Source organism: Rosa rugosa, chromosome 5, assembly GCF_958449725.1.
Source record: "Rosa rugosa chromosome 5, drRosRugo1.1, whole genome shotgun sequence".
In the NCBI taxonomy this organism is placed as follows: Eukaryota; Viridiplantae; Streptophyta; class Magnoliopsida; order Rosales; family Rosaceae; genus Rosa; species Rosa rugosa.
The window spans coordinates 35,884,600-35,943,509 of record NC_084824.1 but is presented as its reverse complement, the minus strand read 5'-3'; the positions used below and the strand labels follow the sequence as shown (position 1 = coordinate 35,943,509).

General features: G+C 37.3%; 3 protein-coding genes, 1 long non-coding RNA gene and 1 pseudogene across 16 annotated transcripts; 2 read left to right on the top strand and 3 right to left on the bottom strand.

Moving 5' to 3' along the window:
- Positions 1-11,532: 11,532 nt before the first annotated feature.
- On the top strand, positions 11,533-15,685 carry LOC133712580 (uncharacterized). Of its 7 annotated transcripts, none has more exons than XM_062138685.1 (9): positions 11,533-11,802; positions 11,927-11,955; positions 12,026-12,076; positions 12,892-12,957; positions 13,651-13,733; positions 14,195-14,291; positions 14,378-14,460; positions 14,645-14,703; positions 15,538-15,685. In XM_062138685.1, exons 5-9 carry the CDS (start codon positions 13,660-13,662, stop codon positions 15,654-15,656), a joined length of 432 nt encoding a protein of 143 aa, XP_061994669.1. In that variant the 5' UTR covers positions 11,533-11,802; positions 11,927-11,955; positions 12,026-12,076; positions 12,892-12,957; positions 13,651-13,659; the 3' UTR covers positions 15,657-15,685. The 7 variants fall into 7 exon arrangements, with proteins under 7 accessions (XP_061994669.1, XP_061994668.1, XP_061994665.1 ...); XM_062138684.1 differs by having other exon boundaries at positions 13,644-13,733; XM_062138681.1 differs by having other exon boundaries at positions 11,931-11,955; positions 12,892-13,733.
- A 9,557-nt stretch (positions 15,686-25,242) lies between these two features.
- Positions 25,243-27,462, bottom strand: LOC133707829 (uncharacterized). The gene is made up of 4 exons (XR_009845315.1): positions 27,267-27,462; positions 26,860-27,183; positions 26,083-26,155; positions 25,243-25,333 (listed from the first exon to the last, which is right to left on the bottom strand). It is a non-coding gene; the product is annotated as an uncharacterized LOC133707829 (long non-coding RNA).
- Positions 27,463-32,164: 4,702 nt separating this feature from the next.
- On the bottom strand, positions 32,165-36,694 carry LOC133710920 (uncharacterized). 7 transcript variants are annotated; one of them, XM_062137063.1, is made up of 9 exons: positions 36,456-36,694; positions 36,243-36,356; positions 35,037-35,250; positions 34,593-34,932; positions 34,145-34,237; positions 33,871-33,987; positions 33,449-33,790; positions 32,783-32,821; positions 32,165-32,369 (listed from the first exon to the last, which is right to left on the bottom strand). In XM_062137063.1, exons 4-9 carry the CDS (start codon positions 34,722-34,724, stop codon positions 32,328-32,330), a joined length of 765 nt encoding a protein of 254 aa, XP_061993047.1. In that variant the 5' UTR covers positions 34,725-34,932; positions 35,037-35,250; positions 36,243-36,356; positions 36,456-36,694; the 3' UTR covers positions 32,165-32,327. The 7 variants fall into 7 exon arrangements, with proteins under 7 accessions (XP_061993047.1, XP_061993048.1, XP_061993050.1 ...); XM_062137064.1 differs by lacking the exon at positions 36,456-36,694 and having other exon boundaries at positions 36,243-36,432; XM_062137066.1 differs by lacking the exons at positions 36,243-36,356; positions 36,456-36,694 and adding an exon at positions 35,802-35,924.
- A 4,911-nt stretch (positions 36,695-41,605) lies between these two features.
- LOC133711587 (probable ethanolamine kinase) lies at positions 41,606-42,200 on the bottom strand (annotated as a pseudogene).
- A 761-nt stretch (positions 42,201-42,961) lies between these two features.
- Positions 42,962-49,023, top strand: LOC133712962 (uncharacterized). The gene is made up of 7 exons (XM_062139079.1): positions 42,962-43,105; positions 43,236-43,303; positions 45,255-47,493; positions 47,601-47,897; positions 47,981-48,070; positions 48,157-48,724; positions 48,821-49,023. Exon 3 carries the CDS (start codon positions 46,310-46,312, stop codon positions 47,465-47,467), a length of 1,158 nt encoding a protein of 385 aa, XP_061995063.1. The 5' UTR covers positions 42,962-43,105; positions 43,236-43,303; positions 45,255-46,309; the 3' UTR covers positions 47,468-47,493; positions 47,601-47,897; positions 47,981-48,070; positions 48,157-48,724; positions 48,821-49,023.
- Positions 49,024-58,910: the final 9,887 nt, after the last annotated feature.

Sequence of the window (58,910 nt, the reverse complement as noted above, 5' to 3'; positions counted from 1 at the left end):
AATGCTACCTTCATCCTCATCTTCTCAAAGTAAAAGCAATGATCAAAATGGCACAACTGCAAACAAATTAATAGGAACATTAACATCAGTGCATGGCAAGAAATATTGTTGTTCGAGGATCCTAGTATAAATGAGTATTTGAGGGCATGAATGACCCACCGTTGTGATTGCAATTTCCCATCTTCCGCTGTCGCAAAAAAAAACAAGGGAAACTGACCCAAATCTCAGCAACCTTGTCATGCATATCAACCACCATCAAGAACCAATGTCCCCCATCCTTTCCATCATGCATCGGCAGAAATATCTACATTCATGTCATAACTCGTTTCAGTTGGCAATGATAGTGACTACAAGACACTTTCTGTACAGTCATCATAACTCTTACCCTCTGGCATTTCTCCAATGAACCATTGAACTTGTCTAGATTGCACAGTGTGCGAGTGTACTCAACCAAATCCTGAAACGATGACTCATCTTCTTCATATGAGTTTGCCTTCTCTTAATGAAGAGAAACAGTTGAAGTTGTTACATATACATCAAACATAGCGACAACATTGTCAATCACTAGAACTACACCATTACAGATGCATCCGTAAGCCTCTTGACTTTTACCCTTCACACCCATCATGTCCAATTTGATGTCAAAAATATCCTCATGAACCCCTTCCTCAGTCCAAGCCCAAACTAACCGTCATCATGCCTCCCACCAAATCTATTCTGAGCTCTATGAAGAATCATGCTGGCTCTAATGTTCCTTCTCAAGATGCTCATGTGTCTACGCTTTCAACTTCAACAGCTGCTACGCCTCCTAGTAAAAAACTCACTATGAAATCCAAAAGAACTCAAGAGTTTTCTCTAGATGCCCTACCTTCCACATTGGATTCTTTTCGTTTTGCCTCTGCTAACTCTCAATTCAGGTTATATGCTTTCTCTTTTCACAGATAAGTTCTGCTTGAGAAGAAATTTGCTCTTGCTAGTCATGTACTGCATTTACAAAAATTTTGGTTTATTATGGATAGTTTGAATTGATCACTGGATTATATGGTGCAAATTTCTCTGTTCTCCGAGAGTTCTATGCAAATTTTTCGTCAAATATTGATTTTGACCGAACCCAATTTCAATGCTCATCTCTATCAAGTTTATGTATGTGGAAAGTTTGATTTCAATCCCACCCACATTCATTCTTTTCTTCAACTCTATGAGCTCAATTATGGTGTCACAACGACTTGTGTTAAAGAGTATATTGGAACATTCAATAAAAAAATGACTCATGGAAGAATTGTATTGGAATAAGGTGGCAGTCAATCCCTCTAATACTTATGCCACTCTCAGTTATTTATCTTAACTCACTAAGCTCGTGTATCATTTCGTGACCAGCTACATGTGGCCTTTTTCTCAGTCTTACCATTGGACCTGGTGCTTAGCAGTCGGTATTACGACAAGGAAATTTTCCTCCATTCTTCTTCATGAATATTTTTTGACAAAGTGAAGGAAGTTGCTTCAACCAATGGCTCTAGTACCTCTGCCTTCCTTATATTTCCATGATTGATCACTCAAATCTGCAATGTCAGTGAAGTTCCAACATATCGTGATGATGACTAGGTTGAGGCCCCTTTGTTTGATTTACACTCTTTGCCTCATAGTGATAGGCAAAGCTCTCTTCTATGCCCCTCTATCATTGAAGAAGCTTGGTGCACACTTTTGGATTAGCGTTTTTCTGAACTTGAAGGATATTTTGCTGAGCTTAATTTATCCATCAAGGAGACCTTGGCTCCTTTTTCTAAGCTCATTGATGCTCATGAGCAGGCCATTCTAAATGTTCTCTCTGCTACTGCTCCTTCAACCCCCATTGCTTCGGATAGTGCCGCAGAATTCGTTTCTGCATCAGACAGAGTCCAAATTGAGCGTCGCTCCTAGCGGTTTGCTGATCGTCTTTCTACTCCTCATCATCTGTGAAGCTTCTTCTCTTCATCATTTTTTTTATTTTACTTATGCATGTGTTAGGGGGGGGGGGGAGAGAAATGATGTTTGCTTGCATGTTTTTACCCTTTGTCTTTCCCAAGCAAAAAGGCGGAGAAAATTGTGATTAGTTTCTTTATGTAGGATCTTGTTAAAATTGCTCAGATGGTTTATTAGTTACGTTATCAACCTTATCTTTTTTATTCTGCCTCTTGTATCTTCACTTGTGTTCTGTTGTCTAAATGTGTGTAGTTTCACAAACTTGATGTTTTTTTGCTGTGTTTCTAACAGAATAGTCTTATATTTTCTAGATCATACTTTTTTCCTAGGAAATGTCAAAAGGGGAGATTGTTAATGCAAAATTTGTTTTGTAATTGGCATTTCCTACCTCAATATCCAAGAGTCTCTTGTATCTAGTATTAGAGTATGTCTCTTGGATCTTCAAAAGAATGATGTGCTTGATATTTTCTAGGTCAATATCCAAGGGTCTTTTATGGCTCTTCCCTCCTAAAAAAAAAAAATCAGGTAGAAATTGCATTAATACTGCTTGTTGTTTTAGGATTGAAGTTTCTTTCTATCCTAGCTTAGGATTAGACTTGCATTTCAATCACGTGTGTCTAAGCTGAGTTACCAACTTTTCTTAAGCTTGTGTTTTCAATGTGTTTGATCTTAAACAAATGGGTTGACTTTATTACACATACACAGTTAGCCCTAGCTGAAGTCTTTCCATATAAAGAGGTTCTCGCACTTGCATAGAGAGAGCATTATTCCTTGATATTTTCCCTTATCCTTAAATCTCTCTTGAAATGCACTGAGCCACATCTTCTTTAAGAATGTCCTTGTAAGTTGTTCCATGTCTATCTTCTAAAGGATTGTCAAACCTAGAAAACCATACCTTTAAAACACTATCAGTGTATGTCTTCTTGTGTGTTGCATGCATGTTTTTGTGCCTTGAGATGATTGACAACTTTGTGGAGTTGTGCCATCTGAAGATTGACAAAGGAGGTTCAAGTTCAGCTTTTGAAGTCAGTAGCAAAGCGAGAAACAAAGCTACATATCTAGACTATGTCTAGTTAATTTGAGTGTCTGTAAATTCTTTATGTGGTGATTTTCATAGTGGATTTGTTATCGGCATAGTGCCCGCAGTCATTTCCCTTCTCTAAGGGTTTTATTGCATCAATAGTTCGTGTGTTGTGGTGGTTACTTTATTTTTCTGGTTGGCTTGTTAGATTGAATGTTGTATAGCATCATATCAAATTTGGTTATCACCAAATTCTCTTAATACTTTCTATATAGGATTGAAAGCTCTGTGCAACCCTGAATTATATTATCAAAATCATTAGGAATTCAGAAACTCAAGAACTCTAACACAAACTAGAGGAATGACCTGCTTATTGAATGAAACTGAATTTGGCTATTTAATAGCCTTACAAACCCTAGTGAAAGATAAAATTGTAGCCCACGTATTATATGATCTAGTTACGTGGTAAAGTGCTAAAGGAAATATTCAAAGCAACTATTCTACTACCCTAACATGTAGGGATTTATTTAATAGAAATAAGACCCTAACAGAAAACACTAAAAACATGTAAATTAACACTTCTCATCAATCCCTCCCTTAAACTAACTGCTAATCAGCAATTAGTTTACATAAGGAACTTGACAAACTCCCAGATGCTCTCGAAGTTTTAGAAACATCTCCAGCTTAAGTGGTTTGGTCATCAAATCTTCTACTTGATCTTGAGTCCCACAATGCACAAGTTCCACAGCTCATTCTTTAGTGAGTTCACGCAAGAAGTGAAAACGCACATCAATGTGCTTGCTCCTCCCATGCATGACTGGATTCTTTGCGAGCTTAATAGTTGAACTGTTATCACATAGTACTGTAGTGCATCCACTTTGAGAGTGACATAACTTCTCAAAAACCCTCCTCATCCAAACAACTTAGCATGCACAACCTGCGCGCTGCAGCTACAAACTCAGCTTCGGTTGTTGACAATGCAACAATTGGTTGCTTCTTTGAATACCATGAGACTGCACCAGAACTTAGCAAGAAAACATATCCAGATGTACTCTTCCTATCCTCCACATCACCAGCATAGTCATTATCTGTATATGTAAGAAGCTCTTGATTCTCTCCTTTCTTATAAAAAATTCCAAGGCCAACAGTACCTTTCAAATACCTTAGAGCCCTCTTTGCTGCTTGCATGTGCAACTCGGTTGGCTGAGCCATGAAATGACTGATGAGACTTACAATGAACATTAATTCTAGTCAAGTTGTAGTAAGATACATCAAGCTGCTTACCACTTGTTTGTAGAGAGTTGCATCAACCTTGGTTCTTGCTTCATCTTTGGAAATCTTAAAACAGGAACAATTGGACTGTTCACATAATTACTTCCTTCCATTCCAAACCTTTTCAATACATCTAATGCATACTTCTTCTGACATATATAGATCTCATCGGTTCGCTGCAACACTTCAATACCAAGGAAAAACCTCATCCATCCCAAATCAGACATGTCAAACTCCCTCACCATAGAACTCTTGAATTCATGCATCATAGACTCATAATCTTCGGTAAAGATAAGATTGTCAACATAAACACTAACAATCAAAGTCTTACCTTTTTTGCTTGATTTAACAAACAGTGTTTGCTCGCTATGATATCTCTGAAAACCCTCACACTAACAATCAAAGTCTTACCTTCTTTGCTTGATTTAACAAACAGTGTTTGCTCGCTATGACATCTCTGAAAACCCTCCTTAACAAATTGAGCTTCTAAGTGACTAAACCAAGCTCGTGGAGCTTGTTTAAGTCCGTACAAGGCCTTCCTCAACTTGTACACCTTGTGCTCACCACATTGCTGCTCATATCCCCTTGGTTGCTCCACATAAACCTCTTCACTCAACTTTCCATGAAGAAAGGCTGACTTCACATCAAGTTGGTAGATTGTCCCACTTTTCTGTGCTGCAAGAGACTAATCATGCGAACAGTAACCATTCCTGCTACAGGTGCAAACACTTCAATGTAATCCACTCTATGCTGTTGAGAATACCCTTAGCAACTAAATAAGCCTTGTACTTGTCCACTTCCCCATTCTCATTTAGTTTAGTCTCGTATATCCACTTGACCCCTATCTTTTTTGCTCCGACTGGTAGATCAGTTAATTCCCACGATTCATTCTTCTCAATAGCCTTTATCTCTGCATCCATAGCTAGCCTTCACTTTGAACTCTTCACAGCTTTCTCAAAAGACAAAGGATATGCAGAGGCAAACAATGCAACATTCACTTCATTTTCTTCCTCCGAAAGACCCTCCCCACTTACAGTCTCTCATCCAGACCGGAGCCTCTGTAACTCTTTTCTCTCTTGGATTAGGCACATCTTCTACATTAGCAGAACTTTGAGGAGCATTTGGAACTATATTCTCTTCTCTTTCTTTATCACTTCCTTCACTTGTTGCTTCATCAACCTCACTCACATTTCCACTGCTCTTATCATCACTGTAATCTAGAGTTGCCACCAGCTGCTCCTCATAGCTTTTATCCCAATCCCACTACTTCCTCAAAGATGACATCCCTGCTAATTACAATTCTTTTCGTGACTGGATCATATAGTCTATAGGCCTTGGACTCTTCACTAACACCAAACAGAACACAAGCAAAACTTTTATTTTCCAACTTGGTTCTTCTCACATCCAGCACATGTACATGCGACACACATCCAAACACTCTAAAATGTTCCACTAATGGCTTGACTCCACTCCAAGCCTCTTCAGGAGTTTCATTCTTTACAACTAGGGTTGGAGACTGGTTTATTACACACACGGTCCAGTTGACAGCTTCAGGCCAAAAGGTTTTGAGAATCGTTTACTCTGAGAGCATACTCCTCACCATGTTCATGACTATCTTATTTTTTTCTCTCTGCAACTCCATTTTGTTGAGGAGTATAGGCTATAGTCAACTGTCTTTTGATCCCATTCATCTTACAAAACTCGTTAAACTCCTCTAAATTAAACTCTCCCCCTCTATTAGTGCGCAAACATTTGATAAATAGATAATTTTGAATCAGAGTCTTTGATTTTTTTTCATCTCTCATCGTAATAATATCTCTGGGTTTGCATCAATAACTTGGTATATCTACTATACGACCATCAACTAAAATAGACCCAAGCCTTTTGACTGAAATCATCAATAAAGCACAATAAATACCTCTTTTTGCTGTTAGAAGTAGGAGTGATTGGGCCACAAATGTCAGCGTGAACAAGCTGCAATCTTTGGGTTGCTCTCTAGGTACTCTTCTTTGGTATGGGATCTCTGTGTTACTTTCCAATGATGCAATCGGTGCACACAACAGTTGGAGCAGAAAGCTGAGGCAAACCATGTACCATCTTTTTGTATTGTAGTGTTCTCAAACCCTTGTGACTGAGATGTGCATACCTACGATGCCAGAGATGTGAGAGATCATGTGTGGTGGTATGGAAGCATGCATCTTTCATTTGAGCAGACTTGGCTATCAAAACGAACATTTGATTGGTAGTAATTTCGGTTTGAATGATTAATCCCCTCTTTCTGATTGAATTAGGATTGCCAACCCTCTCTCTTGCAGCTGCCCTATGCTTAAGAGATTGTTCTTCAACTCGGGTACATAGAACACTTCTATAACAACATGGTTGAAGCCATTTACTTGCAGTCTCACATTGCCTTTCCCAAGTACTGTCATCCTTGTGTTGTTTCCCAATTTCACCAACTATCTAAACTCTTCGTTGAGCTTACAGAACATGGCTTTATTGCCGCACATATGGTTGCTACATCCTGAGTCCAAAAATCAGGCCTCTACTCTTTTGGCTTCATGCATCTCCACATACGACATTAAAAGCATTTCTTCTTCCTCATCTAGCTCTGCATAGTTAACTTCTTTGTCCCATGTTGGACACTCATACTGAAAATGTCCAAATTTGTGGCATTTATAGCATTCAACCAATGCTTTGTTGAACCCTTGACGCCCTCTGCCTCTACCTCTTCCTCTAAAAGTACCTCTACCACGACCTCTTCCTCCAAATTTGTCCTCATGAGTCACCTTCAAGGCTTGCTCTTCACTAATGCTCTTCTGGAATTTTTGTTCATGCACAATCAATGAGCTTTGTAGTTCATCAATTGAAAACTCATCGATATCCTTTGATTCCTAATTGAACAAACTATATAATTAAATTTGTCAATTAAGGAACGAAGGATTTTGTCCACCACTGTCACATCCGTCATTTGCTCCCCATGCACTGTCATTTTATTTGCTACAGTTATAACCTAGAAAAATAGTCATTGACATTCTCACCAGGCTTCATCTCTAGGGTTTCGAATTCTCTTCGGAGAGCTTGGAGAATAGAGCGCTTCACTCTTGCATTTCCCTCATATTTCTTCTTCATAGACTCCCAAATCTGCTTTGATGTATTTTTCTCAATAATGGTCTCCAATATTGTTCGATCAATCACCTGAAATAAATAGTTCTTCACTTTCAAGTCCTTCAACTTCAACTCTTCAAAGCCTCTTTTGCTGCGTCTCAGTCATAGTAGCTCCAGCTTCTGGTTCCGTGTATCTAGTTTCCACCAGGTTCCAATACTCCATGGAATGCAAAAATCCTCCATCAACATGGACCAATGGTCAGAATGACCATCGAACCGGGGAATTGCAGGCTACACAAAGTTCCTTTCACTTGACATCTTTCTCTCTATTTTAAGTCACTCAAAACTGCGGCTTTGTTTCTTCAGGCCCAGTGGGGGCTTTGATACCAGATTGTTAGGAATTCAGAAACTCAAGAACTCTAACACAAACTGGAGGAATGACCTGCTTATTGAATGAAACTGAATTCAGCTATTTAATAGCCTTACAAAACCTACTGAAATATAAAACTGCAGCCCACGTATTACATGATCTAGTTACGTGGTAAAGTGCTAAAGGAAATATTCAAAGCAACTATCCTACTACCCTAAATGTAGGGATTTATTTAACAGAAACAAGACCCTAACAGAAAACACTAAAAACATGTAAACACTTCTCATCAATACATGTCTCTTTAAATTGTGAAATCCATACCAATTTTGTAATTACAATTATCTCATCAAGATCAAAGTTGCAAACCATGCAGTGAAGGTGTCACCCATCATGGGTTCTAGATATCAAATATTTGATGGTGAATTAAAATCAATATAGATTCTCAATCGACATTGTGGGCCCATTTTTGTACGTTGCGGAGGTGCAATAAGCACATAAACAGCACAACTGAAAATTCAAAGATGAGAGATATTAGGCTGCCTCCCAAAAACAACTTGTAATCAGAAATATTGATGGTTAGTTATGGGCATCAACCGAATGAAAGCTGCCGCATGCAAAATTGCATGTCCCCATGTAGAAACTGACATATTTGTTTTCATTAACGAAATGTGTGCTATTAATAAAAGCTTCTGCCAAATCATTTTGTGTGTGAACATGAGAAACTGAGGGTTCAATATCAATTCTCATAGACATGAAATAGTCATAAAATGTTTGAGATGTAAATTCATCAACATTATCTAGATGAATGGACTTGATAGTCCGAGAATTATGCTCGTAATTTAATATCTGAGCAAGGAGTTTGGCAAATGCTACAATATGGGTGGACATGAGGCAAACATGTAACGATCTTATAGAGGCATCATCCAAGACCATAATCATATATATTGTCCACAATATGGTTGAATAGGCTAGCCACAAATGTCTCCTTCAATTATTTGAAGAAAAGATGGGGATTCAATATGAATCTTTGCATATGATGGTTTAACCATCAATTTTCTTTGTGAGCAAGCTTTGCAAGTGTGACTTGGTAAAATTATATATTTAGTCAGCAATGGATGTCCATTGAAATTAGTAATAATCCTACACATCTATGGTGATCCAAATGATCGTACCAAAGCATAAATATATGCTGATTTTTGAACTATTCGTTCACAACATGGTATGCCTCAATTGGTTTAATGGTTGTGTGATACAACCCAAATGATAGGCAACCAATTTTTCCAATATGCGCTTTTGGCAGTCTATATTGGACAGAATACAAAGATTTTCTATATGATTGTCATTTATGTTCCCAATGTGGTACCCATTCAAATAGATATCCCTAAAACTTAGTAGATTCCTTCTGGAAGGTGAGACATTTAATTGATTGGTGGAAAGATAATTGTTATTGGTCTGGAAAAGTAGCAGAAGTATTAGGGGTAGAAAAAGTTAAGGTAGTTGATAATCATTCTATATGTCGTAGTTCATTTGGAGTAGGTGTTCAGCATTTTCCTTCCCCTTTTAAGTTATATGCTATATTTACCATGCCAGTCATTGAGTTATCATTAACCCATTGTTTTGGCATATTTTCACTGGATATGGTTCTGATAAAAAATAAAAAAAAATCATCAACCCCTATCTTAACAACTTGCAAAGTTACTCTAGCTGACATGTCTTGACTGCATGATTTGGTTCAAGACTTTACTTAATTGATACAAAAAGCATTTTACTGAACTTCTTCTATTTATTTATGTTTAAATTAATGTTTTGATGTCAATGAGAGTTGGTTCAGTTGGCAAGGGCGGACTTGAGGTGTAAACCCACACAAGTTCGATCCCCGCTACCAACAATCTCTCATTTGGTGGGCAATCTAGAAAATGTCCTACATAATTCCATATCAATGGGCTCGATTGGGACAGTGGCCAGTTTCGTAAGTCCTGTTGGGTTGAGGTCGTAGGTTTGCCCTAGCCCTGGTAGTGTAGGGAAGCCTCCCTCTTACCTAAACTTTTTGTAACAAAAAAATAATAATAATAATGTTTTGATGCAATTTGCATCAAATGAGCTGCAGATTTATGGGTTAACATATTATAAGGCTGAGTGAATATGTGTCTTTGATAAGTATCATTGCATTGTTTGCTAATACTTGAAAATTTATGTGTTTTTGAAACAATGATTTCATGCATCCATTCACTCTACCATTCTGTCTGTATACCTATTTCATCACCAATAAAAGCTTCCATTTAGTTACGTTGATGGTCGAGATACTGTGCTTTTATATGTTAATTGGTGTCCTCTATATATATATATGCTCATCTCTTTATAGAATGTTTGTTTTCTGCAAAAGCTATTTGTGACTTATTTTTCACTATTTTTAGAGGGGGTTTTGTGCTGTGAGTGAAGGTCTAAAGAATTAGTAAAAGCCTTAACTTCGTCACTAATTTCCTTTATATTATCATATGAATTTCTTATTATTCTTCGACATTTTTTTCAATCTTGAGTTGTGTGAGGAGAATATAACAGCCTATTATATAAAGTCTTGTATGTTCAGCCTACCCTATCACTGCAAGTTTCTTACTGTATCTTTAGTATTGTGCCCATGAAATGATTACTGTAATACTTATATGATTTGAGCATTTTCATTCGCCTATCGCGTTACAATCAACACGGTGATCAAAGATGGGAAGTATTTACGTCCTGGTTTATCGTACCTCGGGGATTACGAGCTAGCTCTTATGATTCTAGGTCATCGAACCGAAAACTGAAAAAAACCGAGCTGAAAGCCGAACCGAAGAAAAAAAAAACAAGCTGAAAGAAAACCGCACCGAAATAAAAAAACTGAACTGAACTGAAAAAACCGAACTTGCCAAAATCACGGCGTTTTGACTTTAAATCAGAAACCCTAAAGGGGTTCCACGACTTCTCTCATTCTCTAGCCACTCGCCTCTCTTTCTTTTCTCGCCTTCATTCAGTTTCCCTCTCGCCTCTCTCCTCTCGGCCCTTGCCTCTTCGTCAATCTTCTCTTCTCTTCTCTATCAATTTCCTTATCTTCTCTTTCAGTTTCTCTTCATCAAGAAGGACCAGATCGATGGCCAAGGACCAGATCGATTGATGTAATTGTTTTGTGAGCCCCCGAAAATTTTGTTTAATTTTTAGAATGTAATTTTTCGCCAATAAGATTTTTCCGCAAGGTAATTTAAGTGAAGGAATTTATTTTGGAAATTATTTTGGTATCGAGACCACCTATTGGGCCGACAATTTAAGTTTGGGCCAAAGTCCTTTCATTTGGGCCTAGAAGGTACTAAAGTTCATTGCAGCAAAAAGATTGCCGAAGCAAATTTGAAAGGAGAACATTTTAACTTTGTACTTTTTCTTGTTATTTTAATTTGTCGTATAACGTATGAAATTACGTATTCGTAAGGTACGAATGTATTCGAGATCAGATTAAGATTATGAGGCCATTAAAATGATTAAGAAATTAGAGAAAATCCAATTTGGGTCTAGAAAAGTATTTTTTTTAAGTATCGAGGCTTAGGACAAGCCCGGAAAATTTTCCCGAAAGGATTCGGTGAAGTGTTGGAGAAATAAGGATGTTTGAAGATGTAATTTTCGGATTGGACTTGAGGAAATTAAGAGAAAAAGAAAGTTGGAGCAGCCCAAGCCCACTTGGCCCAAAAGGAGGGGCGAATTAGACTTTTCACAATTAAATTTGGGAGAGGTATTTAAAGAACACATCCCTCTCAAACCCTAGCCACTTCCCTCATTTTCCTTCAGCTCTCTCTCTCTCTACCCGAGACTCTCTCTCTCTAGACTCTCGCCGGAAATCGCCGCCGCCGCCTAGCCGCAGCACCGCCGCCGGTCGCCGCCGTCGCCGGAATCCGGATTTCAACCAAAATTTCCAGATTTTCTCCTCTTCCTTCCCTCTTTCCATTTCTCCAACCAAAATCATGAAATTTAGCCATTTAATCCCCCAAAAACCCTAGAACCCGAAGCTAAAATTGGGGCTTTTGTGATTTCTTCTTTCCAAGCTCAAATCAAGGTATTTTCCATCCTAATCTAGCCTATATTCCTTCGATCTATACATCTTTCTTCCTAAATCCGAGTTTTTGATTTGGGTTTGTGATTTTGTTTGCATGAACCCGATTTCTCCTTGAACGATCAAGCTAGGCTATGGGTTTGACAAGGATTTGTGGTAAGGATCTATCCATGCAACCTTGTTTCGCAATTTTTGGTTGTGGTATTGATGATGGACGGATTTGTAGGTGAAGAAGGCCATGGAGGAAGCTTAGGCCGTGAGTTTTGAAGAAGAAAGGGTAAGGAATGGGTTTTGGACAAACCCTAGAATTTTTGGAATTTATTTGGTTGATTTTGATTTTGTTGAGATATTGTTGTTGTTGGGAAAATTGTGAAAATTAGATATTTGAAGAGAGTTTAATTAGTAGGATTTTATTGATCTAATTTTCAAAGGATTGGAAATTGGTGTTGAAGATTTGGTGAATTGTTGTTGTGTATTTTGGCCAAAAGAAAAAGAAAAGGATGAAGAAAAGGAAATGGCTTTATTTTTGAAAGAAAATAAAGAAAATGAAGAAAAGAGTAAAAGTTGAATTAAATGAGTTTTACCTTGGTAAAGTGGTAAAAAGTGCAGAAGGTGAAAGTAAAGGTAAATTCGGTAAAAAGGAGGTAAAAGGTAAAAGTGAAAGTGTGGAGGTGAAAATCACAGTAAAAGTGAAAAGGTGAAAAAGGAAGAGTAAATGGGTAAAAGTAAGAGTAAAACATTATTTATAATTATTTACTTATTTATTTTTGATAAATAAGAAATAATGGTAAATAAGGGAATTCTTGGTCAAAAGTCAGAAGTCAAAGTCAACGGTCAAAAGTCAACTCCGAGAGTTGACTTGGGTTGACCGACCTCGTAAAACGTGAGGATCGACTCGACTTTGGTCGCTCGGATTGACGATAGTTTAGCGGGGCGATAAGGACGTTTTTCCTTTTCAAGAAAGAAGTTAGTTTCCCAAATTGGTAAAGGTTAAATGAAGTAATTAATGGCCTCATTGAAATAAAAAGGAATACTTAAAGTTGATCATGATGTTTACCTGAATAATTACTTACAAACTAAGTAATGGTTTAGGAAACACGATCGTTAAGGAAGCTTAAGCGGAAAGCACCAGAGTGTGGAATACGCCGGCATTTCCAGGTAGGGTGAGCTGTCCCTTCCTTGTTAGAGGCTTTTCGTTATATGTGGAATGCTCTAGTATAATATTATGTTGCCTGCAAGTACGTTTTTGGTTGTTCATTAGTCGATGCCTCGTGATACATGTGTTTTCAGAACTGATAATTGCAAATTGTGAAAAACCGAGGCTAGACTTGCATGTTGAGATACTGTACCCTTGTATATGTGTACTTGTGACCTGAAAGTGAATGGGACCTAGACGCGTAGATTCCTAGGGATCCCACGGTGTCGATAACCGTGAACCTCCGGAGGGGGCTGTGCTCCTATGTTTGTCGAGGAAAGATAAGTATAGACAGTGAACCAGTCATAGGAGACTCAAAGCCAAGAAATGGACACTTTCGCTACTTGTAGTCGGAAGTACTACAGAGTAGTTGGCCGGTTCTCGTACTCAGGACGAACCAGGTCGGTCACTGATTTATTTTACTTTAGCCGGCAGGTAAGTATCTCGGAGCTCCAAGTGTGTGAAGCATACTGCACATGTTTTATGAAAGAAAACAAATGTTTGTGGTTGCCACTTTTCTTAAAGCATTTTTCGATAAACGTGCACAATATTATGTAGTAATATTTTCAAGTATATTATTTTTCAAACCTAGCATGGTTGGGTCGGCCCCTACTGGGCATGCGAGGACGAAAGCTCACCCCTACTATAGTGTGCAGGTTTCGAGCATGTGGTCGGGAAGCGTACAGGGGAGACACATGGCACGGCTTGGCGCATTTCTCTTTAGTTTTATCAAAAGAAGGTTTTGGTCCTTAATCGGATTTTGTAGTAGCTTGTTTATTTACTTTTTATTTATTTCCTACTCGTTTACAAAAATTCTGGGAGACCCGTAACCCTGGGGCGCGTCTCCCATACTTGTGATTACTTAGTGATCTGTTTTATTTTCCAAATTGGGCTCCGATCGCAAGCCCAAAACTCTTAGCCCATTTCGAATTCCGCTTTTGAAAATGTGTTGTTAGGTTGCTAGAATGATTTGTCCAAGAAAGTGTTTTGTAAACCAACAACCTAAACTCAAAAGGCCTTGCGGTTTCGGGTTGATGAGCTATCGAGATGCCATTCGTACATGTCGATTCCTCATTGGCTCGGAGTCGCGGCGCTGTGGGACCCCATCTCGGGTCACCACATGTTTCCATCAATACTCTTCTCTGCTCTCGGTCATAGGGTTTTGTTTGAAATCCGAGTATGGTGCCATGGTGGTTGCAGTTTGAGCACGACCTCCGCCGTAGCTGAAAGAAGGACCATATTGATTTTTGAGATTTTGGGTATGATGATACATGAAGACTCATACTTGATCTTCTGGGTATGGGTATTTCTGATGCCTTTTGCTATTGTAATGTCATTTTTGTTGATTGCTATTTAATTGTGGTTTGGATTTTCTTGTTTTAGGACTTTGACATCACATCGCAAAGAGTAGCAGCATCAAATCCTTTGCTCAAGGATGCCTTTGTTAAGGCTTTTGCTATTTGCAGGTGAGAGTTTAATTTTTGTAAATCAGGTTTCCTTCTTTACTTAGATTCGTCATTGTAAATCAACTGTTATTTAATTGTAAACCATATGTTTCTTAAGTAATTTGATAAAAGATATTTGTAAGATACACTTCTTTGCAACCACTAAGGTCTTCTGTTAAATCTCTTTTGTTTATATGATATGTAGGTTGGCGGTAGCGGAAGCCTCTATAAAGCTTATTGTTCTGGACGTACTGGTAGTTCTAGGTAAAACTCCAATGAATTCTCTATCTTCTTGGCTTGCCCTTTCCTAGTTTTGTCTTTGCTGCTCCCACGTTAGTTTTTTTTTCCTGTAAATGTGTGTATACCAAGCTAGTTTAGTCTTCATCCTCTAGTTGAATACTCATACAACTGAAAACTTGTAATAACACGATATGAATTCTTTTCACGGTTGTCTTCAATTGCATTGGTCCTGGTTTTTGAAGTTGTATTGCTTTTGAAAATGATGCTGAATCCCATATTTCAAGTTATCTACATCGACTTGTTTGCATATTTCAAGTTATCCACCTCATTTTTATATGATGGAAACCACTAGTTATGTTCAAAACGATTCATTTCCTTTTGTTTTACGTTTAGGTGATTATGCCCACCGACTACATAGTGAGTGTTGATTAACATTGTGATTTGGGTTGTTGTTTTTGGAGTTTTGAGTTTGGATCTCTGAATATATTGATTATCGATGTGGTTGTTTGTTGTGTTTAGACCTACATGTTCCAGTATCACTCTTTGCGTGTCAATCGCTTGTCTTGGCTTGGTGTGTTCTACTTTATATTCAGACTTCTGCTTTTATATTTGGTTGTGCATCACATATATTTTTTTTATCAAGAATTAATTGAATCTGCTTTGGGTAAGCTTATGTGTGATTACATATAATTGATCACACATTTTTTTGATTGTTGCTATACTTTTAACTGTCCTTCCAATCCATTATAACCCAACCAAGTGTATCCCTGATTCAAATATCAATGATTTGATGTCATAAGTCTAGACCTTTTCTTCACACTTTTGATCCTTCAAAGGAAAACGATATGATATGTGCAGGTTTGGCTTTCCACCCACTTGATGGGATACTGCAGGCAGTTCCGCATGTTATAGCTCTGTTTCTTGTGCCAATGCATTTTACTACTCACACAACGCTCCTATTTATTGAAGCCATATAGACAACAAATATTCACGATTGCATCCATGCCAAAATATGGCACTATATGTATTTGGGCCTTGCGGCCTAACATGATTACAAGAGATGTTGTAATGGGATGTAGAGTAAGTGGGAATGAGTCTCTTTTTATAGGGGAGGGAGGCTCATTCCTTTACATGTTTTCCAATGTGGGACAAGAAACCTCTATTTTAGTGTAGAAAGCTTATCATGGAGGCATTTTGGCAAGGCCGGGAAGGTGGTTTCCCGGTAAGCTCTTGGCGACTTTCGACTACCATGAGGTAGCTTGAGTGTCGAGGTACGAGATGTATATCGTGGTTGGGTCCCACCATGGCTTGTGGGCCCACTAAGATGGTGTTACTTATGCTTATTGATGTAGCAAATCCTCAATATTAGTGGAGGTATGTACAAGTCCCCGAAGTCCCCAAGTAAGAGGAGCTTCTTGGTTGGGGAGTTATACACATGATGTCATCAAGCATAAGTGATGTCCGAGAGCCGTCTAGCCCCTACAAGTCCCAGAACTCCGTAAGCAAGAAGGGACTCGTTAACCTGCACAACAACGACAAAAGCACGCATATGTAGAAGGCTTGTTGTATTGGGCAACAGATGTGAGTTGCATTGACATGCGTTCGCATATACGAATGTACGAGGTTCATGATACATGTTGATGTATACATGTGAATGGCGCTGAGTATGATCGATTATGACGTATAAACTTGAGAACGCGTATGGTTGTGTGAACATATCACAAATAAGCATATGAATTGCATATGATGCGCGTGGTGCTCGGAAGATAACGAACGAGGTCGATTTGACGAGGTTACGCTCGGTGTAAGTTGCATGAGTTCCATGAAGGCAAGCGTTTGTAATTCGTGAACGATGAATACGCGAACGCTTGTGTTTGTTTGGTTTTCCCTCGTATTAATGGAACGCGAAAAGAATTCGATTTGTAGCAAACGACAAATGGTAGAAGAATTCAATATTCCATTCTTGTGTATTATGCCAAGGAGAAGTGAGTGTGAAGCTTGGGATTGCCTGGAAGGCAAGAGCGTGAAAGCTCGGGGTTGCCTGGAAGGTGTGAGCATGAAAGCTCGAGGGTGCTGGGGAGGCTTGAGCGTGAAGCTCGGGGATGCCATGAGGCATTAACGGGTAGCTCGAAGGTGATGCCCTGAGGCATGAGCGTAACCGTTGCTAATTATGCTGGGTTGTATGTACAAGTCCCCAGTCAAGGAAGGCTTTCTTATGGGGTTGATACCAAAGCGTAGCTTTGTGCCGTATATCGAGTATAATTAATGCAAGTGCGTCGTCCATCTAGAATTTGTTGGAGCGAACGCTTATGCCCTTTCGGGTGGGCCCCTGCTAGGCCCTCCAAGGAGTCCCCCCACTCTTGGCTAAAGACATCCGTATGGTCGGAAAATTGTTTGATGAGGGGAGCTGCGTATAAACAATGGGTGTTAGGTAGCGAATCTAATCTTTGATACCCAAGTGTTGGGGGTTAACTTCCGGATCAATGGCTGCTGTGGGCTGCGTTAACCGGTCCCTTTACTCTTTCCCAGAGGAGAAAAACTTGACTGCAATGCCGCGTAGCTGTCATTGTCATTATGAGGCGTTGCCTTACCGCTTGGCGGTTGGTCGTGACCATAGACCAATTTAGGTCTCTTTCCCGTGGGGAGAGTTTGACAAAATACGGTGCCCGAAGGCTAGACCATATGTTTACATATAGAGTACATGTAAATTTTGCTTAATTGTATGAAGAACATATAAGCATAGCAAGTAATTTTATGCAGATCTTAGGGCCATGTAACATGCACAATAGATAGTGGCAAGTGTCATGGATGTCTAAATAAAATTTTGGAAGTAGCTCCTGATGAAATAGTATGAAGCGTTTGTGAACTTGGCGCTTAACTAAAGCATGTTGGATATGTTTGAGCAAGTTGGGTGTAGTTGAGCGGGTAGGCGCTGTGCGAGCATGCGAGGGGTGGCCCAAGCAAGTCGTGGCCATACTCGATACCCAAGCGAGTCGTAACCCGAGCAAATCGTTATCCGAGCATGTTTAATTAAGTCACAAGTGTCACAAGCTTCTAGACATGACATAGTTTTTAAGTGAGTGTCACATGTTTATTTAATTAGATTGCATTTAAATAGAGCATGGCATGTATATAGCATGTACTTGTAGTAAATGTGTGCATCGGAGCCTATATAGAGAATTATGCACAAGTAATCACTTTACGTATATTGATACACACATTAAACTAGACGGACTAGATTGGGTATGAACCAAAGTTTGTTGCCATTTTGTTGTCAAGATATGCAATTCTAGTGGGATGTAGAGCCATGGGAGTACATGCAAGACTGAGGTAATCTAGGCATAATACTCATATGTGGGCTTTAGGATAAAGTCATTAATTAAAGATGGGTATTGCTATATAGTGCACCAATTCAAAATTTTTGACAAGCCAAATATGCATAGTTGACCTTTATAGGTATTTCACATGTAGGCATGCTCTGTTAATCAAATTGGATCACAACATATATATATATATATATGTACAGTTCATACGTCTCTGCCACATGCATAATTGGTAAAGCATAATTGAGTTGGTACACAAATGTGGCACATATATAAGCATGTGAAAATGTGAGACCAACATATAGAATAGGTGCATGTGTTACTGCCCTTTAAAAAGTGTAAAAGATCGAATTTGTCTTATCCTTGATGGAAGGATACTTGATATGATTGAAATCCGTTTATAGTTGCGTAAACCAGAAGCATGCATGCATAGTTCAAATGTAGAGTGATGGATAATGAGCTATAATTTCGACACACACAGTAACTAATTGCCAGAATAGGACAAAGGAGTGGTACTGATGCTTTGTGCTTAATTTGAAATCTATACGATAAGCAATGAAGCAACCATATGAATGTGTGGCAAATAGCAAGTTAATACAATTAAGTATATAGATCATAGGGTGATCTGTGCGTCAAAGTATGAGGATATGTGCAAGGGTTGGCTTAACAACATATACGAAGATATATGATTGACAATTTCAGAAACTTTAGTCTTATGGTATGTGCAAATAAGTATATAACGTTATTGATAGGTGGCGTCATATTGAAAGTTGAAAATTGAGACTCATGCTTATGTTCACAAGGAAGCACGTGGTGTGCAGCTGTGCATATCAGTAAAGATAGGATAAGCATAGAGTGAAGGAAGACTCAGCTTTTTGACTATTCTGACCACCACAGATCCTCGAAGCGCGAAGCCATGATTGAAGGGAGGTGCCCAAATGAACGCCGGTTGATTAATTGAAGGAGAACATAGCTTGATGGCCAAATCAATTTCTCAGGTACCAAGAGTAAAGTGAGCTCCAGTTGGTGAATTACCCAAGTTTGAGTGGCCGGAGATGATGAGTAGATGACGGTGAAGACCCCGTCGAGTTCAGTTGACCGTGGGGAAACTGTCAGGTTCAGTTGGCGGTGGCGGTGGCGACCCCGACAAGTTCAGTTGACGGTGACGAGTCTCGTGGCGGAGTTGAAGCAGTGAAGTTGGTTGTTGGATGCTTCTGCCTAGCGGAGGTGCAACGCTTGGCGGAGCTTGTTTGGCTGTTTTTGGGTAGAGGTTGTTGTTTAGCGGTGGTGCCTTGGTGAGTGCCGCTTGGCGGTGTAGCTTAGCGGTAGTGCTCGGCGGTGATGCATAGCAGGTTCTGCATAGTAGAAGTTGCCTAGAGGGGGAAGCACCCAGCGGTGTTACCTGGCGGAGGCTGCCCAGCGGTGTTGCCTGGCGGAGGCTGCCCAGCGGTGTTGCCTAGGCGAAGTTGTTGACAGAGATGTGATGATGAGTAGTCTGGCGCTTATCAGAAGTTTCATGGGTGAGGATCATTCTCCTTGACGCTGATCGAAGAAGAAGAAGATAGGAGTTGCCATGGGTGTCCAAATAAAATTTGGATTCGTCTTTCTGCTGGCGCTGGCTAGTGGTGTCGTTGGAGTTGCTTGTTGAAGTTGGCTTGTGTGCGTTACCGCTAGGGGAAGAATGCAAGTAAGAGAGACGCTAGGTCAAATGGCAACAATTTTGACGTTGGCAGATGGGTGTCCAGAGTAAAATGGACGCCCAATTTTTTTTTTTTTTTGTTGATTACCACCAAGGATGGGGTAATGTTGATCATGGTTGGGAAATGTATTTTTTTGTTTTGCCGCCAAATGTGCTACCGCCAAGGATGGGATTTGGCAAGTGGTTTTGGGTTCTTTTTGTGTGTTATAGCTAAGGATGGTTAATGGTAGTGAAGGAAGACTCTGGGAACTAATGATAATCCAAGAAGAAAAGAGGATTGATGATCAAAGATGATCAATAATTCAAAGAACAAAAGAAAAGAAATTTTCTTGAGCTCCGTTAAGATGACTAAACTAATGGTAAATGATGAAGCTTTTTGTATAAGCTTCCCACAGACGGCGCCAATGTTAACGTTAGAACCGAAGGCTCTAGTTAGCTTTAGAGAGAGAGAGAGAGAGAGAGTAAGGGAGAGAAAGAGGGACACACGATTTATAGTGGTTCGGCTCCCGCCTTAGCAGGAAACTACGTCCACTTCAATATTGCATTATATGTATTTGGGCCTTGCGGCCCAACATGATTACAAGAGATGTTGTAATGGGATGTAGGTGGGAAGGAGACTCCTTTTATAGGGGGGGAGGCTCCTTCATTTACATGTTTTCCAATGTGGGACAAGAAACCTCTATTCTAGTGTAGAAAGCTTATCATGGAGGCATTTTGACAAGGCCGGGAAGGTGATTTCCCTGTAAGCTCTTGGTGGCTTCCGACTACCACGGGGTGGCTTGAGTGTCGAGGTACGGGATGTATATCGTGGTCGGGTCCCACCATGGATTGTGGGTCTACTAAGAGGGTGTTACTTATGCTTGTTGATGTAGCAAATCCTCCATATTAGTGGAGGTATGTACAGAATCATTATACGTCTGTATAGGTAAAGCTGGATACTAAAAAAGCATAAGAAATGCTACTTTTTAACTGGTTCATTGCCTCATGGATTTATTCACTGCATAACCTTTTATGTTTAGTACTACTGATCAATTGCTAGAAAAAGGAAAATAGTATTGACATTGTTTCCTGATCAAATTTTGTCTGTGGATCCTTGGTTGAGGCTATCATGGAGAGAATGTTGAGCAAGTGTGCAAGGTTTTTTTTGGAGAATGAGCAAGTGTGCAAACTTATATGCTTTTAAATGTAAAATTTGTTCCTCTAGCTTTCTGACCATTTTTTCATTTTAGGTTGTTAATGCTCAGAATATCGCCAAAATGTGTCGGCTTTCGATAACTTGGACGAGGGTCCAATTTTTCGATATGTTGTGAGTTTACAAAGTCCTGCTATCTGTCAAGAGAAATACAATGGCGTTAAGAGGGGAGACCGCGGTTAGAGGTCTTCGCTACTCCGATGCTAAAGTTAAACAATGTATTTATATTGACAAAGTAACGGTTGATAGCTATTAAATGCGTAATGAATGAAGAGAAAGAAGTTGACCTTTTATATGCTTTAGTCTGATGACTTCTGATCCTTTCTACAGAGATGACTTTGGGTGGCGCGTGTCGGCGCGTTGAGGCATGTTTCGGCTTGGAACTGGTTTGTCGGTGAAAGATGGCTTGTTGTGTTCCCGGAGGTCACATCTTCAAGACCAATCCGACAAAGTGAGATGGTCTGGTATGAGTGCTGATTATGGCCGGCAGATACCATGTATGTACATAGGTGTAAATGCCTTTTTTGTAAATTATAAGGATCATGATCAAAGACATAAATTAATGCAATGCCCAAATGTTACAATTACTTTTGAATCATTTTATTTTGAGAAATGTGGATTGAATATCCTAGCAGCAGTTACAAATAAGTTTATAACTATAAAAACGAAGTAAATAAGAACTGATACATCAATTTAAAAGAAAAAATCGATGTCCCATTAGCCAATGGATATCGAAATATTATGAAAGAACCGATGTCCCCAAAACTAGTGCACATTAGCCAATGGATATCAAATGATAAAATATTGATTGATGTTCTATATAAGATTTGACATCAATACAGATTCAATAAACTATGTCCTAAGAGTTACCAGACATCGATACAGAATGAGAAACGATGTGCCAAAGACTAAAAGACATCGTTTGTGTCTTGAGAAACGATGTTAAAAGGCATAGTTGTGCTGCTGGATCTATACTTCATTAAGCATTAAATGTTAAAATATGAAAGTTTAACAACAGCTAAACTTACCCATTTGTGATCATAATAACAGTTTAATATCGATTCTGAATGCTAATCTGATGTCTATTTTTATAGGGGACATCGGTTAACAACTGATGTTTTTTTTTTTATGATTTTTAACATCACTCACTAAGACATCGGTATAATTTTTTTTTAACATCGGGCAGGAACCAATGTATCTAAACATAATTCTAGTAGTGATTGCCATGCCTTCCGCCACATCATTTCCTTGACCTGTAGCGTTCCAAACTGCACTTCACCATCTTGAACACATCACAGTCCGTAAGTCTCTGTTAGCCAAGTAGTCACCCTCAAGTATAAGGGTCAGGTTATAGTCTAGGGAATTATGAGTAGAGGATATCGTACCCAGATGATTGACAAATCCCACTCTAGCCTAGAAAATGCTAGATGAATGTGCAAATGTACAAGTCACAAACAAATGCTCAGAAGTGAACCAAAGTTCATGGTGAATATATTCAAGATGGTGTAGTAGTTTGATTTTGAGATGATTTCAATTCAAATTAAAACAAGCTAAATGAATACTTGAAATGTAAACTAAGCAAAGCTATTTTGTTGTTCTCTAATGGATGGGAGTTAGGACTTAAGGTTCCACCTTTAACCTCTTTTGCAAACAACGATGTTTCTGTAGTGAATGATGCTATTTTAATTGGCCAATTCATCTCCTTGATTCCTCTCAGGTATGACAAGGGACACACTCCTTTGATGACATCAAGCAACCCCTCATGGATGCAGGGCTTAACTACTTAAGACGTCATTCATTTCAATATAGTTACGTATCTAGTACCATATTGTTTATGCATAAGGTTTGGATATGAAGAAATTATGCGAACCAACCATGCTTATCTCTAATAGATTGTAGTTCACAACCCTAACATGCACATATAATATGATACCATGCTTCAAACATCCAATGTCAGTCAAACCCTAATTGTTTCTCATGTCATGACAAATATTCATATCCAAATTGATTAAGTTTAAGCATAAATATTCACCTCTTGAACTAGCATGTTAAGGTGCTAATGAAAAGGGGATCATTATTCACATCAATGTCATACAAGACTGGCTAGGGTTGAAACCCTAGCCCCAACAAACTAACTATTCACTCATAATCAAATAGATAAGTTTCAACATGTTTATGAACATCAAACTAAAGAGTAGGTTACACAAGTGACTAATGATGATCAAGTTGAGGATGGTGTAGATGAACTTATGGAGGTTTTGTCATGGTAATGACGATTCCTCAAGTGATGGTAGACTCCTCTCGTTCTTCTTCAAAGCTTGATGATGAAATATGAGATGTATAGATAATCAAGTGATGAAATGGTGGAGAGGTGAAGCTTTCTGTATATGAAATAAAATGGGTAGATGGAAAAGATGATGAATTTGATGATGGTGTTAATGGAGGTTATGGATTGATAGTGGTGGTGGTGGAGGTTTTGTGGAGGAGATGTTAGTAGATTGTATAGAGAATAGGGAAAGACAACGATGTAATGGGATGATATGGATGTTGTCTTATTGAATGAGAGAAGATGTCTTCATAAAAGGAGAGATAGATGTATGAAAATGGGGGATCAAAGCAAATGGAGCAGCTATCTTCTTCTAAGAGGCCAAAAGGAAGTGTGCTGGAGTGGTAAGAGCATCTCCGACAATAGAAATTACTTTTTAGTCAAATTTAGCTAAAGTTGTGAAATACAGCCATTGACTTAACAATGTTTCTCTAACTATTTGTAAATGATATACTATATTTTATTGAATCGTAAACTGACTTGTGGACAAAAGAGGAGAGAGAAAAATAACTTTTGCTTTAGCTATGTATGATTCTCTAACAAAATATAGCTACCCATTTTAGCTAAAGTTAAATTGAACTTAGCTATAGCTAGTCTATTGAGTTGAACTTTGCTTCAAAAATAGTTACATATATATATATATATATATATATATATATATATATATATATATATATATATATATAGCTAAATATCAAATTTAGCTATTATGTTGGAGATGCCTAATAGATCTTAAAACTAAAGGCAAAAGGTAAGGAGGGGATGGTGTAGATTAGAGTAGGTAATGATGGATAAAAGATGACGATTATACCATAGCACATGATAAACTTTTTAGTGATGATGTTGGTAGACTTTGGGTAATATGGAGAGTTGAGATGGTGTAGGAGAGAGGGCAAAAAAAGCTGGTGTTTGTTTTGAACCAAAAAATTTAGAATTTAATTAAGATAGAATAATGGTGAATGGATTTAATGGAATAGATGCAACGTTACCCTATCTCCATCAAAATGATGATGGTCAATGTATGTAATGAAATTGGAATATGTCATGCATATTTCTTACATAAAGCCTCAAAATGCTTATTGATGAAGTGAGATCCTCCCAATGACTAAAATATCGAATATCGAGGATATATCGACAGTCCCAAAAACGGAAATTTCGACAGAAATATCGAGGAAATATCGATAAATATTCGAGAAAAATGATGGAAATTTAGATAAAAACCCGGAAATTTTAAATAAGACTTTTGGAAATTTTATTTAATCAATTATTTACTATAGTTCAAAAGAAAATGTTGAATAAACATTGTAATATATTGACTTATAGTAATTTAAGATAAATTAGTATATGCTGAATCGTTTGACATTTCATGAAATTTATCTCAATATTCTCAATATTTTTTTATACTAGATGGAAAAGTAGATATGATTAATTCAAATCAACAAAATAGAGTATAGAAACCAAATACTTAGTAATATTAAATAATAGTATACCTAATTTTGTATTACTGAAATAAGATTATAAGAAATATATCTATTCAGCATGAAGCTACAAAAATTGAATTGTGTGAAGAAAATATTCTTGTTTTTAAAGTAATAAAGATTATTTCAGATTGAGAATTGTTGGTAAAAATTTTTTTATTGTAAATTGGCTATTAATTAAATATTTCTATTAATTTCTATAAATGTATATACTGGCCTATGGCGTCGGGTTTGATTCAAAACAACAAATATGTATATATATTAGTTTAGGTATCGTGTGTGTGTGTCTATATATATATATATAGAATGCATTAAATAACCAAAAGGCATTGCAGCGGCAATGGTTGAGTCGCTTTGATGCTCCATTCGCAACCAAGGTTTGAATCTTGTACATTGCATGCGATGTCACGCCCCGAATTTTGAATAATAAATTCAAATCCGAAACATGAATAATTACAATTACAAAATCCAAATCTCGAAACTTCGAGTTCATTATTACAATTCACTCTCACAAGCAATATTGTAAAGCTCAAATGAGCATAACACACCTCACAACGTACAATTGCTGTAAAACTCTAACAATTGCTCTAACCGCACGATCACCGTCCTGGTTCTCCTGTCCTGTAGGATTACCCGCTACACAATTTGAATAGTGTACCGGGAGTTGCAACAACACAAAACCCGGTAAGCTTTTGACAGCTAGTATGAGTAAACAAGAAAGAACTGTTGATTTATTAAATTACAAGACCACCACAAACCCACGTTACTTTCTCACTCTCATATATATATATATAGACACTTATGAGTTACTCTCAATTTCCCCCATAAGGTCACTCAATATTTGGCAGACAGACTAGAGCTCTAACTGATCGTTTCCACCTACCCGGCGCGAGAGCGTGGTTCACGATTTAATACTATTCAGTTCCACCTACCCGGCGCGAGAGCGTGGTTCGCTGATAGTATGCCATGGTCACCCCGTGACCTATTGATCTCCACAGATCACAACAATTTATTGTTCCTCAACAATAAAACTCAACATCTCTCTCAATATATTGTTTCACAACAATAAACTCAATACCCCTCACAATATATTGTTTCTCAACAATAAACTCAATACCCCTCACAATATATTGTTTCACAACAATAAACTCAATACCCCTCACAATATATTGTTTCTCAACAATAAACTCAATACCCCTCACAATATATTGTTTCTCAACAATAAACTCAACACAACTCCAACAATACATATTATTTCACGTAATAATATATATACAGACATTCACACAGGAATGTCTAATACACCAACAATAGTTCATATGATTGCAAAATAAAGCAATTAAATATATTGGGTTCGTAATATGAACCACGTGAGGTTTACTCACCTCCAATTCCAGCTGCGTCTTCTAAAAGCCACATATCCATCTGAATCGTCCACCAACTCGATTCGTCAATCACCTAATCAGATACTATCTTGACTTAGTAAATTACTCATAAACCACACATATACTGAAATCCAACGGTCGGATTCTAATTATATGATGATCCGACGGTCGAATCTTAATTTAATGATGATCCAACGGTCAGATCCTCACGGATCGCCCTTAGGATCATCCTCCAAAATTATAATGAAGATCAAACGGTCAGATCTTCTCGAATCATCCTTACAAACATCTCCACAAAATTATATGAAAATCTGACGGTCGGATTCTCACGAATCGCCTTCCGAATCACCATTTCTCAATTATACGAAGATCCAACGGTCGGATCTTCGCCCATGACCACACAAAGCCACTGGGACAGTCATAAGATCAACATAACAAAACTACAAGTCCATCGGACGGTCCGATCTTCACAGATCACAAATCGAACGATCGAAATCGATCGAAATCGTAAAATTCATAACTTAATCATACGATATCCAAAAATTACGTATAATATATCGAAATGATCGTATTGAAATATAGAATCTGAAAATGTACAGAAACCATATTTTTGATCTCCGGAGGTGGCCGGAAAGGGCCGCCGGAGTTAGTGGCAGAGCCGCCGCCGACCACCACCAATGGTGTCGGGGCCGGGCTGCTCTTCTTCCTCTCATCATGCTTAACAACTTTCATAACTAGCACGAAGTCTGAAAATGACCGGAAGGGGTCGAAAATTACCTTGAACAGTATGAAGGTGGCCGGAATTTTCCAGAAACCGGCGAGAAACTGCAGAAAACGGCGAGCTCCAATTCGACGTAAAAACGTCAATTTAAGGCTTCGATTCCTTCTGAAGAGTTGTTAAGAAACTCAAGAAGAACTCACTGGTTCAAGAATCACAGAAAAATATGGTCTGTAGCTCGAGATATACCGATCGAAAGCTTCGGTGGTCGGAAAAATTCCAGAATTTTGCAGAATCCGGCAAGGCTCGATTTCGACGTCAAAGCTTCAATTTCAGGCCTCGATGCCTTCTAGAGAGTTGTTAATAACATCAAGGGGAACCCACTGGAAAAAGAATCAATCAAAACGATGCACTACAGCTCGAGATATACCGATCGAAAGATTTTCGTTTCGGATTGAAAACTTACCGAGCTCCGACGAACGTGAAACCGGTCACTCTAGGTGCAATCCTCCTAGTATGATGATCAGCAGGTTGAGGGGAGTTCATGGAGCCAAGGATCGGAAGTTTTGGTGGCCGGAGCTAGGAGAAAACCGGCGTTGACCAAAATCGAGCTTAAATCGGACCGGGCTTGCCGCCGCCGCTACAGGCCGCGCCGCCGTGAAAGGCTGCCAAAGACAGGTGCGCAAGGACCATACGAAGCCAATGGAAGAAGTTTGGTGAGGATCGGTGGCCGGAGGAGGAAGAAATCGTCGATCAAAGTTTTGGAGGCGATTTCCGGCGGGGAACTAAAATCGCAGCAGATTTTCCAATTTTGGAAAAAATCTGTTTTTATTTTTGGAAATTTCCAAAAATGGAAGCTTTATACTAAATTGGAAACTTTTTCAAAAAATCATAACTAAGTCATACGAACTCCGATTTTTGCGTTCCGCATATGCACGCGATCGTATCGACGAGCTCTACAACTTTCATGAAGAAAGTTTTCCCAAATTTTGAACGTATAAAAAGTCAACTTTCGCGAGCCCCTAAATAACGTTCGTTTTTTCGAAAATTAATCGTTCGAAACTAATTCCACAACTTCTCCGAGCCTCGTACTCGCTCCCACTATCGTGAAATCATTTCCAAAACGTCATCGGCAATTAACTTGAATTTTTCGGGTATTACATGCGAGTTGCATTTTTATGTAGAATTTCAAATCTCAGTGGGCGTGTGGGCCCTAGGTTGTCTGAAATTTCGCTCGTGTGGGCTCCATGCTGTCTGAAATTTCACGATATTGCTGTTAATATCGATGATTTCGGGAAATATCGCAATATATCGCGATATTTCGATAATATCGTCGAAATCTAATTGGTTGGTTACCAAAATATCGGAACCCTAAAAAAACGAAAATTTCGCCGATATTTCGGCGATTTTTTTGAAATTTTAGTCCTTGGATCCTCCATCACTGATAGATCCTTCCTCGGCCCACTTTCAATTGATCAATTGCCTTACTCGGCAAAACATAAAGCACAAAAAAGTAAATAACAAGAAAATAAATTGCAGGTATGTAATGAACGATAATGTAAATTGCATAAAAGATAGACAGATACTTGTAAACAAAAATGATAGAATAAATCACGTAAAAAGTTGATAATTGTGTTGAAAGTTATTGAGATAAAAGTTGTAGTCACATTGAGCGTTTGGTCAGGGACCTCTAACAAAGATGTCTATGACCCCTTTATAGTGAATGATAATACTACTTATAAAAATAAAGACACAATCTCGGTCTTGATTGTGGAGATTGATTACAAATAAAATTCAAGTTGCTTATATTCATTAAGAAAAATAAAAGCTCTTAATGCCCGGAAAATTCTACAAAATGTTAACGTATGACATGCATACAATTGCCTTAAAAGTGGTAATTTGAGTCCTCAAAATAGTAATATTAGTCCTCAAAGTGGTAACATGAGTCCTTAAAGTGATAAATTTTCTTAGTTACCACATGAGTCCTCAAAATAGTAATATTAGTCCTCAAAGTGGTAACATGAGTCCTTAAAGTGGTAAATTTTCTTAGTTTACCATATGAGTCCTCAAAATAGTAATATTAGTCCTCAAAGTGGTAACATGAGTCCTTAAAGTGGTAAAAATAGTTGATGTATGAGAAATGTTAACATACTATAGCTTTACCCCTTAATGCCCATTCCAGTTGATTTCTCCAAATTTGGTAACGACTCTCTCAACGGATTATCTTCTGCCACAAAGTTGACAGCTAGCTTTTATAGATCTTCAATATGTCGTGGCGCGTCCATTGAACTGCGGTCATTCAACCATGGTCATTCATTATTCCGCAGCCATTCAACCGTGATAATTTATTATGCCTTGCGGCCTAACCCCCTATCTACCACATGGACCTTGCCAAATTTAGGTTCAAACAGAACGACAAACTAAACATTTCTCAATCTTAATAACCGATGCATGATAAAAAAATACGTGCAATATACCTGATGGCCTGGTTCTGCAGCACCAATAACTGACCTTACTAGTCATAGAGCGCCAAACTGATCACACAAGGTACACACATATAACTGAGTCGTCGTTGCAATCAAAAACACTGGCCAACTAGTGTAGGTTATTCTTCCGAGGTTTAGGTGTGACTAATCCCCAAGGAAGTCATTAACCACCTTTCCGCTCTTACTCACCGCCTTCAACAAAACTCATACGCATGTTAATTTTAAAACATTTTATAAACTTTAAATAACTGATACTTTCTTATGCATCAAACATTTGAATATACATGGGAAAAAATCACTAATCGAGAGAATCCCGAATCCCTTACCTGGATTCTGAAATCTTATCTTTTTATGTCGTCTGAGTATTTCCAACATATCTAGTAAAACACATTAATCCTTAAGATAGATTTTTCATAATTTTGTTCATGCCATCATAAGAAATAACTTTTTTGACAACGTCCATCATATTGAACAACTTAATAGTTGTCACGCCCCGATTTTCGAATAAAGAAATTCGAATTCGAAACTCGATAACCTAACAAACCTAAAAGAACACTCATAAATTTTTTCATTTAAACTAAACAACAAAACAAACCAAGCTTACAAGGTCAATATCGACTTCTTCTTTAGGGTCATATATTACCTTACAAAAGAGTTTACAAAATTAAACTGAATAACAATTCAATGAGAAAACACAGCCACCACACTCACTACACAGTGGAAGACTAGAACCAAATGTACTTCTATATCCAAGCTATGACAGCAACAAAGCCTCAGCTTCAATGACAGTTACTCGTTACTCTGACCTGCATAATAACCCTTACACCATGGAATAGTCTACTAGGTTGAATAACAAACCCGGTAAGCTTTTGTATGCTCGTGTGAGTAAACTAAAATAACCACAAAACACCTTTCCGACTCAAGGACAACAAATCAACTCAATGATTATTTCAAAATCAGGTCCTTTTCTTTTTAAGGAAAACATATGTCACTACTGTAACAAACCAAATCATTTTAAATCTCAACAACAAATACAAGAAATCACTTTTCTTTCCTCTCAATAGGAAACATTTATCACATAAGGACATCATAAAGCTTTTCTCAATTCACTATGAGTCTCAACCACAACTGCACTCACAAATTGACTAAATAAAACCAGTAATCCCTGCATAGAAAATTAGTTCATGAGATCATCAAAAACACATAATCCAAAACCATAGTAATCCATGCATATAGTTTAGTTAATGAGATTACATTAAAATCAAATAATAGAATTGAAAAAGAAAAATAAGTAAGGAAATCAAACAACTCACGCTAAAGCCAAGAAATCACCCTTTCAACTCAAGTAAAAACTCCCACCTTTTAAATACAACACCCGTGTCCCTCATGGATAATAAAAGAAACACCTAAAACTCTCTTTTACAAACATGTACTCATGAGAACGATAACACAAAGTTATCCTCCAAGCAGTACATTAGCAGACAGACTAGAGCTCTAACTGATCGTAACCACTCACCCAACTAAAGGCGTGGTTCTCGATTTCCTTGCTTCGATCATCAATGTGACAATAGGTCCTCAGACCAAAAAATTTAAAAAGTCTCACATGACTCAAAATGTTACACTCAACTCAATCACCACTGTAACGTCCCATATCTCAATTTACCCGTTTACTAGTCATTTGGACGGTAAACGACCTTTACTTTCACTTTTACTGTCGTTTCAGTACTTTTAGTGGCCCTAAAAAGTTGACTTTTCGTTTGGGTCACAATTTGAGGAAACTTTATTCATGAAAGTTGTAGAGGACGTTAAACCGAGCGCGTGCATATGTGGTACGTAAAAATCGGAGCTCGTATACGAAAGTTATAAGTGAAAAACGGAAGTTACTGTTTATAGTAATTTGTCTATAAATAGCCAAGTTACTGTGGTAAGTTTCTATTTTCAGAAACTTACCGAGCTCTCTCTCTTCTCTCTCCCCGATTCTCTCTTCCTCTCCGACCTCTTCACCTTCTTCTGGTCATAACTCCTCCATCCGGTGATGGATTTTGACGCATAAGCTGTCGTTGGAAAGCTCTCTTCCTTCTCTTCATTTCTGGTTTTGTTTGGTAGCTTAATTTGAACTGTGGAAGGTGCAGCAACGAGAAGAAGAGGACGGTCACTGTAGCAGTTTTGAGTCAACGCCGATATTTTCCGATCACTACAACACAGACCGTAATTTCCGACGACGAAAAATGGTCGGAAATACCGCATTTTCGTCGGAAATACCTCTTTCCGACGAAAAGTCGTCATCGGAAAGTCGTCGGAAATGTCATGGTCGGAAATACATTTCTTCCGACCAACCGTCTGAAATGCTTGACCATTTCCGACGAATATCACCGTCGGATTTGAGTCTCGTTTTGATCGGAATTAATGTTTGTTTCGCCCGAAAAAAGTCGACGGAATTAAGATTTTTCGTCGGAAATAATTGCATTTCCGACGAATTATTTCCGACCATATTTTCGTCTGAATAACTATTTCTGACGACTTAGTTTCGACTTCTCGTTCGGTCGCAATAATATTTTCCGACGCATTTTTTCCGACCCCAAGAGTTGTCGGAAAACTTTTTCCTACGACATATTTACGACCAATACCTTCGTCGGAATAAATATTTCCGACTAACGAATTTTGGCGGGAATCATAATTTGAGTATTTTCAATGACATATTTGCTTTGTGGGATATTTCCGTCTAACCAATTAACTTTTACCGACGAATATGATTTATTCATAAAATGTTGTCGGAAATGGCTCACCGACAATCGGAATAAATATAGTAAATGCGATTACATTTAATATTAAATATTAGAATTTTCTCACAAATAAAATTTTCTCACCAAATAGATATATAGTGAAGATTTGAGTAATTTATTGAATTCAAACTGCATAGTCTTAATACATAGGAAAAATAGCATCATCCATTACAATAGAAATAGTACGAGAGCAATACCAAACTAAAAACAAATAAAAGTTTCTTCCAGGACCTTATAAGTAGTAGCTAGTAGTAGGGATCAAGGTGCATGTGTTTCAGAATCTCCATTAGTAGAAGCAGGCTGTAACACATAAATACAATATAGGTTATACATGAATAAAACAATAACAAAACTTAACATACGCCCAACAACACTTTGAAAAAAAAGTGCAAGTATACACTGCTGCTGCAGCTAGAATAAGAGCTAGAATATGAATGAACGACATCATTTTGAGGTAACTAGTGAAAGACAGAAATTAATGTACCTCTCTTGCACGTTAACTATTATTTCGAAATCATTATCATGTTATAAAGACATCAACAATAATGTCCTCTAACAGAGTTACAATGCAAGATCACATGACACATCCAAACTTGATAGATAATCTAAAAAATTGCAAATCATGGGTTGAAAACTTGAATGATTAAGCCCAGCTTAAGATTCCAAGAATTAAGATTCTAGTCCTACATTTTTCTCAGAGCTCAAACATGTACCTGAGCAGATGAAGCCCCTGGGAAGCCTGAAGTTTTATCCTGTCAAAATAGCAAAACAGGAAACATAATAGAGTATAATAAGATGGGTGCTGCTGGCAGTGGTTTACAATGGCAGAGCCAAGAGGAAAAAGAAAGAGAAAAAATAAATGTGTTAAGTGAGACAGAATATGAAGGAGACAATGGGAGAGAATATGAAAGCTAGAAGCTTTGCACTGAGAAACAAACAGATGGGGAAGAGTTATATAGCAGCCTTTATTATATGGTTGCCATACTTGAGAGGATGTTAATTTATATAATGAACTGATGTGATGCAATTTTTTTTTCTTTCTTTTCAATGAAGTGATGATAAAAAATAAATTAAAATCAAGGTATTGCATAAACTAAGACAACTCTTGCAGCCTTCAATTACTGAACATGCACAAATATATGCACAATGTAATACCAAAAGAAGACTAATCAATTAGATATGCAGAGAGGTGATACAATCATACAAATCACACTTTAAAAAGTAGGGCACATACAAAATCGATCAGAAGCTAGGTTTACTTGCAACCATATGTTTCACTCAGCAAAATCAAAATCCCAAAAGGACAAAGCAGAATATGCAATCACTTAGGGAGGCATGGAGTTTTTGAAAATGACCAAAGCAGAATATGCATCACTTACTGAAAACGGTGATTCTCTCACAAATTGAGAATGACTTGAACTATTTGCCATGAAAGCTTGAAGGACTTGTTTCAAATCAGCCACCATATCCGTAAGAGTATGAACTTGTTGTTCCAATTGTCCAAACTCTTTGTCACGTTCCAAACACACGCGCTTATTGCAAGTTTGTCTGCTACTCGAACCGCACACATCTTCCGGTGGTTCCATTCCGTCACCTAAGCCACGAATTTTGCCATGTTTAGACCCACCAACTACCTCCTTGTATATGTCCCAATCATCCAATTCGTCTTCGCCATCACCACCCAAAGTCTCCTCTATACGTTTTTGCAATTCCATACATTCCTTCAAAGAAAACATATATAACTAATATAAGTATGTACTATAATGTCAAGGAGAATTATAAATAAAATACTAAAACATACATAAAGATCCTTTGCCTTCTCACTCTGCCAATGTTCCGGTTTTCCATCTTTAGGCTTAGAAATATGAAACCTTCTAAACATCTCTATTGGACTCGGTTCAACTCCAGTCTTATCAATCTGCAAGATTTAAATAATAAGGTGAAAGCATTGGTAAAAAAAGAAATAAAGTGTATAGGGTAAACCGACAATAGAGGCAAGGTGGAAGCTAAACAATCATTAATGAATGAAAAATAAAATAAGGCAGATTCTATCCGAAACTATTTGTTGTACATACCTCCTCTTTTATGTACTTCGCCATTGGAACTGAACCCGTTGTATGCACCATAGTTGATTTGTCACGATTAATTGCATTCCTCTCACTCTTCTCCTATACATTTCATTAAAAGAGGTAAATAACGAGAAACACAAGAAATATTAATCAAATGTCACTAAATTAGTTTAAAATACTCTGCTGCACAGTTCAGAACTAAATTATTTAGCAAACCTAGACTCAATGGAATTTTCTGAAAATTTTACAGAACACCATAGACACATTGAATAACATGTACACAAAATTTTATAGAAATCGGAGTTGTTTTGGCATAGAAAATAAATAACAGAAAACAGAAACTTAAGAAAACAGAAATATATTTTGGGACTTGAAAACAATTTCAAAACGAAACTAATGACTCGTTAGCTACCACCAAACTCATTCTATCATATATATTTAGTTATGAAATCACCTGCCACGTTTCTTTTAGCCATTCATCAACAATTGGTGTCCATATTTCTGGCTTCAAATACGACGGAGTGTTGGCATATCGAGCTGCAGCAGTCTTGTGTTTGCGGAAAACACTATTCCGAATTTCACTCATCCAGTCACTATAACGAGTCTTGATATGTTCCGTGAATACATCTTTCAGTTCTTCCTCGGAGCAATCAAATTTGAAATTTTTATTCTTCCATAGTTCAAACAACTTATCCAATTGATCTTGCGGATATTGTGCCCATGTTATGTATGGGCCTTGCAGCTCTGACTTGAAGAGGGGCCAAATACTTCGCAAAGCTTGGGGAGTTATAATCCTAGGCATTGTAAACATAATTAAACTTAGCATGAAAAACATATGCAATTTCAATAATGGAAGAGGTGGCACGTTCCGACAAAAATTGACTGACTTTAAACATACCTCTTTCCATAAATCTCTGCATTCACGCCGTAGCCTTTTTCTCCTTTGGCAGGGCCTCTACCTTTCCTCTTGGTAGTCTCAGTTTCCAGCCCTTCCACCTCTTCGTCACCATGTGTTGATTCATTGGGAATGTCTTCAGACTGTGAACGTGTGGAAGACTTGAGATGTAAAGTGCTTGCTGCCCTTTTCTATCCTTTTCCTTTCTTTGTCATGACTGCATTATAATATGAAGATACACACGAAATTATATTGAGTAATACTGAACTGTAGGCATAAATATCAACCACGACTTATAAGTCTGCTACATAGCCCTTTTCTCTAAGTTATGAGAAAGATAAGCTCTAAGCATATAAGGAAGTCAAGTGGGAACAATTGGATGTACACTAATATTTTCCGAGCTAGGATGGCTAGCAGAAATTCATATATATCTAACAACAATTTGATACACATATATCCTTGTAGACCATGCAAAAATTCATATCTTAAGAAGAAAATGAAACATTCAATTCATTTACATTTGAACTAAACAATCATTCAATTCATTCTTGCCATATCATTTTCCTGGTTGAGTCTTTGGACCAATCCAGTTGTATCCATCTAAGCTCATTAAGAAGAAACTGGCCATCAATTGCTTTTACTTTCCTTTTCTCACCTCATATTGATAAGTGAGGCTTTTTAATTTACCATAAGATAATTTTACCATTAGTAATCAAGCAAACTGAACCCCACACCCACCACAAAGCCAGATCCTAAATCCACAGCTACCTCATTTTCACTTGGCAATATTTTGATTCTCACAAGTCCTTTTTGGTTGCTTAGCAAAAATAGGGAACTTCTTACATCTGGAGCTTGTTTGCTCAGCATTCCGACCCTAAAAGAATTCTGTCCTGTTGGATTCAAAATATGTATGATTCTCTTTTGAAACTTGTTCAGAGAATCAAACAAAAGGTTCAGTACTCCCAGTGAAATAAAAACAAAACTAAATACTGATTTTTAAAGTAAAGGGTTTCTCCTCCTTTATGCATTCTATATGGGATGAGATTCCAGTAGGTGAAGCAATTCAATTATTATTACAATTTGACCCAGATAAGAAAATTAAAGATCTACTTTCATGGTACTGTAAAGCTAGCTATCATAATGAAAAATTCCCATAAAAAGAAAAGAGCTCAAAATCAAAAACCTGTACAACCAGTCTGGGTTTCTCACCTCAAATCCTAAACAAGACCAATCATACAATCGAAACAAGCCTCTTGTACTATTGCCCAACTGCCAAACTTCTTTCAATTTTTGTTTCCGAGCAGATCTGGAATGGAGGCACACCTGTAAAGAAAGATCAAGAGGATTAGAGCTTAGATTAACTTGAAGATATAGAAGAATAAGACGTGCTGAGACAGAATAACAGGGAAAAAGGAGAACTACGCGAGAGAGAGAGTGATGGGCGATGGAAGAGAAGGCGTGAAGTTTTCGATCTGATAGGTTTATTGGTTTCATCGCTGGAGGTAGTAGAAGAGTAGCGTGTAGAGGCTCCACGATTTTAGGGATATGGGCAATTTTAGGGATATGTGCAGGATGATCAAATATTTGAGGCAGCGGGAAGAATTTTAGTGGCGGTAAACTTAAATTTTTTATTTTATTTTTTATTTTAATACAAATTTCAAATTGTTATTTTGTATTTTTTCTCTTGGGACCCTAGTTAGTTAATACGCATATTAAATGTGTATAAAACTTCAGTACGCATATAATTAAACACGTATAAAACTTTAGTACGTTTTATACACGTATCCGTTTTATACGGAGTAAAAATACTTGGAATTTGAAAAAAAATTAAAGCGCTAGTTAATTAAAACGCGTATAAAATTTTAGTATACGTATAATTGAAGAAAAACTTATGTATAGCATATTGTAATTCAAACGCCTGATTATATTTTACTTGGGTGCCATATCTTTTTTTTTCATGTTTTATCACATATTATAAATGATATAAAATTAAAGCAAGAGTTTAGAATAGATTATTAGTTATTTTCTTGCAAAAATAGTGTTTATATATCCGTATTTTTTAACCAGTTTTTTCTACTATTTGCCGAATTATACACATATAATTCAAACTTATAAATTTTCCGTATCACGTTTTTTTGACCGAATATTTGACCGTATCATTAGACTAGATAAACCGAATAATACACGTACGTTTTTTTGCAGAATTATACGCGTCCCGTTTTTTACTAACTATGCTTGGGACAATTATTGTTTTTTTTATTTTATTCTTAGGTGTTGAGGAAAAATATGCACACTGTGAGCGTAAATGTCACCCAACATAATTTCACTCGTATTCATTTAGTGAATAGAGTTTTAATTATTTCGGGTTCGACCCATTCAAGACAGAATGTGTCCCTTAATTATATTCCCTTGTTATAGGGAAACACCCTTTGATTCCATTTATGAAGAAACCAATTGTGGATGTGTGTTTGTTTGTTTTTGCGGCTGCACCCGGATATTTGAATGGGTTGCCTACGTACCCTTGGAGAGGGATCAAGCCACTCGTAGTTCAAGAGTTCCAATGGGTGAATGACCCATTGGAGGGTATGGCTTTTTGGAATAGGAATAGTGTTTGGACGAATTTGGTGTAAGTGAACCAGGGATTCGATTTGTTTTGGATTTGTTTGGAAAGGCTGTGACGTTTCCTGGTGTTTGGCGGAATTTGACTGATGAGGTAAGGGATTCGGATTGGATGAACTAGGGAGTCAGGGATTTTGTTTGGACTTGCGGTTGCATCTAGTGGGTTGCTAGATTGCCTACATATCCTGTAAAGGGATCAAACCGTTGTAGTCCGGAAGTATGTATTTCTGGTGTTGGAAGAATTTGACTGGAGTCAGTGATTCAATTTAGGACTGGCTGAATTTTGACTGGTGGAGTCAGAGATTCTGTTTGGACTTGTGGTTGCATCTAGTGGGTGTTGCTAGATTGCCTACGTACCCATTGTGGGATCAAACCAACCGTAGTTCATAAAATTTGTATTTCTGGTATTGGCAGAATTTTTGGTGTCGACGGATGTACATATATTTATTTTTGAATCCGTCGAATGTATTTCTTCTGCAGACACCCGAATTAAATTTAGGCACTCGATGTATTGAATCTTGTACTGGGCCGTATGAATGGGCTTTTGCGTTGTCGACAAACGAATTTGGCCAGGCCCGAACTTCTGAGGTAAACTGTCTTAGAGTGGGCTTTGTAGTAGTCTGTATTTCTTCTGTATTTCTAGGCCTCTAGCTTCATGCTGCATCAGACCTGAGTAAAATGATCTGGACACCCATCTTTTCTTTCCAGGCCTTTTAGCTTCATTTCGCGTCAGGCCCAAATAAAATGATCTGGACACCCATTTTTCTTTCCAGGCCTTTTAGCTTTGTTTCGCATCAGGCCCAATTGTAATATGAATTGAAATCCATGAGGTCAAACTGATAGATTCCATCTTTACTCTGGCCAAACTAATCAGCTGGAGTCCCAATTTGCCACCACGGCTCTTGATCGATTAGTCGGCGTGCAGGGTTGGGAAAGCTGGTGCAATTCTTGTTCTGGTGCGACCCTCTGTAAATGCTATGATCAATCAAATATGCTTTTCCTCCTTTGTTGACCATGTACCACTACCTCAAATATTGGCCAACATACGTCTCTTGCTTATGGACAAAAAGCAATTTCAAGATTGAATAATTAAAGCCATGTTTTTGCCTTCTTGTCAGCATGATTCCAGAAACAAAAAACAATTAAGTTTATGTTTGCTCCCAGCTTGCATCCACGGTTTCAAAGTAACATATAATTAAACTTTGCCACCATTTGTCTTCTAGTTCATTACTTCCATTTGACCACCGTTTTTCTTGCTGCACATTTAGACTTCATCTAGCCTTCCTAGCGATCACACACCAAAACGAGATGACTGCCACCAAGTTTTGTTTTAATTGTCACTAACGCATTTAGCTTGTCTCTTGGTATTTCTTGTTAATTAAATCAACATAACTTTTGCTTTTCCAATTAACAACTCAAAGCTTTTGTATGCGCCGACTTAGTTGACCGCCAAGCCCTGCTACCAATTTCACAGAGGTAAGCATCGCAAAGAAATGGTAGCCTACAGTTCTTTCCTTCTGTCTCTGTATGGCTTGTTTTCTTGGAAGCGGTGGTGCAAGGCTTCTGCTGTGGTGGAAGAAGGAACACGAGGCAGAATGGGAAGCCTTTTTTGTGTGATGGGTTTTGTTGAGGAATGAATGTGGCGTCTTGTGCAGGTTTTTAGCATTGGAACTCGACCGTTCATGAACGACCCCATGTTCCAACGCTGGAAAATGCAACAGCCAAGTGTGTTAAGACTCCGGCCGTTCATGAACAACCATATATGTCTTAACGCAGGAGCAGATCACCATTAAGGTTCATGTATTTCTCGGTGGCTTAAGAGAGACTCAACAAAAGAAGGAAGGTTGTTCATGAACAGCCTATCTTTTGTTGACAGCAAGCATTCCGGACGATGTATTTCTCTGTTAAGGAAGACGGGTACAGCAAGAGTGTGTTGTGTACTTGAGCGTCACCTGTGGAGCTTGGATAGTTGCCGGACCTGGTTTGATTTTGGCAGAACCTTAGTTTCTTGCTTGCTGAATATTTCTTTCTTCTCCCCTATGTAGTATTTTCTGCCCCTTTGATTGTTGTTAAGAACCCCATTTTATAAAACGTAGAAGGATAAGAGATCATGTTGGTTGAGCTCAATTTGATTCGAAATTGAAATGATCTTCAGATGACGATGACCACTTCCACATTCAAATTTGTAACTGTAGGAATTATCCATTGAAAGTTATTTGAATTTGAAAGCCTGTACAAAGTGCAGCATAGGATTGCTTCTTTGTCGCCATATTTATTCTCTTCCTTCTGGAGATAAGAACAAAGGCCAACTAACTAATCATTCTTGTGCTTTTGAATGAATTTGTTCTGTGGCCAAGTCAAACTATACAAGTATATATATTGCAATGGGCTCCCACTTTTCTGATTTATTTTGAAAGACCATCACCATGTGATTTTCGAATGTAGCCCCTCATTTTGTGAAATTATTTTTTTTTTTTTTGGTTTCAACATTAGGTACGTGTAGTCCAGTTATATGACTACTTATATCAAACAAGTTCAATTGCATAGATATTCCACTTATTCAGGATATCTCGTCGGGAATAAGATTATATGTTGTTCAGGAGTAGATGTTATGTCGACGAAGAAATATCGTATCACGGAGCAGATAAGCTGTCAAGGAAGAGTTGAGAAACATATATCTTGACAAGTTGGAATACGAACCATATATCTTGTGTAGAAGTGAATATCTCATCTAAGAGCATATATATGATTGAGGAGCAAATATCGTATGTAGGAGGGAATATCTCGTCTTTATCTTGTCTAGGAGGGTACTTTTCTTGTCTAGGAACAAATACGTGTTAAGGAATAGATATCCTTTTTTAGGAAGAAATATCGTGGAAAATAATGAGATTAGTTAATGATATAGCATATACCCAGTATTTCAAATGAATTCCTTAATAAATTGCAAAACTCATTAAGACGCTAACATAATATAAATAAGCAAATAAAAAAAAAAATTTAGGCATCACTAGTATGGAAGCAAATGTAGGTATACAAAAACTAGCCAGTTTTACAAAGAATTATTACTATATGACAAGAAATAAAATAGGATATGTCCTTATTATAAAATAGCAACAACTTTCTTAATTTTCGTCAGATGAATCAGATGAGTCATCAATAATACTGGTTGATTTTGGACAAGATGGGCCGACCTTAGGTTTTTCAATCTTTATTCGAGTATGTAAAACACAAGGCTTCACTTCAGGATCATCAGCGGTGAGATCAATAGGGTAACGAGGGTCTTTTCCGGGATAAAACCAAGCTGGTAAAACTCGGCCTCTCGGACAAGTAACGCCTGAATGTTGAGGTTCCACCTTTATAGCCGGTAATGGAGGTGCAACAGGTTGAACACCATTGATATACTACAGTCCAAGTGATGGGTTAACTGGATGCACTTTTACATCAGCATCTTTTTTGGAGTTATAAAAATAATCACCATCTGGAGGAGATGTAGAGCGAATACGAGCTGGTCCATGATAACGTTGACTCTTACTTGGACACCTAGCAGACATTGATAAAATTATCAGAAAAATTGTAGCAAACAGGGAAGCAAATGAAGATGAAAAGGAGTTATATTTAATAAGTCTGATTCTTTGTCGATATCTACAAAGAATCAGACTTCTGTATAAAAGATAGAAGCCCTATATATACAAGTTAGGTGCGGTTGTAAGTTGTAACAAATGTTCTATATTTTCTCAAATGTTCTATCTCCTTAACAATATATACCACTGATAGGTGGCTAGATTTACTCTGACTATTTCTATCTCCTTAATTGCTAGATGCCGATTTTAGTCAACTTTTATGGAGTAGAAAAATAGCCTCTTTTAAGACCTTGAATTGATTTATAACCCACTTTAAAAAGTAGTTGAATTCAAACCTTTTTAAAGTGTCAAAAGACATAAATACCCTACATTCTATAAACTAGGCGATCGTGAGAGGAATGATCTTGCCAATGAGAAGCACCTTTCCTTCCACTTTTTGTATTCATTATGTCGCAGGAAAAAATAACCGAAATAATCGAACTTGATTGGGAAATCTTTGCCCAGATTATTCTCCATAAAGCTCAATACAAGTGCGAAACTAACATATATGTATGGATCTCAACATAGAGAGCTTCAAGATCTTTGTCCGATACCTCTTATGGTTTATCAGGTCCCAAATAATGCCTGAAGTACTATATATTGTTCATCCTTAAGTACTGGGGTATAAGTTGTAGTCATAGCCTGCATATTCATTGAAGTGATTCCCAATGTCAAAGCCTCTGTAATTGTATGATCCATACTCAAAAATATATGAAGTAGAGTCTCTTCTTCGGCATTAGCCATTATATTTTTAGGAATCAAGTCATTGTGAGAAAAAAAAAACCACTGTAGCATTAAAATAGCTAGTCAAATATTCCTTGAGCTCGATGATTTCATTATGAAAATTACTAAATGAAATAATTGTGTAGAACTTCTGCTTCTCACTGTCATCAAATTCAAAAGCCTTGCATGCATCCAAAACGGGCATGCCCTTAGTTTCATTTTGACTATATGTTTGGTAATGATGATGGCCTCTAGTGCACGGTGGCTTCCCAAAAAAGAAAATTCCTGGAGGTAATCAACACAAATGTTTGTATATGTCAACTTGAAGGCATTATTCAAGATCATCTTTTCACATTTTGAATCCCGCGCGCGGTGAGACAAATGTAAAAGATTCAAGATTGAAGGCCTGATCAACTCGAATATCTTGAAGCCGGCAATACTTAACTTCCAAGGACTTTAGACTTGAGCAGCAAACATAACACTTGGAGTTTCCAATCGAACATTCAGTTAATGACAGGTATTCGATGGAAGGGCACTGATATAGAACAGAATAGAGAGCTTGGTCGGTAAAAACCGTGCAGTTCTAAGCTTCTTCTTCAGTCCAATTTGTTTCTGACATGTGTATTCCAACAAGAAAATGCAATTTGGAATCATTGGAAGGAGTTGAGATGTGATACACAATTTTGAAAATTGAAATTGCAGTTTCTTTCGGCATGGTTAACGTGGAAGTTTGTTTCGGCATTGTTTTAGATTGCAGCTTGTTTCATTCTAGTGTTGCCTGCAACAATTTCAAAAATTTGTTTTGACCTGTTCTTTAGGAGAATCCCTTGAGTGTAGGACTTGTTAGTCATTAGCCGTTGCATATTTTTCTGCTTTGTTCGTTGCTGTATTTGCTATTTAAGCAATCCTTCAGTCAATCAAATCACTACTTTGAATTCCACAATCTTCTTCTCTAGTATTCTATTAGTCAAGTTCAGTTTGTAACATATTGCAGTTGCATAAGAGTGACGTCTGCAAGATTTCAATTCCATTGGCTTTTCATACTGTTGTCGAACTGGAAATAGAATTGAGGAGGTTACTGATGGATAAGGGCAAAATTCTATTCTGTTGGTAATCTTCAATCCAGTTTACAACTATTTGTTCTTCGGTTAACTTTTCAAGGTTTTTTTTTTTCCTTTCAAAAGATTCTGGAGTTTCCCATTTAATTGATGTTTACCTGTGGTTTTGGTGAATATTGCAGGTATCTGCTCTCCTTAATTTAGCAGTTGGAAAAGTAGCGGAAGTATTAGAACAACAGAAAAAGTTCAGGTAGTTGATAATCATTCTATATGTCATGGTTCATTTGCTAATACTTGAAAATTTCTGTATTTTTTAGATAAAGATTGCATGCATCGATTACCGAAAAGAAATGAACTTAATCAAAACTAATGTCATAATAAAAACTAATGCCAAATAGATTACTTCCTAGGTTGAATGCCAAATAAACTACCAAAGAGAAGTAAATTTTTTCATGTTGACTAAAAATAGAAAAGAGGTTGAAATATTATTGTTATGAAACTAGTAGTAACGACATACACCTCTAACACATGCATCCTTTAGGACTACATCCAAAATAAAAAAAACTATGAATCCCGGATAAAATAAAAAGTAATGCATTGTTTATGTTATGATACGCTTCAAAATTAATCATGTAGAAGATTGCAGTATAATAAAGTAGTGAAGGATATGCACGTAATTTATTATTTATTGTTTATTTTTCTGCTTTGTTTATTGTGTATTTGCTATTTAAGCAATCCTTCAGTCAATGAAATCACTATGTTGAATTCCACAATCTCTTCTCTAGTATTCTGTTAGCCAAGTTCAGTTTTTAACATTTTCCAGTTGCGTAGGAGTGACGTCGGTTTTGGTTTCAATTCTGTTGGGTTTTCATTCTTTTGTCGAATTGGTAATAGAATTGAGGACGTTGCTGTGGGAAAAGGGCATAATTCTATTCCCTTTAATTGATTTTTACCTGTTTTAGTTGAATATTGCAGGTATCTGCTCTTCTCTATTTAGCATCTAGAAAAGTAGCAAAAGGAGCAGAAGTGCCTTTCAAAAAAAAAAAAAAAAAGTAGCAGAAGTATTAGGGGGTAGAAAAAGTCAAGGTAGTGTATAATCATTTTATATGTCATTGTTCGTTTGAGTAGGTGTTTTGCATTTTACATCCAAGTTTGAGATATATGCTATTTTTTAATTAATTTTTTATTAAATAAAATGAATGAGAGGTTGAGAAAAGAACTTCATCAAGGAGCATATTCAATAGTCTACCACTAGTGAATGCCAAATATGTTGAATGCCAAATAAACTACCAAAGAGAGTAAATTTTTTCATATTGACTAAAAATAGAAGAGAGGTTGAAAATAGTGAAACTAGTATAGTAACAACTTACACATTTAACACACACACCTTTCAGGACTACATGTAGAATATTAAAAAAATATGAATCCAGAATAAACAAAAAAACTATGAATCCATAATTAAAAAAAAAAAAAAACTATGAATCCAAAATTTAAAAAAAACTATGAATCCAGAATTATAAAAAAACTATGAATCCAGAATAAAAAAATAAAAAAAACTATGAATCCATAATAAAAAAAAAACTATGAATCCAGAATAAACAAAAAACTATGAATCCAGAATAATAATAAAAATCCTATGAATCCCGAATAAAAATAAAAAGTAAAACAAAGTTTATGTTATGATACGCTCCAAAATTAACCTTGTAGAAGATTGTAGTATAAAATAGTAGTGGTTATTCAAGTCGGGGGACTGGAATAATTTCTTGTTTATTTGCGCCAACAATTCTATAAATATACATATAATATACTTGTGAGTGTTAGAGTTTGATTGTGAGCTTCAAACCATAACGGAAAAGGTGAAGGACTCTTTCTTTAACATTGGCTTCCCCCTCCTTTCTCTTTCAAGTAGGCGCACCTTAGTAGGACATGGTGTCTAGGCTGATTGGATACGAGAAGTGCATGCAAGTGGGCCTTGAGCCTCGCCAAAATCGTTCCTCTACTACCTGGCCATGTTTTAAAAGAGTTACCAAAAGATTGAGGAAGGAGACTGATGTTAAGGCTAGAACCCTTGGGCCGTATTTCTAAACCTTGGTTGAAGACTTGCAATTAAATTTGGACTCTTGGTTATTACTTGCTTTTGCGTCAAACACTAAGGACTAATTTACAAAACTTGACGTTTTTAAATTTCATTTACTCTACAGAAGATGTCAGTTGATAAATCATGGATGAAGTTAAAACGGTCAGATATAAGGTATTTTGATGGAGTCGCAAATTTCATCGATTACGCTACTACGCATGTCAAATATAGAGATGGGAAAATGTTTTGTCCATGCCGAGATTGTATAAATATAGATAGAGAATTGCCAGCAACAATACAGTATCATCTTTTGTACAGGGGTTTTATGCAAGACTATACAGTATGGCGTAAACATGGGGAGAAGGTGGTTAATGATAGTGGTAGCAGTGGTAATAGTCACAATCATAGTGATGGTAATGTGGCTGCCCATTTTGATCAATGTGATGATATGCAAGAACTAATAGAAGAATGTATCCAACAAGATCCCAATGGAGATGCGCAGAAGTTTTACAAATTGTTGGAGGAATCAGAAGTGCCATTGTATCCTGAGTGCAAGAAATATTCCAACTTGTCATTTATTGTCAACTTGATGCACATCAAGAGTACTGGTAATATGAGCAACAAGGCATTTGACCAATTATTGGAATTGTTGAAAATGCATTCCCCATGTGTGAAGAATTGCCGACATCAAACTATGGAGCAAAGAAGATTGTAAAAGAGCTTGGACTTCATTATGAGAGGATTGACGCCTGCAAAAATGATTGTGTAATATATTACAAGGAGCTCGCAGATGCATCTGAATGTCCTACATGCAAGCTTTCAAGGTGGAAGACACAACGCACTACCATAAAAAAAAAGGGAAAAAAGGTTAAAAAGATTCCGTGGAAAGTTTTGCGATATTTTCCACTCACACCTAGACTTCAACGACTATTTATGTCATCTGAGACAGCTCCAGATATGAGGTGGCATTTTGAAGACCGTGTGAAAGATGGTGTTTTAAGGCATCCAGCAGATGCGGAGGCTTGGAAAACTTTCGATCAAATTCATCAATCATTCGGCAATGAGCATCGAAATGTAAGGCTTGGTTTGGCGACTGACGGATTCAACCCTTTTGGAAATATGAGTGTTAGTCAAAGTACTTAGCCAGTTTTGCTATTTCCGTACAACCTTCCTCCATGGATGTGCATGAAAGAGCCTTACATCTTCTTATCTTTACTCATACCAGGACCGAAGAGTCCTGGCAATGATATTGATGTTTACCTGAGACCGTTGATCGATGAGTTGAACACTTTGTGGGAATATGTTGCAGAAACGTATGACATTTCTACAAAACAAAATTTTCAGATGAGAGCTGCGGTCATGTGGACAATCAATGATTTTCCTGCATATGGTTACATGTCTGGTTGGAGTACACAGGGAATATTGGCATGTCCATGTTGTGCGTCAGAGACTTCTAGTCGTAGATTACAACATGGGTCAAAACAATGTTATATGAGGCACCGTCGATTTTTAGCACCAGATCATGAATGGCGTAAACAACAGGAACCTTTTGATAATACAAGGGAAGAGAAATGTGCACCAAGAAGACAATCTGGTGAGGAAATTGTAGATGAACTTCAGGGTTTGAAGACAGTTGCACATCGAAAGAATAAGAAAACACAAATTATCCCTGGATTTGGAACGACTCACAATTGGAAAAAGAGTAGTCTATTTTTCCAATTGCCTTACTGGAAGACACTATTGTTGCGCCATAATTTGGATGTGATGCATATCGAAAAAAATATTTTCGATAACGTGATTGGCACAATAATGAACATTGATGGTAAAACAAAAGATTCTTTAAATGCTCGTCTTGATCTCCAAGCTATGGATATAAGGAAAGCTTACTGGCCTAGAGAGGAGGATGGCAAACTAGTTTATGATCCGGCACCTTTTGAATTGTCAGCTGTTGATATCAAAGCTATATGTGAATGGTTACTGAACTTGAAAGTTCCTGATGGATATTGTTCAAATGTATCTCGTTGGATCAATGCTAAACGACGCAGTATTTCTGGCATGAAGAGTCATGATTGCCATGTTTTCTTACAGAGACTACTTCCGCTTGTGGTGCGAGAGTTACTGCCCAAAAAACCTTGTGAAGCATTGATTGAGCTTTCTTACTTTTTTAGAGAATTGTGTGCTAAAGTACTGAGGGTCTCGAATTTGGAACTTCTGGAAAATAAAATTGCCATAACTCTATGCAAGTTGGAAATGATATTTCCTCCTGCATTTTTTGACATCATGGTTCATTTGTCAATTCACTTGGCGTGGGAAGCAAAAGTATGTGGGCCTATGTAGTATAGATGGATGTATCCCATTGAAAGGTACGTAACTAATATAATTTTAAATAATAAAACTTTTACAAACTTTTATTATGTGATGCTTAATTCACACTTCTCTAATATAATATATCTGATTTCTTGATGAATAGGTACTTGCATAAGTTAAATACTTATGTTCGTAATAAAGCCTGTCCAGAAGGTTATTTGGCAGAAGAGTGTATTACATTTTGTTCACGATATTTACGTCAAGTTGAGACTAAATTTAACCGAGTAGAAAGAAACTATGATGGAGGTCAACCATTGCAAGACAAGACTCAATTATCTATCTTCTCACTTCCGGGTAAAACTATTGGCACAAGTGTATTGACAGTAATGACTGAAGAGCTTCATCATGTTGCCACCCATTATGTCCTGACAAATTGTGATGAGTGTTTGCCTTTTATTGAGTACGTAATCCTATCATCATAAGTATTTAAATTTATATATATGCATGTGATATTAATTAATTTATAAGGTGTTCTACGTGCAGAGAACATAAGGACATTCTTCGTATACAACATGGTGATGATCGGGTGGATGAGTTGCACAAAAAAATTTTGTGGAATGGTTTTCTAAGAAGGTAACCACCATTTTGATTTGAGATATAACTGTTAATAGCTATATTTAATATTTTTTATTAAAAAATATTACATTCTTCACATGCAGATCCAACAATTGTATGTAGATGGAAAAGTGAGCGCTCAAATGCGTTCTTTGGCCCAAAGTCCTGGAAAGCAAGCTGTCTACTACAAAGGTTACAATATCCATGGATTTCGGTTCCATACTGTACAACATGACGTGACGAAGAAAACACAAAATAGCGGAGTTATGGTCAAAGGAGAGAACCAAATTAATTGTGTGCCTTGGTATGGAACCCTTACAGACGTCGTTGAGCTCTGGTATACAGGTCATAATAAAGTTGTCTTGTTTCACTGTAATTGGTTTGACACAGCTACCAAAGGCAAAGGTTATAAGGAAGATCGTTATGGCATACTAAGTGTCAACAATAAGGGTAAGTTGAACACCCAAGAGCCATTTGTGCTGACATCCCAAGCAACCCAGGTTTATTATGTTGAAGGAATAAAAAACAGTGCTTGGAGTGTCGTGGTGGAAACCAAACCCAGAAACGTTTTTGAAATGCCTACTAATGAAGAGGAACCGTATCAAGAAGAAGAATCTCAGACGAGTCACACATATGCAAACCGTAACGAGGAAGAAGATAATGAAGAATGAGGTACTGTGCTTCAAGTCCTTACTGATGATTTGTATGTGTGTATTCTCTTTTTTCACATATAAGTCAACAAAATAACGAATTGTTTTGTGATTGCAGTACTGTCCATTTGGCAAGGTTGAAGTCTAGACATCTGAAATCAGCTGGCAAAATTTAGGCCTATTAATGTGCATTGTAATGTATATGTTGGTGTTCACATAAATTTGAATTGTATCTCTTTGTTGTTTTGTGTTCCTTGGGAGTGGTTTTGGTCTAATCCCCCTTCCCTTTTGTATTTTTTTTTTATCAATAAAATTTCGAATAAGGGCAAAGAGTTAGCTCTTAGTTCGCTTCTTAAAAAAAAAAAAGGATTACTACTTACTGTGTACTTTTTTACTATTATATGACCTTTCTAATAGTGACTATACTTTGTTGCATTGAATGATGATGAACCTATTTCTGGTTTTTCATTATATATGTTATGACCAAATTTGCAAGAATATGAAGACAAAAAATGCAGGAATCTATATATTGGCCACTTTTAACCCTCTTTTTTTTTTTTTTTTTTTTTTTTTTTTTAGTATTTCCGACGGTGAATATGTGGTCGGAAATAAACCCTATAATTTCCGACGACTTTCCGACGAAACAAAATCTTATCGGAAAATGACCATTTATTTTCCGACGACATCACACTTGGTCGGAAAAACAATTAGCGGGAACTTTTGCCGCCAAATTATAATTATTTCCGACCCCACTCTAAACTTTTTCCGAGAGGTTGTTTGCCGTCGGAAATAATGGTCATCCAAAATTTGTATTTCTGACGGGAAAAAATTTTCGGTCGGAAATACTGTCACTTCCGACCAAAAAAGGATTTGGTCGGAAAAAGTCAGTCGGAAAAGGACATATTTTTTGTAGTGGATTCCGACTGACTTTTTGTAGTTGAGAAATTGGAACTTGTTGTAGTTGAGAAAAATGTTAGGTTTGATGAGTAGGTGTTGCTGCCAAAATTTGGCGGCCATCGGAGCTGGTGGAGGCGACACGTGAATCCCACGCGCCGCCACTGTAGCAGGTGCGTGGCGGCGCCTCCGGCTGCCATTTGACTTCAGTTTTTAGTCCATTAAATCCTATAATTGTTTTAGAGCTTGTATATGAAATTTGGTGAATTTTGGAGAAGCTTGGAATTAATTATGAATTTTTGAAGTTTAGGGTTTCGATTATCGAATTATGAGAATCCGACCGTCGGATATCTCTCGGTTCTGACTTGGAACCTTTAAGATAACGAATTGGTATTAGTGGTAGAATGTGGGTTGAATCCGAGGAGAAGTGGAGATGTAATTATGAGGAATTGATTTTAGGAATCGTATTAATTTGTTGAATAACTATTCACGGAATATAATTGTGTACAGGGCGACGTACCGAACTATTGCTCGATGAAGGAACTCGTATGCTCGATCGTCAAAATAGTACTGTGAGTGGACTTTTGTTTTTGATGAAATTAGAAGTTCAGGGACTGAATTGATTTTGGACCCAAACTATAAGGTAGTAATCTGTATTTAGCCCTTTATTTAATTATCGTTTTAATTATCGAGCATGATATTTTGTCTTAGATTATAATTTGACATTGATTTTTCATGAGTTTCGGATATGAACTTATTATGCTCGGATTTGGATTTATGAGTTGTTTTTGAGAATATGAATTGATTTTCAGAAATTGATTATAATTATTATTTGAAATTCTAATATTGTGATTTTCAATGAATTCTTTTCCGAGGTGATTTCCGGAATTTCATATTTATTTTCATTCGTCGATTTGAGATTTCTGAAAGATTTTCGAAATGGGATTTCGATGGAATTATTTCTTGTTTATTTATCGACTTTCGGTTTTGGCATTGGGAATGCCTCGATGATGATTTTGGAATTGGTTTTGTTTCGAATTATGGTGATACTCTTGGCGTGTGGGACACGTCGTTGGAAATTCATTTGCGAGAGTTGGGGAAGCCTTATGTATTTATGAATTTATGGTTATCGGATTTTCCTTTTGCCATACTGTGGGTGACTATTATCATTGCTAGCATTGATCTTCCGCCTTTGTGGCGAGGTGATGGGATCACCGAAGCTCGTCTGCCTTTGTGGCGCTGGTTACTGTCTTTGTGACAGTAATGCTGAAGCCCAGTATCCTAATCGCTACACATAGTGGCGTGTGGGTATATAACGGGAGTATATGGGAGTACTTTAGCCTGGGAGGCTATCACCCGAGCCTGAGTGGCTTATTCGTATGGCTATCATCTTCCCCTACTCATTATATTATTGTTGGGCTAGCGGGGTCTGGTCCGATTCCCTTAACCAGCGGGGCTGGTCTTATTTTCATGAGTATCAGAGTTCTTTCCTCTTTGGTTGGTTGTGGCTAGCGGGGCTAGTCGGTTTTCTTGAGCTGAACTAAAATTGTTGTGTTTCTTTAAATTGTTGCATGCATCGGGTTTTTAAAGAGATAAATGTGGGAAAGTATGAAATCTTTTTCTTTTTAAATTGTTTATTTTTGTCCACTCACGCTAACGTTTTCATATACTTTTCCCCTGGGCCCTTCGGTTTCAAATGCCCAGTTTGCAGGCGAAATTAGTTGAGGTCGGGCGTACATTGGAGTTGAAGCATAGACAACAGCGTGGCTTCCGCATTTTTATTTGATTACCCTTGCTATTAGATTTCCTCTGATTACCTGAGGAAATTAATGTTATTTAAGTTGTGTTTTGGTGTCATGTGATTTTGGTTGATGTTGATATGGGGGAGCAGGGTGGCTCCAGGAGAATAAGGATGGGTGATCTAGAAGTGTAAATATGTTTTCTACAGGTTTTGGGTAGTACATTTTTAGAGGAAGTTCAGCCAAATTTTTAGTAGAATTTCTTCTAAAGTGGACCCCGCAGGGCCACTTCGGATTTCAGGGTGAAATCCGGGACGGGTCCTGTCAACCACTGTGACAATAGGTCCTCAGACTAAAAACATTTAAAAGTCTCACATGACTCAAAATATTACACTCAACTCACTGTGACAATAGGTCCTCAGACCGAAAACATTTAAAAGTCTCACATGACTCAAAATGTTACACTCAACTCAATCACCACTGTGACAATAGGTCTTTAGACTGAAAACATTTAAAAAGTTCTACATGACTCAAAATGTTACACTCCTCTCAAGGTACTCTTCAACATAATAAAAATCAACAATTGCATGATATATTACATTCTCGAAAAGAGTGAATGCTCAAAATAATAACCTGAATACAATCACAATTTCTCACAATGCCATCCCATCAAGATATATATTTCACGTAAATATATATATGTAGTCATCCACTCAGGAATGCTACTAATACCAACTATAGTTCACAATCGTAAAACTCGAGAAAAATCATTTTTATAATAAAACCTCATTTTAACTTACCTATGAACTGTAGACGATCAAGTTCATATAATTTAAAACAAATATTTATTTCTGAAAACAATTTCACAATTTATCAAATAATTCGGAATAATAAAGTAACTCCGTTCATAAATGAACCTCGTGAGATTTACTCACCTCTAAATCCTACTGCGTTTCACATGCCACATGGGATAAAGCTCGAACCATCAAACTCCTCTCAACAACCTCGTCATGCTAGTCACCAAGTCACACTCAATACAATACAACGTACACAAGCATTTAAAGTTCGAAACCTCCGAATTTAAAACCAAAGACTACGTCCAACAAGACGAAACTTCCTCCGAGACCTTCCAAGGTTTCCGGAACACTTCTAGGATCAATTTCACAAAATTATACGACGATTTAGCTGTCGGATCCTCACGGATTACAAACCGAGAAAACTGAAATTACGGAAAAACCTAACAATTCAAACAGTCTCCAAAAGTTACAAATCATATATTAAAGGGAGAATTTCACAAATGGTCACTCAACTATGACTCATTCGACACTTTGGTCACTCAATTTTCAAATATATCACTTTGGTCACTCAATTATTATTTTGTCAATCACTTTAGTCACTGAAGATGCATTTTGTCTCACTTTAATCACTTCTCCCAATCATTCTAATTCATACTTCTCAATTTTTCACAATTAGTAGGACAAAAATATCCTTGATATTGTGGCAAATATTTTTTTTTTTAATGAAAAAAATTAATAAAGTGACTAAAGTGAATAACAGAGTTAAAGTTGAGTGACCAAAATGATATATTTAAACAGTGAGTGACCAAAGTGTCGAATAGGTAAAAGTTGAGCTAGTGACCATTTGTGATATTCTCCCTCTATTAAAATGCTCATATTGACAAGTAGGTGATAATGAAGTAAGAAATTGCCCCAAATATGGCCGAACGCACCGCCATAGGCGACTGCACGTTGGCTCCACGCACCACTAGACCGACACCAAAAACTGGAGGATTAGCTCCTACCAACTTGTAGAGCACATCAAGGGGAGAAACTTTCATACCTTGGACTAAGGCCGATTCAGCCTAGATCGAGCTAGAACAAGCCGAAAAATCTCCACCGTTGAACTTTAAATCGTGATTCTGGCCACCACACTTCGAATCGAGCTTCAAGGTTTGTATGGATGTGATCAGGAGGAGAAGAGCGTCAAAACGTGACCAATTTCGAGCTCAGCCATCGCTGAAATCAAAAAAGCCGACCAGATCCACCATTGTCAAACTGTCGCTCTTTGATCTGTAACTTTCGGCTTGAATCGGCGACAACCAGCCCGGTGGGGATGACGGGGACGGCGATTTGAGTCGGTCTGCGGTGGTTCGGTCGCCAGAAGACGTCTAGCGTGGCCGAAAAAGTCAAGTCAGGTCGGGTCGGCTGACGTTTGGCAGATCTTAGGGTTTTTTGGAGGAGAGAGAACAGAGCGAAATTTCCATTGTCAGAAATTTCGAAATTTCCAAAATTGGAATCTTCTTTCGCAGACCATAACTTTCTCATACGAACTCCGATTTCTGTATTCCACTTAATTACGAACTCGTATCGACGTGCTCAACAAGTTTTATGAAGAAAGTTTTTGGAGAAACTCAATGACCAAAAAGTCATATCCTTCTACTCGAAAATAAAATGTTTCGAGTAATTATTCGTCTGAAACTCTTCCACTTCACCAATAACTCGAGAAATCGTCCAAATGAACACTTTATTAATTCCAGAAAATTTCAAGAAATTAATAACGAATATTTGGGGTATTACAATAGTTGTCTGACCAATCATGATTATTAAGAATTTGTTTGTATTAAAGTCTATAAGGATATAACCTAACGGACTTCATAATCTTGCCACAAATTTCAATGGCCAATATATCATCTTTACATCACCAAGAGTATAGTGGTCACTGTGTCTCGCTACCTGTCATAAGAAACGAAGGTCAGGGGCAGATCTCGACCTATAACTTCCAATGCCTAAGTTACATACCGAGATGAGATATTGACAAAGTAACGGTACATAATGGAAATAGTCACTTATCCATACCCATAGTAGGAGTAAATGTGTCTATGTATAGAAAATGTTGGGGATTTGTGCCTAGTTTATTTTTGATGTGGGAAAATGTGTACTTTCCATGGGAGAAAAGGCAAAGTTTGCACCCATGCTAGGCCATCGTCCGAGGAAGAGCTCGACCAGCATGGGCGTTGGTTCCGGGGCTTGCAGTGTAGGGCTGAGAACAGAGCATTTCCTGGTGGGTCTGAGCCGCCCACCATTTGGCCCAACGGTCGTGTTCTTGCGATGTTTCTGCTTGTCCTGTATAAAGTATAAACATTAACCAAGTTTCAATTTTATCACAAGTCCCTTTTTTTTCAATTGAATTCGATGGAACCACCTACCTCATCAACCAATAATCCAGATTATACAACTACCCAAGTATACACCAATATGTGTAGAGTGTAATTGACCAATATCCTTAAATGATCCCTACTCCAATTTGGTGAAAACAAAATATCCAACAACAAACAATATTCTTTTTGTTTCCAACAAGTACGGCAATCACAACCTCAAACCATAACCATATACCACTAATTTAAATTCTCCATAAAGAAATCTCCAGCTCGATCACCTTATTGAAAATTCAAGTCAAGGAGGATTCACACATAATACACTTTTCTCAAGTATGATAAATTCTTCTGATCAAACATTCAATAAGTCTTTTGATCAAAATAAGTTTATATCTAAATTTCCAAAGCTGAACTAGAGTGAAACGAGTCTCACATTTTTTAGTTTAACTGCACGTTCAAGGTTTTACTTAAGCTTATCTACTCACTTTCTTCTCCAACTAAATCCTAATACAATATTCATACTTTGATTCTTTATTTGTTATGTAATTACTTGTGTACCCTTAATCCCCGGCTTGAACGATACCTACTTATTCGATACTAACAACTACATTTTGCAGGGTTAAATTGAACGCTTGTTTTTAGCGTACCAATTTTTGGCGCCGTTGTCGGAGATTGAAAGATCACTTGCTTTTATGTTTTATACTTGTTGATATATAATTGTTTTAATTTTTCTATACAAATTTACGTTAATTACGCATGTATGTTCTTGTGATTATTTCATCAATTTGTATAGCTTGTATTTCGTACATAAAGCAAGTTCAAGTGAATGGCCATCACTTGAAACTCTACTATGAAGTTTTTGTGGAGTATGATATGGAGGAAGTATCCCTCCAAAACACCCCACAACCTGAGGACAAAATGGAGGTACGAACCATCTGGCTGAAGACGTTAAATTCAAGCGCTTCTTGGGAGGCAACCCAATGAATCGAGGAGAAAGATTGCAGCATTCAAGCTTGAATTTCTAAAGGACGCTATCTTTATTCCTTTTATTCTATTCCTTTGTTTCCTATTTTGTTCTTTTTTTTATTATTTTTTTTATGGTTTTAGTGTGTGCAGGTTCAATAGTTAAGAAAAGTATGAAAAAGTGTTACTTTTTGTGGAAAACAGAGTCCAGCCGTGCAGATCAGTCCACTTTGACTGGCTGTAGTTTTCAGCTCCCTTGGAGCTAGGAGGCGTGTAATATATGGATCATCAGCCCTCTGAGTCTAGTTTCTAAAAGTTTTGACAGATCCGGATTGAAATTGTTATGCGCCTGCAGTTCCAGTTTGAATGCAGCAAGGTTAGCCCATGAAAACAGAAAACTGTGCGGTTGTGTCACATAAAAGGCAAAACAGGGAATACTTCTCTTGTCCAACTGAGGAGTTCTTTATATGGAATTAAAGCTCTAGATGTGTAGTATGTTCATTCCAAAAATATTTTCCAATGGACCAGTGATGCTCTCGGTATACAGGTTTGAGTGGGTAAAGGTCATTCTGCAAGATTTTCTGTTCACTTTCCTACTTTTTCTCTAACTTCGCAGGGCTATAACTTTCAAACCACTTGGCGTTAGAAGGTGTTTTACATATGCACAAAAAGCCAGCAATGTCAACTTTCACCTCCAAGTGGTATCTCAGTCATCCGATGCTGCATCAAAAAGTTATGGGGCTTGAAACATGGGCTGATGGCACAAATTTGTGGTTTCAAAAGGTGCAAAAAGATGATTTCTTCCCTTCTTGCCCTCAACTACTTCTTCTTTGGAGTCAACTTAGCATGGAGCCTACGTTCGGAAGTCAAGTCCTTATGGTCTTGAGGTTGGGGTCTTTGTTGTCATCTCCAAAGGTCGTGAGCGTGGGAAGTCTACAGGGGGGAGATTTTCTATACACTTTCTCACTTTTCTTCCTTTTAATCTTTTGATTTCCTTTCTTTAGGCTTCTATTATGCGTTGTTTGATTTAATTTGCCATACATTGAGGGACATTCCTCAATGTATGATTCAAGTGTGGGGGAATGGAATTTGTCCAAATTTGAGTCTTATAAAAAAAATGAAAAATTTCAAAAATCCAAAAAAAATTTAGTAAGTTATTTTCTTTCTTTTGGAATTTTTAGTTCTTGTTTTCAATTTTCGTTTTGTTTTCGAGTCTTAGATTGCCTTTCAACTGTCAATGATGAACTTATATCTTTGAAATTATAGATAAAAGAAGATCACAATATTGAGATGAAGTTAAAAGAATTCTTTGGTTAATTACGATATATATATATATATATAGCATATGATTGTGTAGTAGATATGGTTTTTTGTTGACCTTGGTACAGAATTTTGAGCATGTTGATGATGAGTTATGATTCATAATAACCCTTGTGAGAATTTGAGCCTATTTGCTATTCTTTGTGAGTGTTTATTGAAAATTATACTCTTATTTTCTTGGCAATGCTTAGTTATCTCATTATCTTCCCCTTTGATTGACTGCTTGCCACAGATTAAGTTTAACGAACTCTAGAAATTACTAGAACTTGCTCTTATACTGGTCAAAACTTTTATCAATACATGTCCCTGATTTTGGAAAGGATAAAGGCACATAGGAACTTCTACCAAAGCCAAAAATAGTCTGTGTCCCCATGCAATTGTGTACACAAGATTTACATCCCCTAGTTTAACCCCTTTGAGCCTACATTTGAACCTTTTCTTTTATCACCCTCAAAATCCTAACCCTTGAACCTTAGTATAGTTGCATCTTTACCCTTGTTCTAAAGATTTAATGGAGTTTTAATTTTGAGACATACAAGATCAAGGATGATGAAGATGATGAGAAAAAATAAGTGTGCATGGGGGTAAGACTTTGTCCATGAAAAAAAAGATGTATGCCGAAAAAAAAATGAAACCGTAAAAAAATAAGTGTACGGCAATGAAGAAAAAAGTGTAAGTATTTATGGATTTTAGTCCCCCATTGTGGATAAGAAATTTGTTTTGATGTGAAGTCCTAAGTGTTCAAAGGAAGGTTAGAATGAAACAAGGGGCCAACATAATGACATCCGGCTCTCAATAAAGACACACAAAAAGTTCAACGTTGCAAGATGCCTTGGTGATTATACAAAGACGTCTCAATGCTTCAATGAAGGATCCACTAGGTTTTGAGAACACTTTGTGATTTTTCCTCACCCTTTCGTTTCTTTAAACCCCTAAACCTTAGCCCCACTACATTAACCCTAATTAAGATCTCTTTGATCCTTAAGATGGGCAACCTTTGATATGTGAGATTGGTTACAAGAGTTGAGCATATAGTTCGTCCGTTTGGCAAGTAGTTGGTATCCTTCATGAGATCGTAAAAGAGAAAAAATTAATACATATATATATTTCGATTAGCCTTTCCTTCTTAATATATGTGAGCTTTTTATTTGTCAAAAATATATCTCTCTCACATATATTTGAGTGAAAAAGCTTTTAAGCTTTAGCCCTGATCGGAGAGAAGAAATAGTAGTAAATCCTGTGAGGTTTGAATCATACTTGTTGGATACATGCTGAGCTCCACCCTTTACTATTGTCACCCCCATGTCTTACATGCTTATATGTGGAGTATATGTGTTAATTAACTCTCAAATTACTCATGATTGAATCTTGGTTGCGTGCTAATCTTGATGCTATGAAAGTAAGAGATTTCTGAGACGACAATCTTGAAGGCATAGTTTGTTTTGAATCTTTTGAGTCTATGTTTTATTTTCTTTGTTTTGATTTTACTAAGGGACTAGCAAAAGCTAAGTGTGGGGGTATTTGATAGGAGCATAATGTGCGACATTTATATTAATAATTCCTTGCATTTTGTCACGCTATTTCTCTTAATAGAAAGTATTAATGTTTGTTTTATTGTTTTAGGATTCCTGTGGAGTAAAGGATAAAATAAAAGAGAAAAGACGCATGAAATGCGAAATCAGGAAATCTGCCTGTGCAGATCAGTAAATTTCGACAGAGCACTGAGAGCAGCTAAGAACGAACAAGATAATGATGTTTGTACTGTTGGAAAGCCTCGGATGTCTAGTTTCCACAGCTTTTTACGGTTCGTCGATATCATTTTTATAGAAGAAGTTATGGCTGATTTAGTACAGGAAGGTCAAGCTGTGCGTGAATCTAGTGTTTGACGGGAATTTATATTTACATGAAGATTCTAGATTTTATGACGTCCAAAGACTTCTCCAATCATACTTGGATATGAATTGGAGATGATGACTCTATCTTGATGACATGGAATTATTTTGTTGGCTTGAAAGTAATTAAATTTTGCACCAATCGAAGAAAATTTCAAGCAAATTATAAGCAGAGTTGAAGAAGGAGACTAGAGCTGTATCCCCTATATAAAGAGTCTCTGCAACACAATGAAGAGGACCACACCC

Coding starts and splice junctions, on each gene's coding strand:
- LOC133712580 (XM_062138681.1), top strand. CDS start 13,471: ATGTTTTATGAAAGAAAACAAATGTTTGTGGTTGCCACTTTTCTTAAA. Junction 13,734..14,194: donor TTTAGTTTTATCAAAAGAAG/GTTTTGGTCCTT, acceptor TGGTGGTTGCAG/TTTGAGCACGACCTCCGCCG. Junction 14,292..14,377: donor ACTCATACTTGATCTTCTGG/GTATGGGTATTT, acceptor TTCTTGTTTTAG/GACTTTGACATCACATCGCA.
- LOC133710920 (XM_062137061.1), bottom strand. CDS start 34,973: ATGTTTTTCATGCTAAGTTTAATTATGTTTACAATGCCTAGGATTATA. Junction 33,791..33,870: donor AGAAGGCAAAGGATCTTTAT/GTATGTTTTAGT, acceptor TTTTCTTTGAAG/GAATGTATGGAATTGCAAAA. Junction 32,370..32,782: donor CAGGGGCTTCATCTGCTCAG/GTACATGTTTGA, acceptor TATGTGTTACAG/CCTGCTTCTACTAATGGAGA.
- LOC133712962 (XM_062139079.1), top strand. CDS start 46,310: ATGTGCATGAAAGAGCCTTACATCTTCTTATCTTTACTCATACCAGGA.